The following is a 60,948-nucleotide window of genomic DNA, read 5'->3' as shown; positions in this document are numbered from 1 at the left end:
ACGCCCCGCCCCCGCTCAGGTGTCAGCCAATGGGGACGCGTAACCCAGAGTCTTCCGTCCAATCTCCGCCCTCATCCTCCGGGGCCCCTCCCCTTCCCTCCACTTTCCCTTTGGCTCCACCGAGCTTGACGGAGCGGAAAGTCCCGACAGACCGCTCCGGGTCTGCAGCCATTGGAGGAAGTTCTGTCACTGGGAGACCCAATCAGAGCGTGCGCAAGAACGCACCTCGGGCTGTGATTGGTCAGCGCGGCGGTTGCGCCATCCGCCCCCGCTCTCTCCCGCCCCCTCCAGTGCTTCGGAGGCGGGGCAGGTGGGGGCGGGCCCAGGTAGCAGGTTCGGCTGCGCGGGGGCCGGGCGTCGGAGGTAAATACTGGGGCGGTGGGCGCTGGGCGTCGGGACCGGTCCGGGACGCGGGCGAACCAGGCCGGGGAAGGGGCTCCGCCCCGCTGTCCGAGGTGAGTGAGCAAGGGGGCGGGTGAACCGGCGAGCGGTGGGCAGCCGGGGCCTCTCGGGCGCCCCTCCCCGGCCCCTGGACGCCTCCGGCCGTGGCCGTGACCATCGGGCCCTCGGCGCCGGCCCGTTAGCTGCCCCGGCCCCGAGCCGGTCCGGCCCGCGGGACACCGAGCCCGCTGACGTCAGCCCGGCTTCCCCTCGCCCGGGGCTTCCCCACCCCCCGGGCCTTCCCGAGAGGGCTCCCGAGTGGTGGTGGGCGCCTGGCTGCCCCGCCGGGACCCCCGGGGAAGACAGGACTTGGAGCGGGAGCCGCGCAGGAGCCCCTCGCCCCCTGGGACCCCGTGTTTACAAATGGGGAAACCGAGGCACGGGCCGCCGGCCGGCTCCTGACCGCCCGGGCTGGCCTCGGGAGCCCCCCGGCTGTGCCATCTCCCCTCGGCGGGGTGGCGCGTCTCGCATCCGTCGGTCCATGGGTGTCGGGGTGTCTGTGGCTTCCGTCCAGGAAGAGCAGCCGGGGTTCGGGCCTCGCTGATGGCGTGTTCTGCTTTTCCTTTCAGTTTCCCCGTTCCCAGGGAGAGGATGGTCTCTGCCCGGCCCCGGGTTCTTCGGCTGACAGGTGCACCCCGTTGAATGAAACAAGGTACACTTTCCTTTTCCTTCCTGTTTACTATCGTTTTTTTTTCAACCATCTGCTGAGCTGGGTCAGCTGCCCGGTTATTCACGTCCTTGGCATCTTTTCTGTCCCACCCCGTGGCCCTGGCGTGTTTTTAGAGCGGTTGTCACCTTCCAGCCACCAAGCCTCACAGCCTCCCGGTCCCCATCATCCCTGCCCCCCAGGGGACCTAGCTGAGGCGCATCCCCCCACCTTGCTGTCCAGTTCGGGCTAATGGGGATCTTCATAAGGTTGTCCCTTTTGCAGCCCTCGGTTCCCGGAGAAAACCCCAGGCCTCGAGAGAGGGTGGGTGTTCATTCACGTCTTGGTTTTTCCGTCCACCCCCTCATGTCCCAAGTAGACTGAATGGCCCTAAGAATGCAGCTGCCAAGTTCCCACTGGGTGGTGGGTGGATTGGAACTAGAATATTAGCACTGGGACAAAATGGTTGGCTGGAAATCCTGGCGGAAGTTCAGGTACTGTGAACGCCGACTACACCCAGAACAGTTCTCTGACGTTCGGCGACAGATTCTTACGGAGTTCTGGCGAAGGAGCCTCCTCGGGGCGGTGACTCTTGTGAAGAGCCGTGAAGACCAGGGCCCTGGTCGTATAAACCATCAGACCCGCAGCCGCAGCCGCAGCGGTTGCGTGTGGCTGCGCCCTGCCTAGGCTGTGATTTCGTTTGCTTTGAGGAAGTCTTCCGTGCAAGCCGAGAGAAGGGAGTAATTATCTTACTCATCAAACTGTTAATGTTTTGTTCTGACTGTCACACCACAGTTTTCAGTCTGTTGAGGTCTTTTCAATAGTTACGCGGAATCCATAGGCACCAGTCACGGCGCGAGAATCTAGGAAGCCAGTTTCAAATGAACCCCAAACAAGTGGTTTTCGTAATTGTGAAATAGTCCTTATTTTTTTTTTTTAATAATATAACCAACAACGAGGAGGTGTAAACATTGGCCGTGACTTCATTATGAATTAGAGCTATTTTCCAGAGACTTAGGTAAAAATCATTAAAATACTCCCGGCTCCAGAATCTTTTTCTTTCTTTCTTTTAACCTGGAACAATAGTAAAAGGAGGGAATGGAATTTTGGTTTTCACTGTTATCATTTGAGTTAACCAAGTCATTCATTCATTTTGCACGCCCTCAACGCCTGCCATATTGTCAGGCGCGGGTTGGGGGATCAGAAATATAAACGTGAAGGACCTGGGGAATTCACAGTCTGGAAGTTCACTCTAGTGCAAGCATGTCAAAGTTGAGGCCCGCGGGCCGCGTGCCTCGTTTATTTGGCCCGAGGTAGACTTTGAGTTTGACATGCTTGCTCTAGTGACACCGCAGGAGTCCTTGTTTTTCTGCCATGAATTTCCAGGTGCGGGGGCCAGGTGTGTTTTTTAACCTTATAAATCCCAGTTGTTTTAGGGACTGAACACTTGCCTGCTTGGACCACAAGTTCATCCATGAGGAAGAGTAAAGCTGACCGTCTCTTTTCTCATCATCAAATCTCTCTATTTCAGTTCTTTAGCTGTTAGGGAATATAACAGCTTGTTGTTTTAACGAGAGATATTCTTTCTTAACGTGGTCATTATTCTAGCTATCCAGAAGCCTTTGGAAAACGTCCCATGGTCTTTCTTTCTTTGGTCTTCACCCTGACCTTCTTCCCTTGGCCTTGTACGTTAGGGGCAGTATTTCAGCGTGGCCATTTTTATTCTGGCTTAGAGAGCCTCCTGAGGTTTTAGAGCAAGTCCCGATGGCTCAGGGATGCAAACTGGTCTTGAATGAGATCTGTCTTTGTTTTCTTTAGTGAAGTTCTCTGAACAATTATAACCTGATAACCTGAGAATCAAAGTGGCGCAGTATGTTCTGGAGAGTTAACCACTATCAGTTTTTTGTTGCTAAGGCTGTTCAGTTGTACTAGGATTATCTTTAGAACAAGGTACTTCTGACCTGTAATATTTGCGTATATTTGATCACCTTTTTATTGCACTGATAGGAGACTGGTAAATATTTGCATCTCCCAACCCTCATCTCAATTTAATGACTTTGTTTTAATATAATTAAATTCTCCTTTACTCAGGACTCAGACTGTCAGCAAGCTCAGATAACCAGATATAGTTTCCAATCTTTGTGACCTTGAACTGTTTCTCATCTCGAATGTTGTCAAAAGCAAGGCCTTCTGTTCAATATGGTTTTGAGCTTAACTACATTTTGTATTCCAGTTCTTTGGTGATTTTCATTTAGTACCTACAGTAATTATCAGGCTGCTTGCAGTCCCTCAGTTCTTCAGCCTGAAATCAGTGCGATGGCATTTAGATGAACCAGTTGTGGCCTATTAACCCTCAAAGCGAAGTGTCCTATTAGAGGCAGTTAAGCAATGAGACCTGAAAGGCAGGAAGAGAACGCAAGTGAAGGCGGCCATCCTAGCTTACAAAGTCTGTATTTTTCAGGGTCCAACACTGAAAATACTAAAACACTAAAAATACTAAACAAATGGACAGACCTCCTTCAGCGATAAAGAACTCATTGACAATATGACGTAAATCTTTCCCACATCATCTCCTGTCAGTTTTCCCTGCTGGGGTGTCTTAAGACTTGATTGCTGTTCTACATACACCAGTGAAAGGAGAGTGTTGGCATTATATTCTTTCTGACGAGACGGAAAGTCTCTTTATTGACAGATTTCTGCAGTAATGCCATTATATTGATCCGTTCAAGATCACGAAGCGCATCAGCGTGTATAACTCTAGACCACAGCTAAAGTTCCCCATTCAACTCTCTCTGATGATCAGTTGCAATGAAGAGAATCAATTTTTAATATGATAGTTCCTAACCTATTCTTTCTTAATGTATTCTCTCCGAAAGAAGAAAGACCACATGCTTTGTGGTTTTGGAGGATGCTTCTTAAATATTTTATCACTTTTGCTTTGGCTGCTCTAATCTTCTGCTATGGAGTCTCGGCTGACGCGCACTGGTGCTAACGCAAGTTAGAAAGGCGGCACTGCCCCTTCTAGAGTTCGCTGTGAAACATGGTTCGTGGTGACTCTTGTTAAAGTGTCCTCAGCCTTTTTAAACCAAAGCATTAAGTCCAGTTTTACCAGGGACTGTGTCTTAAATGATTTGTAGAAAATACTTTCAATAAAATTCACTTAAAATATAGTATCCTAATGCAGTCACAGAGTAATTTAGTTCAGTCTTAGTAATAGTTCATTGGCACTGATGGTTTTATTTTAAATTGGGACATGAATTGTTAAGCTAGGGAGCCAGTAGAGTAGGTGCTGTTGGCATATAGTAATTATTAAGACTCAAGAAGTCCTTAATTTTACTATTTGAAGGTATAGTTTTTAGAAATTAAAAATTTTCTTTTCAAAATAGAATTGCCATACTTAAAAAGTTTTGTGTGTTGGGGGTGTGCCAAAATATTTGGATCCCTGTTACAGAGAACAGAAGAAGGGCTCACATTTCAAAGGTTGCTGTTTGACCAGCTCAGCCCCTGGGAGCCACCCGGTGCCCATGCAGGTTAATATCCCACCACCTGGCTTCCGAGAAGTGACTGGAAGCAGCAAGGCCGTGGAAGGAGGCCTGTGCACGCTGCAAGAGGCCGTGGGAGGTGGCTGAGGGCAAGGGACAACGGCCGTCTGTCCGTCTGTAGAAGCAGACACGGCTCAGGCGCACGGCCTGAATAGGGCCTGCTCACGAAGCAGCAGACACCTCTGCCCTTTGAGAGTCTCAGTTCACCCTTTATGCTCATATGGGTAATTCAATGGGCAAGGAAAATAGTGCTGTTTCCTTGTTGAATGAAGGCTTTGGGTGGCTGCTGGGGTCGCCCCTAGGGGTTTTGTTTATTTGGTGCCAAGATCCGGTGTCCACAGGTGTCTTATGTAAGTGGCAGATATAAATGGACGCTCTTCCTGCTGAAGTAGACAGCGCCCTCAAGTGGAATGAAGACAAACACATGATCAGAAAAGAAAAGGAAAAGGGAGAGAAGCAGCCATGCTCCCGGCCGGGCCGGCCCTCACCTTGTTGCGCAGACAGCTCAGTGCCGTTGCTGAGGGTGTGGACTCCCTGCCTCGCCTGGCTTGTAGAGGGACGGGCTTTTGACTACTTATCGTTATAGATGCCTCGTTACCCTGCAGCGCATCCTAAAGGAAATGCTGTCCTGTGCATAGATGTGCCAGATTCCTTAATCATTAAGTGATGAAACCTAAAATCCGGTTCTTTAGTTTTAGGAGGGTTTGCGTTTTAATTCCAAGAACAAAAGGGTGAATATGATAGTGCTATCAGCTGCCACTGTTACCTGGGACAATGGAAATGGAGACCTGTCAGAGGGGAGGGAATAAATACCGTATGTAGACACCACAGAGCCCATTCATGCGACAGGGAGTCGATCGGAACTATTGTTGGCAGTAAGACAATGAATTAAAATGACGGGTTAAAGTCCTAATTTGAATTAATGAAATTGTATAGTTTTTAATCATCAATTAGAGTTGAGTAGGCTATTTGAATTTCAAAAGATTAGTATACTTGAAACATTTAAAATGAAAATTGGAAGCTGAAAATCATCTTTTGTGTATTCCTTTCTAGTATACATAGTTAGGTATAAAAACATGTATATTGCTACTATATGGCTATATTTCCTTGGTATGTAGTCCAAGTTTTGATGTCTGCAGAACTGATTTTTTTCAGATATCTTTAATATAATCAGAGTTGCTGTATCTGATGATTTTGATTGTGAGAAATTAAATGATAGCTATGATTAGTATGATTAACATTTGCCTACCGAATGTACAAGATAAGGAAATGAAACAGTCAGAGATAAAATGTTCTGTTGTCAAAATATGGCACATAGATAAATGAATTGTGGCTCAGGATGTGATTTTATGATACTTGATTGAGAAAAGATGTTGAACATAATAGTTATGATGGATAACTTTTTACATAAACTAGGTATACATATAGGAATAATAGTTTATTTGATTTATGTTATTTTTGTCCAAATACAGCAGCTATCCATTTATGTTAGGCAGTTTCTATTAAAAGTGCTACTTTTTAAAGTTTAGAAATGTAAGGATATGCCTATAGGGTCATCTTTTACTTAGAATTTGATTTTACAAATACCAGTGCCTTGAAAACAAACATTATTATATTGTCCTTGAAGATACTTTACAATCGGATCTCTTTAGTGAAATATGTAAAATTACAGTGCGTACAAATAATATGCCTTTTAACCTTTTTAGGTATTTTGGGGGGAATTTTATTTGTGGTGTTTCCCTGGTTGAGTGAGGTTTTAAAGCTTTGAACCTGAGTTCCGGCGCGTGCAGAGCGAAGCGCTCCTCTCTGCTCTCCTCCAGGCTTTGTGTTTCCCTGTCGTTCTGCAGCATGGACACCACGCTGCCCACACCATGCTTGCGGACGGCCACTGAATTTATGTTTTGCGGTTTCGCCACAAACATCGTCGTTCCCCTTTTCTTGAGTTAATATTTTGGAGTTAATGTCACAATGAGTTCAGGCTTATGGGGCCAAGAAAAAGTTACGTCTCCCTACTGGGAAGAGCGGATTTTCTACCTGCTCATCCAGGAATACAGCGTGACCGACAAGCAAACCCAGAAGGTCCTCAAAGTCCCCAAGGGGGCGATCGGGCAGTACGTCCAAGACCGCGCTGTGGGCCACTCGAGGGTCCCGCCGGCCAAAGGCAAGAAGAATCAGATGGGCTTGAGAATCCTGGAGCAGCCGCACGTGGTGCTCTTCGTGGACGAGAAGGATGTGGTGGAGATCAATGAGAAGCACACGGAGCTACTCCTGGCCATCACCAACTGCGAGGAGAGGCTCGTCCTGCTGGACAGCAAAACCAGGCTGAGCAAGGGCCTCCACGTCGACGTGGGCAGCCGCGTGAAGGTGCAGCTGAGGCCCGGGGAGGAAAAGTTCCCCGGGGTCGTGCGCTTCCGGGGCCCCCTGCTAGCGGAGAGGACCGTATCCGGAATATTCTTCGGAGTAGAGTTACTGGTGAGTGTGAGAGACCATGTTCGTGGGCCGTGTGTGTGTGTATGTGTGTGTGTATCTGTATGCATGCATGCATTTTTCCCCTTTAAATACCAAATGTCTGCCCAGGAATTTTCCAGAATTTTTACTGTTTATAATCCTGAGAATTTACTTCCTGGTGATAAATTGAGATGATGCCACAACTGATGTGTTGGAAGCTTTAAAAACAACTTCCTCCTGCAGTAGGAAATGCAAACAGATCATGCAGTTGTTGAAGACGTGCATATCTCAGAATTAAAAAAAAAGTTAGTATTGATTTCAGAGAGGAAGGGAGAGGGAGAGAGAGAGAAATATCAATGATGAGAGAGAATCATGGATCGGCTGCCTCCTGGGGATTGAGCCTGTGACCCTGGGCATGTGTCCTAAACAGGGAATTGAACCGTGACCTCCTGGTTCATGGGTTGATGTTCAACCACTGAACTATACCAGCGAGGCAGAAATTTTAATATTGTCTGTGTTGAAAGGGAACTCTACTGATTGTACACTAATTAATCACATCAGAAAATGGTTAGTTATCTTGTGACATTATCATCTGTAGCTTTCTCAGCTTTTCTTACTGTGTGTTAGTAAGTGATGGAATTTGGAGAAAAGATTTTTTTCTGAATACATTGTGGCAACGTAAACTTGCTGATCGTTGTTCCTGTTAGTTATGTGAAAGTCATCTTGGAACTTCTTTCTACTGAAAAGAGAACCAAGAACTCGTGATAGGTTTTCAAAACGAATATCAATTCTTGAGAACTTAAATGTCGGTACATTTTTGACAGTCTTACAAATAGAATTTCAGGCCTTGTTTCTCCTTGATTTAATGGTCTAAAGCAGTGCGGGTGAAACAGTGGGAGATCTGAATCCCAGCTATGCCGGTTACTAGCTGGGTTGCCAGGTTACTAACCAAGCTACTTCTCTAAGTCGGCTTCCTCGCCTATCAAATAGCACCCGACTTACGGGGTCTTAGTGATACATCAATTCAGGACGTAGCATGCAGCTGGCACATAGTGTGTGCTCAATAAATGGAGCTCGCGTTACCGTTATTTTAGAGTCAAATTTTCTTTCTAAGACAATATTATTGTTCAAATGACAAGGTAGAATTCATCCTGCTCTCTCATAGTAGAATTACAATTTGAAATGAAGTAGTTTTATTTCAGCATCAGATACAGCTTCTTCCTTATTTTCTTAAAAACACCCTAAATCCAGTAGCAATGCTAATAATTCTATTTCTTATATGTGTCATTTGGAAATTTTTCAGTGATTTCCCGGAACTCTCCAGAGCGGATATTTTTTTCTCACGGGTTGTCTCTGTCTATCTGTTTGTCTGTCGATCGATCGATCTATCTTTTTTCCTTTAAAAACAACCACAAAAAACTAGGAAGAAGGTCGTGGCCAGGGCTTCACGGACGGGGTCTACCAAGGGAAGCAGCTCTTCCAGTGTGAGGAAGACTGCGGCGTGTTTGTGGCGTTGGACAAGCTAGAAATCGTAGACGAGGATGACAACGGATTGGAAAGTGACTACGCAGGTCCGGGGGATGCAGCGCCGATGGATTTCCCTCCTCTGGAAATAAACTCCAGGGTTTCTCTGAAAATCGGAGAAGGCTTAGAGTCTGGCACGGTTATCTTCTGTGGCACTTTGCCGGGAAAAGAAACCTTAGGCTATTTCGTTGGTGTGGACATGGTAAGTAAGAAGCTCTTGGGTTACATGATCTCCCTGGATATGGCTATCAGCTCTGTGACCCATTTAGGTACCGATTGGATGCTTTGAATACCAGGTTTCAAATGGACTAATTTGGAGTGATGTAAAGAGCAGGTTCTACTTGATCGCTGGTAAAGGAGCATTGATATGGGACAGGAGACTAGATAGAGAATTGCATGTCCTCTTCTTATCAGTTTGAATAAACTAAAATGACATTTCCCGTCTTTAAATTTGCTGTATGATAGCTGACCAGTAGACAGAAAAACACACCAAAATATATTACATAATACCTTATTTTTCTTTATTTTGAAAAGGTGGTTTTTTTTTTTTTGGGGGGGGGGGTTCTATTTCTCTTTCTTTAATATTTTGCAAAATTGTATTGGCTGGCCTGATTTTAATGAGTAGTGTAAAAATCACCCATGGAAAATACCTGGCTAGAGGAATAGCCCTTGCTCTAGAGGAAGAGACAATTAGAGTATTTTCTGACGATATAACTCACTTAAAAAAAAAATTAAACAAAAATTTTTTATCGTGACAAAATACACATGACATACCATTTACCATCTTAACCGTTTTCATGTGTCCAGGTCAGTGGCAGTAAGCACATCCACATTGTGCATACATCGCCCCATCCATCTCCAGAACTTTCTCGTCATCCCAAACTGGAACTCCATCCCCCTTAAACAGTAACTCCCCACACTCACTCCCCGCAGCCGGCGTTCCCGTGGTAACCTCTATTCTACTTCCTGTCTCTGGGAATTTGCCGATTCTAGGTACCTCGTAGAAGTGCGTCACACAGTGCTTGGTTTTTGTTTGTCTCTCTCATTTTTCATGTCCCCTACACCGCTATTGGTTAGTAATGGCACATTCCAATTCAGTGAGTTGGATGAGACCCGTGGGATTCAGAGGAGGAGGAGAAAAGGCTGAGAACATTTGTGTCACAGATTGAAAATATGGACAAGAATTTGTTAGATATAAAGGAAGAAATTCATACAGAGTTCTGACACACTAGCCCAGCTGTGGGCAAACTACGGCCCGCGGGCCGGATCCGGCCCGTCTGAAATGAATAAAACTAAAAAAAAAAAAAAAGACCGTACCCTTTTATGTAATGATGTTTACTTTGAATTTATATTAGTTCACACAAACACTCCATCCATGCTTTTGTTCCGGCCCTCCGGTCCAGTTTAAGAACCCATTGTGGCCCTCGAGTCAAAAAGTGTGCCCACCCCTGCACTAGCCTGAGTGAGGAGCGGATGTGAGAAACAGACTCTGTACTCACGATGCTCGCGGCGATTACTCCTCCCTATTCAGGTGTGCTTGTTGGTGGGGTATGAATGTTGGGGCCTAAGTTTCTCTTATCCTGTGCTGGGAAATTCTAGGAAATTCCCCTCCACAGCCCTTAGTTAGACAAACATGACTGTGCTGTTTAGACCAACATTTAGTGGCTATTTAACATGAACAAAGTTAGAGCCAGATCAAACCCGTGGGTCCCTCGGGAGAGCTAACAGTTAAGCACGCCTTCACACCATTCTTCTTTTTAAAAAAATACATTTTTATTGATTTCAGAGAGAGAGGAAGGGAGAGGGATAGAGAGATAGAAACATCAATGATGAGAAAGACTCATTGATCACCTGCCTCCTGCACGCCCCCTACTGGGGATCGAGCCTGCAACCCCTGCATGTGCCCTGACCGGGAATCAACCCGGTGACCTCTTGGTTCCTGGTCCACACTCAACCACTGAGCCACATCAGCCGGGCCAAACCATTATTCTTTACATACTCAGTATTAATTTAGAGGAAAGACGGTGAGCTGGGTGAAGGGAGGTTGGAGAAGGAGGGCAGCTGGTCAGTGGGTTAGTCTCCCTTTGCTTCAGGTCACTGGGGCCTCAAACTTGGCAAAAGCCGGGGAGGCCTTGCCCTCCTTAGCTGGCAGCCTGGGCCTCGCCTGGCTCACTGGGGCAGGCTGCCTAACGGTTAGACCCTCCCGCCCCCCGCCTCTCCCCTGCCTCTCCCCTGCCTGTGTCCGTGTTCGGCTGGCTGTGCGAGCATCCTTCTAACCCCTCTCGGGCATTCCTGGAAAGGCGCGTCCTGGCACCGCACTCTCTTCAGTTCCTCGTGTCCCGGTGACGTTTAGCGTGTCGTACACACGGGTGCTCAGCGTGGTTCTCTGGCTGGCCCAAAGAAACAGTTAACCGTGACAGTGTGAGAGGGTTGGGGGAATCTTTTATGGAACCTGCAGGCTGTGATCTTGAAGCTGGTCTGTCACTTCACTTCCAGGATAACCCCATCGGCAACTGGGACGGCAAGTTCGACGGCGTGCCGCTCTGCAGCTTTGCGAGCGTGGAGAGCACGCTCCTCCTGCACATCAACGACATCATCCCAGGTCTGTGCCTTCCGTTTCCGGAGGAAGTGGGTGGCGTTGGAAGGGTGTGCTTTGTTATGAGGATGCAAATACAAGCTTCGAGGTGCATTGTTGGAGCTTTTATAAAATTGGGAATTGCTATTCAATAGACTGTGCTTTCTTACCCCACATGAAAACAAGACAGACAGCGCTTTCTCTCCGAGGATATGTGAGCGCGGGTGCCATTCACCTTTCCTCACCTGTCCATTCTGCGTGTGTGTGCGTGTGTGTGTGTGTGTGTGGGGGGGGGGGACGGGGGGGTTGTTTCTGATACCAGAGGAGTCAGAAATGTGATAAAGTGCTACCTGCTTAAGGGAGAGCCTGGTTGAAACTAGAAACCTAAGCAGAAGTTGGTCGTTTAATCTAGTCTAATGGGCAGGGGCAAGGCGGGAGGCCCAGGCGGGCCCTGTCGGTTTGAGACTCTGTGATTGATCAGGCTTCCTGCCTCTGCAGTCGGCAACGGCTCACTCAGCTTTACATCTTTAAAAAATCCCAACAGTCCTTTATTTCACCCAAACAAGTCGAACCTGATGGCCGCTGTCAGCTGTTGGGTACACCCCTCCCGGCGGCTGCCCCGCAGCACCGTCCTGCTCCTGGTAGATTTCCAGGCATCGCCAGCCCGTTGGTCAGATGCTCCACTGTACACTGACAGGCGGCTGGGCGGGAGACTTACTGAGCGTATGCCATCGGGATAAAATGCCAGGAGGCCTGCATGCAGCAGCCAAAAGTGCCCGAACCCCGAATTAGATGACTTAGATTCTTTTGCATTCTTGACAGACTTACCAGGTAGGTCTGAATTGTCCCCGTTTTGCTGATAAAAAACGCGGGGGCTTAGATCGGGCCCGAGGGGACCACAATTGACCTGGGTGAAGTCCAGACCGGTCAGATCCGAAAGCTCCGTTCACGTGGCCTCCTCACCCCATCCTGTGTGTACACGTGGGCTGTGGAGACCAGCCTGGAAAAATATACTTCGCGGCCTCGCTCGTGTGCTCGAGATGCTGTTTCCATGGAGATGTATTTTGTCTCTAATTCTATGGAAGCTAAATTTTACTGGAACAAGGATGACAAGTGAACAAGCGGTTTGTTTGCTCCCAGTGCGTTTCCATCTCTGCTAATTCTGACACAGAACACTGCGAGTCCCCCTGGTCATCTCAGGCCTCGGCTGCTTCTTCTGTAAACACGGAGGGGCCGATACTGCATGGTCCTGAGGGTCCTGCCTGCACGGTCCGGCCTCCCTTTCCTGTTGGCTGATGATGTGAAATGCTTGTTTGGCGGCGTTAGGAAGCGCTTTCTACGTTGGACTGTAGCTTTACGGCGAGAGCACATAGTTGGAGGCATTGAAGTGACAGCTGCATCTCCGTTTTACTTTGAAAAGTCTGATATACTCTCACCTTGATTTCTCTGAAATCAGTTCTTACTTTCCTGTAAATGGGCTTTCTAGCGATTTCCCTGCTTCTCTTTGGAGCCTGGGTTGCACTCATAGGCGAGCATACATGTGGTCAGACTGTACCCAGGAATATTTAATTGACCTTTTCAAGCCTGTTTATGGAAAGAACATAATTTATGATCTGATAAATCGCAGTGCTTTTTAATGGCGCGATACATGCTTATGTTCAGTTTTGTACAAGGCCATTCGTTCCTTCAAACACAGTCAGCCCGCACTCAGGCTTCTGGCGGGGGTTGAGGTCTAGTACGAAGCAGGACATGAAGCTGCCCACACGGAGCTTTCATCCCCCGAGTGCGGACGGACGGGACGCAGTAGACACAGGGCCAGTTAGATGTGCGCGGTGGAGCGTGGGAAGCGAGGTGAGGGGAAGGCAGTGCTGGGCCTGGGCGGAGGGGCGGAAGGCGAGTACATTTTCTAGAAGTTGGAGCATTTAGCTGAGTTGTACTTGGGGTGTATTATCGTGTAGTAATTCCGCTTCAGAATACAGCACTGATTCTGACACTTTCGATGGCCTTTAATCATTTGTAAAACTATTGTGCAAATACTGCTTCTTTGTTGGGAAGAGCCTTTTGCTGCTCTGTCATTATTTGCTGGTTGTTTATCTTCTGTGAGGATTTGCTTTTACCATTAAAGATCGTGTTTTCCCGTTTCAGATAGCGTGACCCCGGAGAGGAGGCCTCCCAAGCTGGCGTTTGCATCAAGAGGCGCTGGGGACAAAGGTTCCTCCGGTCACAGCAAACCAAAGGTGACAGGTATGGGTGACCGGAGCGCAGTGCTCAGCGGAACTGGGCGGCCGCCTGCCCGTGGCCTTGAGAAGAGGCTCAGGTGTTAGCCTGCCAGGCGGGGAGACTTGCTCCGTTCAGCTGGTTTTAGTCATTTCCTGACATTTTTTATGGATGGAGTTGACCAAGCCAAGGGTTCCAACCTGCTTTGGTTGGAGAAGCGTTTCCGGCGAGGACCTGTGTCTTGCTGGTCCGTATCCGCTGGCTTCTGGAACTCCCTGCTTGCGACATTTGTACCTTGTTTAGAGGTGCAGCTGTACAAACGAATCATTCAGGGCGGGCAAACGTAGTTTTGTAGTTGTGAGCGCGTGAAACACAGAGTTTATTCTTCTTCTGTTATTGTTGATTAATGATGGCATTATTTGTCACCTGAACGACAGTGAGCTGTGTTTGCCCTCCCTGCATGTGGCTAAGATGCCACATGGGATAAGTACACTAGAGGCTAGCTGTGTGGCTCTCACTAACTAGATGTGCACAAATGAAATTCCAGACTGCTAAGCAAACAGTTTGTTCCTCTTCCAGAAGCTCCCCCAAAATAGATGCGCAGTTCTTAGCTCTTTCTGTCAGCTGCCACATATTTCATAGATGTATGGATGGCAGTTATATAAGCTGAAGAGCTCATTTAAAAAGCTGTAAGAACTTTCGCTAACTCAGAAGTGGGTTAGGGGAAGGATATTTTCTCCTCGGTCACCTAGTGAACAAAACTATTTTGGCTCATTTGAAAGGGAATTGTGCTTGAGAAATATTTTATCTGACGTTGGACCTGGGGATACTTAGAATGAAACAGACTGTATAGGTGATAGTATTCTTTGTGCTAACCTTTAGGTGTAGATAGGGTGTCTCAAACACGCGGCCCTCACTTACATAAATAGCCTAAGTATTCTCGTAAGACGTGTTGCTTATGTTGCAGCCGACCTGGTTGTAGGCATAAGCACGGAGCTGGCTGCTGTGAATGGAGGGAAAGCCAGGTGTTGTCTGGTTGCTGGCATCTGCAGCAGCCCTCTCGGTGCTGGGGCGGGTCCTGTCTTAAATGTCTGAGGCATAGCAACACCGACCCTTTTTTACGGCGAGTGAATCTACGATGTAGGAAATAGCGCAGCTTCACTCTCTCCAGAACCAAAGACACTCAGCCAGGAATCTGATGCCCAACGGTTCCAAATGCTTAAACCTTGAATTTTTAAAACTGAATTTGTTCAACGTTTGAAGGTTCCCTCCTTCTGAGAGCAACTCTTCTAAATATTAGAGGCTAAATCTGTGAGCCCACGGGTTTGTCAAATGAAATTGGGGAATGGTGATGCTGACATTCGGATATAAGCCAGTACATGAGATGATTAAAAAACATTTTCTAAAAGCAGTTTGTTTAAAAATGTATATGGTTTTCTTTAAACTTACTTGTTTCCCCTCCTATGTTGAGTCTTGGTTGGAAGAATCTTTCAGGTTCTTCCAAAATGGTTACCAGAGTTTGAAAAGCCGCCGGCGCTGATGAAGCAGGTCCGTGGGCATCGATGGGCTGTGTGCAGTTAACACCACGCGCGTGTTTATTTCAGCGATGGAAACGCTTCCACACCAGATTGCCTTTGTGTTTAAAAGGAGCTTTTCTTGTTCCATAGGCTCTACCTCAGACCCTGGAAGTAGAAACCGATCGGAATTATTTTATACCTTAAATGGGTCTTCTGTGGACTCACAGCTGCCACCCAAGTCAAAAAACACGTGGTACATCGATGAAGGTAATCCCAGCCTTAACTCAGCAGAGAGGAATGGCGTTGCCACCCAGAGCTGCAGTTTGGGGAAATTGAATGAGTAATATTGCTGAACTGAAATATTGTGCACAGCTTGAACTGCACGGCCGAGATTGGTAAAACTTTTAGAAAATGTATTAGCAGCTGTTCTCTTGGCCCAGCGGACCTGCGGGTAGCAGGTCTCTAGAATCAGTGAGTCATTTAAAGACCTCTCCATCAGGTCTTCGTCTCTTTAACACACGCCCTTTGAAAACCCTTCCTTCCCGTGGTTCTGGCCATCGTGTTCTCCTGGTTCCTCCTTTTCTTCTTCGTCTGTTCAACACGTGTGTTTGGGTGCTTACTGTGTGCCAGGCATTCTTCTTGGCGCCGGGGTTACATGTGAGAAATAGGCTTGGTCCTCGCCCTGGCGGTGTTTACGATCAGGTTGTTAAAGTAGATCAGTGTGGTCAGCGATCAGACGCAGGTAGAGTTGCAGCGGTGGGGGCGGGGGAGGTGCGTGGCCGTGCGTGGCTGTGCGTGAGGCCTGACTTTACTTGGGGCTCAGGCTGTTTCCCCAGGAAGTGACAGGCGCTAGATTCACCGGAGCAGTGCGGTGGGTGAAGGGAAGGGTCAGGAAGGCCTTGCAGGCGGAGGGAACAGCGTATGGGAAGCTTCGTGGGCAATGGAGCCTGGGGTTCAAGGGCGAAAGAGCCAGAGCAGCTAGAACAGAGGGGCCTAACTCTCCTGGGAAGGCACCAGGCCCAGGGCACGTGAGGCCTGGCCCTAGTGGAAGGCACTGGAAGCCCCAGAAGGGCTTGCAGCGAGGCGTGACCCGACCAAGCTTCCGTTTTGAAAGGCTCACCCTTGCTGCAGCGTGGGCAGGGGTCGGAGCAGGCCTGTGTGAACGCCTGGGCCCGGGATGGCTGCTGGGGCTCGGTCCTGGATGGTGGGAGCGGGGACGGGGCTGCTGGGGAAGAGCTGGGAGCGGGTGGCTCTGAGCCATGTGGGAGGGAGTTGACAGGACTCCCGGAGAGTCTAGGCGTGAGAGCTGAGGAGGAGAGATGTCATGCCGACTCCGTGGTTTCTGGTTTGCACACTTGGGTGATTGTGGAGGAAGGCGAGGGGTTGCTTTTGACTGTGAGGGTTGGAGGGCCTTTTAGACTCCAGGGGTGACTTGTCACACAGCCAGTTGGAGATACAGATCTGGGGCTTCGAAGAGAGGGAAGAGCTGGAGAAAGGGAGCTGTCGGCTGCCTTCATGCATGTGGCGATCAAAGTCCCAGGATAGTGTCGTAAGGAGAGAGTGGATGGAGGGTGCGGGCGAAGGCTGAGCCTCGAGGAACTTAGTGGCTGGAAGGAATCATTCTCTCCACTCTCTCCTCTGAGCCTCCAGCATCTTTAATTTAATCTTTCCCTTCTGTTTGTTTTTTAAATTAGAGTTCTGTAAGTTTGCATATGTAGACTCCTAGTTCTGCATATTTTGAGCTTTATATACAAGGATTTGGACTGTAGGTATCTGTGTAGTTTCCCTTCTCAACATTAGGTCCCTAAGATTCCTCCCAGTTCTAGTGCATGAGTATAATTTTTCATCGCCACATCGTATTCCGTCCCCATTAGGTTTCTTCTTCTTTTTGCCTTTTTTTTTTTTTTTTTTTTTTACTGATTTATAGACCTTTTCTAAATTCCAATCCTTTGTCAGATACAAGGATGGGAGAAATTTCTCCTTGTTTGGGCTCATATTTTCAGTCTTACTGTGATGCCTCTTACTGAACAAGCAGCTCTTCATGTTCACGTGACCATGTTTGCCCGTTTCTTCCGTTGCTGTGTATAGACCAGTGATAGCGAACCTTTTGAGCTCGGCGTGTCAGCATTTTGGAAAACCCTAACTTAACTCTGGTGCCGTGTCACATACAGAAATTTTTTGATATTTGCAACCATAGCAAAACAAAGACTTACATTTTTGATATTTATTTTATATATTTAAATGCCATTTAACAAGGAAAAATCAACCAAAAAAATGAGTTTGCGTGTCGCCTCTGACACGCGTGTCATAGTTTCGCCATCACTGGTGTGTACTCACATTTAAGACCTTTCTCTCCAACCTACCGTCGTAAAGAACACTCCCCTCTGCTGTCTCCCCAGAAGTCACAGGTTTGCCATTCACGCTGTTTCTGAGCCACTGGGCGTGACTTCGGGTGGAGCGTGGGTGACTGGTGGTCCGCACCTAGCTCCTGCTTCCCCACCGGCCGCAGTGCCGCCAGCAGCTTTCGGCTTCGGGTCTCTCTACTGTGTTTTCTCCCTCATTCATTTCTGGTTTTATTCAAAATTTCCTTTTCACTACTTTTTGGTTCTTCTAGCTTCTTCAGTTGTATGCTGAGGTCATTGATATCATCTTTCTTTTTTCTAAAATAAACGATTAAGTCCGTACATTTCCTTGAAGGTCTGACTTTAGACATGCCCCACGGATGTTGGTTTTCTCTGCCTTTTTCTTTTCTTTAAACACTTACACCAGTTTTCTTTGGTCCGTTTGTTACGGAGAAGCATCTTTCTTAAATGTCGTGGCGTCTTTTGTGGTGGTTTCTACCCTCACTGTGCCATGGACAGGGAGGAGAACCCGTCCAACCCTAATCGATACTAGATGTTTATGGATTGGACAGCGGGGTGGCGTCTACTGAGGTGGAAACGGGGAGGTGGGCGGAGGCTGAAGACGTGGTGAGGACACATCGGGGCTGTGTGCGGTGGCGTCCCGCCAGGGGGCGGGCGGGCAGTGGGGCCCCGTGTGCGGGCGCCTGCGGGGCGGTGGGGCCTGCCTACGCCCTGCGATGCGTCCCTCTCACCGAGAACGCCTCTCTGTAGCTGCCGAGGACTCTGCCACGTCGCTTACCGAGCTGCCTCCAGAGCTGGGACAGGCGTCGCCCCCTCCGCAGCCCCCGGCCATGAACTCGCTGTCCAGCGAGAGCCGATTCCACTCCTTACCCTTCAGCCTGACCAAGATGCCCAATGCCAACGGCACCATCGGCCACAGCCCGCTCTCCCTGTCCGTCCAGTCGGTGATGGGCGAGCTGAACACCACGCCCGTCCCGGACAGCCCGCCCGCGGCCGCGTCCCCCGGGAGCTGCCACGGGCTGGAGGTGGGCTCGCTGGCGGAAGTCAAGGAGAACCCTCCTTTCTACGGGGTGATCCGCTGGATCGGGCAGCCGCCGGGCCTCAGCGACGTCCTCGCCGGGCTGGAGCTGGTAACGTCCCCCGTCTGGAAGCGCCCCTCTGCTAGCGGGACGGGCGGGTCTCCCCTGCTCCGCGCTTTGCTGAAATGTTGTATGTTCAGTCACGTGAGAGCAGTTTTACTCCCGTGTCGCCTGACTTCCCCTGCCACCCAGTGACCTCTGGTCACCTGTTCCGAAGTGACAGCCGATCAGCGGCCGGGAGTTCATGTTTAGGCGCATTGTGTGAAACAGGACGCCAGGGAAGCAGCCCCTGATCAGCCCGTTTTCCTTCCCGGCCTCCCTCCCAGTCAGCGCTAATGTCCGCATCACTGGCTGTAGATTCATCCCCATTTTAAGAAATCTTTTGGGGTCTTCACCAGAAGGAGAGGTTTTCCCTTTGGAGATTAGGAAAGTGTATTGCTTGACATTTCATAATCGAAAGAGGAGAATTGAGTGCGTTTAGCTTTATTTAGATGGGGGTCTGTGGTATCTGCATGCTCGTTAATGCTGCTTTGGGGGGGGAGTTGGTAAAATGAACAGCCTCTCCCCCCTTTCCCCCTTCCCCGCCACACGCGGAGTTTTAATATTTTAGGAAAAGGTGCAGGAAGGTCAGTTAGCCGGGGAAGGTTCCACATGGATTCTGAGGGGACCACTGAGGGCTTCGTGCCAGATTAAGGAGCGAATTTCTGAAATCGTTAGCTGTGGGCCGCAATGCTGATGAGCCAGCCTTTTCCGGAGGGGTCCTCAGTACAGGTGGGGTGCGGGGTTCCGGGAAAGGGTGCAGGCACACAAGCCTTAGTTCTTGGCACGCTACCCCTGCACGAGGCAGTGAGGCCTGGGCCCATCTCTCCCCCAGGAGGACGAGTGCACGGGCTGCACGGACGGCACCTTCCGGGGCACCCGCTACTTCACCTGCGCCCTGAAGAAGGCCCTCTTCGTCAAGCTGAAGAGCTGCCGGCCCGACTCGAGGTTCGCGTCCCTGCAGCCGGTGTCCAACCAGATCGAGCGCTGCAACTCTCTAGGTACCTGCCCTCCCTGCGTCTGCAGGGCTCGGTCTGACCTCAGCCGCGGCAGGAGACAGCGGGGCCGTGGCAGGCGGCGGGGCTGTGGCAGACAGCGGGGCCGTGGCAGGCGGCGGGGCTGTGGCAGACAGCGGGGCCGTGGCAGGCGGCGGGGGCCGTGGTAGACAGCGGGGCCGTGGCAGGCGGCGGGGCCGTGGCAGACAGCGGGGCCGTGGCAGGCGGCGGGGGCCGTGGTAGACAGCGGGGCCGTGGTAGGCGGCGGGGCCGTGGCAGACAGCGGGGCCGTGGCAGGCGGCGGGGCTGTGGCAGGCGGCGGGGCCGTGGCAGGCGGCGGGGCCGTGGCAGGCGGCGGGGGCCGTGGTAGACAGCGGGGGCCGTGGCAGGCGGCGGGGCCGTGGCAGGCAGCGGGGCCGTGGCAGATGTGTGTCTTGCAGCCTTCATCAGGCCTCTGAAGCGGTCAGAGTTGTTGCCTGGTGTGTAAGGAAGCTACAGTTATCCTAAGCGGGGACGTTTAAGGAAAGGAAAAGCCAGGCAAACGCGTTGGAGACTTAGGAAGTGAAAATCGTGGGATTTATTTTTGTCTTCCCGTGGACGACAGGCATGTGGTTTTCAACAGCCCGGGAGGTAGACGTGTGCGTTTGGGGCACGACTCCCTGCTCAGCCTCGTTCCGGGGCGTCGGTGAGCGTGTGCTGTCAGCAGTGCCGCCCCTACGTGCCAAGTGCACGAGTCCGCGCCTGGCACGCAGGCAGCGCTCACAGCGGCAGCGCAGCGGGCTCCACGCAGGGCGGAGCGCGTCCCCGTGGCGGCGGCTCCCGTGCCGCCCCTCCCGGGTGACCGTGGGGAGCATTCCGGGGCCAGGCAGCCGCGCAGGAAAACCCTCCTGGGAAGACATTTCTCCTGCGGCTGAGGTAGTACCTCGGAATTTCTGTTTTCTTTTCCAACTTGAAAGGACACATCTTCAGACAGTGAAGTATTTGGGGAACAAAATACCTTGCGTGGCAGGTGCTTTTTCACATTAACTCCTTCGTATTCTGCAGCGATTTCTAACTTGTGGAGGCAGTGAGGCTGGAAATGCACAGTAACAGTAACCCCAACCTACCCTTACCTTAGCTTTGAGCTGAGAAACAAATTTTGCCTCAAAATACAAAAGAATATTTTAAGTGAAGACATATACAGGGATGCCTGTGGTCATAGTTTAAAAGAATGACTGTTTCCACCTCTGTTTTCTTCTTTTCAGCCTTTGGAGGCTACTTGAGTGAAGTCGTGGAAGAAAATACTCCACCGAGAATGGAAAAGGAAGGTTTGGAGATCATGATGGGGAAGAAGAAAGGCATCCAGGGCCATTACAATTCTTGTTACCTGGACTCGACCTTATTCTGGTACGTTTACAATGAACCCCGGAGGAATAGAGCGCCCTGGGCAGTGAGTGTGTGTGTGTGTGTGAGAGAGAGAGAGAGGGAGAGAGGGAGAGAGGGAGAGAGGGAGAGAGGGAGAGAGGGAGAGAGGGAGAGAGGGAGAGAGGGGGAGAGAGGGGGAGAGAGAAGGAGAGGGAGGGAGAGAAGGAGAGGGAGGGAGAGGGAGAGAGAGGGAGAGAGAGAGGGAGAGGGAGAGACTGCTCACTGCCTTTGCGTAGAGCGACTGGGTGTCTGCACCTGAGACGGAAGGGAGGCTTGCATTTCATTATGTGCGGCCTATACTCCTTGGGAGCCGGGCTCTTGGGACCCCGTATCATGGAAAGCACGGATTTCTCTTGTTTGTTCCCCAGACGTGGCGGCTTGTTCTTCACATTCTCTTCAGTGTGTGTTTCTCGAAATGGTAATGGGTTGACAGCGCGAGGACAAATCCTGTCTGTTTTGCAGCTTGTTTGCCTTCAGTTCCGTTCTGGACACCGTGCTGCTTAGGCCCAAAGACAAGGACGACGTGGAGTATTACAGCGAGACGCAGGAGCTGCTGCGGACGGAGATCGTCAACCCGCTGCGGATGTGAGTAGGGCCGTTGTTGCTGCCTGAGCGCGGCGTCCTAGCTGCTGTTTCTTGGTAAAGTTATTAGTTTCCGCCTGGTTTTTATTTAATACGAAATGGGTGGGATTTATTCTCTTGATGGAGTTTTAGTGATGTGTTTAGCCTTTGGTCCTGGTACTGCCTCTACTCATGTAATTTTGAATCTGGCCGAGGTGTGGCATGCAGCGTGTGTCCCGGAGCGTGGGCCCAGTGGGGGACGGCGCCACGGGGCAGCAAGGCAGGAGGCTCCCCTCTCCTCACAGAACCGAGGCCAGCCGCGGCAGTCACTGTGCCTCTCAGTCCCAATGATCCTCTGGCTGCTTAAGCCTGATTTCTTTTGGGAGGAAAGGAGCCACGGAGAGTTTTATTGGTTGGGTAGTGAGTGTTCGTGCATTCTTTATCTCTGCAGCCAACATATAGTGAGCACCTTGCACTTAACATAAAAAATTTAAAACAGATCAGCCAGGTCTGAGTGGCCCTTGGGCAGCCTACAGCGGCCTCTCGCGTCTCTTCTGCAGCCACTGGAGTAAGAGTTTGTCGCGGGTGGACGGTGTGGAATGCACCCTGTGCTCAGACAGACACGAGCGAAAGTGTCACATGACGATGGCGGGTTTGAGAGCACATTTTAGATTTTCAGTGTCTTAGCACCACCCTTTGCCCTGCCTCCTGGTGGCTGTCTCATGCTTTAATACTAAAAGGACTCTCTCGCTCTCTCTCAAAGTTACATATTCAGTTCTATAAAGTTAGTTCTGATTTCTTAAGCAAATAGCATTAACCAGTCATCATAAAATCAAAGTATTTTTTCTTGTATTAGTATATGGTAGTTATTTTTAGGGTATAATAGTGTCTGAGATAATTCTTATTCCAGATTCTTAACTTTTCAAACTCACCCCCGTAAAGCAATAAAAAGGAAAAAAAGAAGCCTGTAAGTGTATTTTTCAAAATAATTGTCTAGCCTATTGATTTATGACATGCTGAAGTTATATAAGGAATTTGTGATTATCAAAATATGTTCTATGAATTGAATGTGTGTGCCAGTATTAATTCATATTTTTACTAACATAGATATGGATATGTGTGTGCCACAAAGATTATGAAACTGAGGAAAATACTTGAAAAAGTTGGGGCTGCGTCAGGATTTACCTCTGAAGAGAAAGGTGACTGTCTTCCCTCCCAGGACCTGCCCTAAGATGACCTGCCGCCCTGCCACGTGACGGCCCTGCAGCGCGGGGAGGAGGTTTTAAACAGACACGTCCATGCGGTGTACAATTGTCTCCCCTTTTATTTTTAATTTTTATTATTTTTTAATATATACTTTTATTGGTTTCAGAGAGGAAGGGAGAGGAGAGGGAGATAAAAACACCAACGATGAGAGAGAATCGTTGATCGCTGCCTTCTGCACGCCCCACACTGGGGATCAAGCCCGCAGCCCAGCATGTGCCCTGACCAGGAATTGAACCTTGACCTCCTGGTTTGTAGGTCGACACTCAACCACTGAGCCACGCTGGCCGGACTGCTCCCCCTTTTAAAATGCTGTCTCTCTTCTAAAGGGAGTGGCAATATGGAAGAGAGGGCTCCGTGAGCAGCGGGCGGGCTGTAGGCAGGCGGTGGGTATCCGGGAGTGTTCCTTCCCAGCGTTCCCATCCAGCGGCCCATTGGACCCCTCTCCCTGGGAGGGTGGTCGGCTCAGCCACACCGTCCCACGGAGCCTCCTGCCGCCAAGGGTGATGTTACGGTCAGAGTCAGCGTTTTGTCTGTTCGTGGCTGCTGGCTTTCCTCCGAGATGCAGCTCCTGACTCTGAACGTGCTCACAGCGTGTTGGAACTAGCAGTAATGCTTAGAGACTTGGTAATTATTTAAGTGTCAGGAAAATACAAGGTCGTACGTACTTCAGGCTTCATTCCACTGACCTGAAACCCCTCCAAAGAAATTAAAATGATGTCATCATGTGTGAATGATTATACCTTTTCAAATGCAATAATATCATGACAAAGTTAGAGCTTAATATTTTATCATATCCTTTGTATTTTTAGTTAGGAAAACATGAGAACTGTGCTTTTAATTGAAATAAGATTGACTGTGAAACTGGATTCACTATAGGTAGATGGCTGTTATAAAAAATAGAATGATTTAAAAGTTTGGCAGGGACTTATTTGATTTTTTATTTTCTCCTAGATCCTGAAGAATTCTTGAATATCTTGTTTCATCATATTTTAAGGGTGGAGCCATTGTTAAAAATAAGGTAATGTTCACGTTTTTATATACGCCCTGGAAAAGAAACATCTTGTCCCCTCCGCCATTGGCTGCCGGCGAGGCCCTCAGGGGTTACGTCACATCCGTGCGTTAGGGTCTCCACGGGCTCCGTCCCACAGGCACATTAATTCCCACCGTCGTCTTCTCCGCAGCACTAACTTATTCTCTCAGGGACGCATTGAATAAAAACAGAATCCCGAGACCTGGACGAATGGATGGCTGGGGAGAGAGACGTTTAGTTATTTTATCTAAGTTATTGCCTTTGCCCCGTTGGTCTGATGTCGGAAGTTGCACATCAAATGCGCAGTTTTCTGTTCTCCGACACTGTTGGAGCCATTCACGTTGTGATGTAAGCATTTCACAAGGAAACTCTGTGGGGTTTTCTTTCAGGTCAGCAGGTCAAAAAGTACAAGATTGTTACTTCTATCAGATTTTTATGGAAAAAAATGAGAAAGTTGGAGTTCCTACGATCCAACAGCTGCTGGAGTGGTCTTTCATCAACAGCAGCCTGAAGTTCGCAGAGGTCAGTGGCCGTGGCTGGTGTTTTATAGGGAAGTTCTGACCGGGAGTCAGACCCTGACCTCCTGGTTCACAGGTCGACGCTCAGCCATTGAGCCACGCAGGCCGGGCTCGCAGGGAACGTTCCCCAGCGCTTTGATTCTAAAACACTCCCCTTTCCAGGCCCCGTCATGCCTGATCATCCAGATGCCTCGCTTCGGGAAGGACTTTAAGCTGTTTAAGAAGATCTTCCCTTCCCTGGAGCTGAACATCACAGACCTGCTGGAGGACAGTGAGTGGGAGCGCTGTGTGCTCTGCTGGCTCCTCAGAGAGTCCGCAGGGCGCCCTCCACTGCGGGGGGAGCGGGTGCAGGCCTTCCGCAGGCTTCCGTGTCTGCGCCGCCGGGAGTGCGCGGCGAGAGTGCATTCTGAGAGCATTGTCAGAGATGCCATGTGTATTTTCACGCGCACAGGTTCACTGGTGCCTGAGTAAGAGTTAGAAGCAATTTGTATGTGACCAAGGGGCGAGCTGTTAAATGAATTACGGTGTATACGTCCTGTGTTAGAAGACCCGTAGTGTGAAAGTGATGACGTGACGTTAAGTAAAAGGTCATGTCGATATTTTGTAAAGAGGAGCTATAAACACACACACGCACACACACACACACAGCATTGTACACGTGCAGATGTAAAGGCTGGGGAAAGGAGCTGTGGACACACACACACACACACAGCACTGTACACATGCAGATATAAAGGCTGGGGAAAGGAGCTGTGAACACACACACACACACACACACACACACACAGCACTGTACACGTGCAGATATAAAGGCTGGGGAAAGGAGCTGTGAACACACACACACACACACACACAGCACTGTACACGTGCAGATATAAAGGCTGGGGAAAGGAGCTGTGAACACACACACACACACACACACACACACACACACAGCACTGTACACGTGCAGATGTAAAGGCTGGGGAAAGGAGCTGTAGACACACACACACACACACACACACACAGCACTGTACACGTGCAGATGTAAAGGCTGGGGAAAGGAGCTGTGAACACACACACACACACACACACACAGCACTGTACACGTGCAGATGTAAAGGCTGGGGAAAGGAGCTGTGAACACACACACACACACACACACACACAGCACTGTACACGTGCAGATGTAAAGGCTGGGGAAAGGAGCTGTGAACACACACACACACACACACACACACACAGCACTGTACACGTGCAGATGTAAAGGCTGGGGAAAGGAGCTGTGAACACACACACACACACACACACACACACACACACACCACTGTACACGTGCAGATGTAAAGGCTGGGGAAAGGAGCTGTGGACACACACACACACACACACAGCACTGTACACGTGCAGATGTAAAGGCTGGGGAAAGGAGCTGTAGACACACACACACACACACACACACAGCACTGTACACGTGCAGATATAAAGGCTGGGGAAAGGAGCTGTGAACACACACACACACACACACACACACACACACACACACAGCACTGTACACGTGCAGATGTAAAGGCTGGGGAAAGGAGCTGTGGACACAGGAGCTGTGTGGACGTGCGAGGCGGGAGGATGGAGGCCGTGCCCTTGCTTTGCCAGTGGCCTCTCTCGCTAACTGAAACGGGATGCTGTCAGCTTTCCCTGCGCCGCCTGCATCGTTGAAAGTCCTTCAATAGACTCTTCATAGTTCGGGGGAAGCGCCCTAGAACATATTAATTTAAAAAATTGTCATTTGGTCAGAGAAATTTTTAAAGTTATCCTGAATCCACGGAAATCCAATTTAAAGCTTAAGGGGGTGGGGAGGGAGAGCCTGTTTTGAGCCCATGAACATTGTCCTTTTTAGAGCTTAAGGTTTTAATGTTTTTCATGAAAGAGTGCATTTTAAAGGCCCCTCCCCCTCCGCCCCAGCCCCCCGACAGTGCCGCATCTGCGGAGGGCTGGCCGTGTACGAGTGCCGCGAGTGCTACGAGGACCCCGACATCGCGGCCGGGACCATCAAGCAGTTCTGCAAGGACTGCAACACCCAGGTGAGCCCCCCGCGGCCGCGCGCGCACTCCGCAGGCGGTGGGCTCGGAGGAGTTCTCGACTCATCACGAACGCCCGCAGGTTCACGGTCAGGGAGCCGGGTTCCTGCCCGTGTGCACCTGGCAGACTCCCGTGAGGACTGGGTTGCGGGCCCGGGAGGAGTCAGGCGAGGGAGTGGAGCCAGCACCAGCCTCCCTGAGCCCGGCTCCTGCTGCTCTGTGTAGGTGCACCTCCACCCCAAGAGGCTGAACCACAAGTTTAACCCGGTGTCCCTGCCCAAAGACCTGCCCGACCGGGAGTGGAGGCACAGCTGCGTCCCCTGCCAGAAGATGGAGTTGTTCGCCGTGCTCTGCATCGAGACCAGCCACTACGTGGCCTTCGTCAAGTACGGCCGGGACGACTCCGCCTGGCTCTTCTTCGACAGCATGGCCGACCGGGACGGTAACCACTCACTCTCAGCTCCCGTGGGGCCGCGTCCCGTCCGCGGGGACAGTGTGGGGAGGCCCCCAGGGACAGCGGGTGACAGCATGGCCGACCGGGACGGTAACCACTCACTCTCAGCTCCCACTCACTCTCAGCTCCCGTGGGGCCGCGTCCCGTCCGCGGGGACAGTGTGGGGAGGCCCCCAGGAACAGCGGGTGACAGCATGGCCGACCGGGACGGTAACCACTCACTCTCAGCTCCCATGGGGCCGCGTCCCGTCCGCGGGGACAGTGTGGGGAGGCCCCCAGGGACAGCGGGTGACAGCATGGCCGACCGGGATGGTAACCACTACTCTCAGCTCCCGTGGGGCCGCGTCTGTGGGGACAGTGTGGGGAGGCTCCAGGGACAGCCTGTGAGGGTCTGAGGCCTGGGCTGCACTCGCAGCCCTGCTGCTAAAGGGCGATGCTGTGCTGCCCCCCAGGCAGGGGGCGCCCCTGACGGAAGACCCTGAGCTTCTGTCAGCTGAGGGGCTTCCTTCGCAGCTTCGTCCTCTCGGGGCCCAGGCTCCTCATTTCTGCACAAGCCTGGTCGCCGGGTGTTGAGGGCCCCGGGCCAGGCTCTGTGGGAAGGATATGGGGGTGCGGGAGCAGTTACATGGAAGGAGAGAGAGTGCTCATTCCACTAGATCGCCCCCCGCCCGCTGCAGGGTCATGGCGAGGGGCATGCGTGTCGGGCAGCTGAGCGCTGTGCGTCCGTCTGTATCATTATCGCCCACTGAGCACAGAGGGCGCGGGGAGGCGGGTGTGGGCTTTGCTCAGGCTGTGTCCTCTCGCCAGTTTTCTTCACTCTTGGCCCCAGAATCCCTTCAGAAATAAAACAAAATGATAACACCGTTGAGAGCAAAAGAGGCTTTAACTTCTAGGAATCAGAAGTGAAGTCAGTCCAGATGCTGGCAGTTCCCCTTCCCTGGGCTGCAGGTGTGAGATGGCGCGGGCGGCGGGCAGCAGCGGGTGGAGAACTTGACCCTGAGCCGCGCTCTTCCTGTCCACAGGTGGTCAGAACGGCTTCAACATCCCTCAGGTGACCCCGTGCCCCGAGGTCCGGGAGTACCTGAAGATGTCGCCGGAGGACCTGCACTCCCTGGACACGCGGCGCATCCAGGGCTGTGCGCGCAGGCTGCTGTGCGACGCGTACATGTGCATGTACCAGAGCCCCACCATGAGCCTGTACAAGTAGCGGCAGGTGCAGAGCCGCCCCGACGGCCTGCCCTGCGCCCGGGGCTCCGCCCGCGTCCCTGGCGGCAGGGGGGTCGCCGTGGGAGGACCCGTCAGAGAAGAGCTGCTCTGTGTTCCTGGAGTCTCTAAGGAGAAGCGTGTGCACTCTGGCGTTTAAGATCGAAATGAAGTTATTAAAGCAGAAGCTTTAAGTCCAGGGCGGTGATCACGTGATCTCCTTGGAAGCACATCGTCCTACTTGTGCCCGGTTCAGACCTCTTCTCGTCCACCGAGAATGTAAATAAACGTGTCTTCTTTACGGACCAAGGATATGAAATCGCTCTCCTTTGTAGCTAAGGGTTGCGTGAGGAAGAAATGTTTGGTGTTGTTAAGAGACGGCTTTCCATCGGCTATTAAAGTTGTGTTGAGTTGATGCGTGCGTTTTCTTTCGGGCTGATCGATCAGCCCGTCGCCCTGGCGTCCCCGTCGGCGTCCCGTCGGCGTCCCGTGCTGCTGAAGGGGTCGGAACAGTGCCACCTCCCCAGGTGGGCCGGTCCCGTTTGTTCTGGGGTTGACATAAACGAGTGGTTCTGTCACAAAGCGTCCATTTTTGAGTGACGTTCATGGGGGACTAGCGTGTACAGCCGTCGGCGCTCCTCAGCGTGGCGACTGGCTGCCGGCAGCGCTGTCCTGAGGCTGTTCTATGGCGTGGGGCACGGGTTATTCAAGGCCTGGAGTGACAGGTGTCACCCTGCACAGATCCGTGGCCATAGGAGATGAACTTGGCCTAAGATGAACTTGGCTCAGTGACACACCCTGGAGAGATGCATGAGGTACCCAACCTCTGCCACGCGAGTTGGACTGCCCAGCGCTCAGGTCTGATCACCGGGCAGCCTGCCCCTCACCATGTTCAGCTGATCTCAGTTGAAGTAACGACAGTTTTATTTACACGGTAGCAGCAGCTTTATCCTCCCGATTAAAGGAGCAGAAAATGGTGTTTTCGTAGCCAATGCGCATGGTGTGTGTCTAGACAACAGTGGGTGCTGTGGACTAGCCCGTGGCTCGTGGGTGTCTGTGCTGTGGCGTGTGCCATGGCGTGTGTCGTGGTGTGTGCTGTAGCGTGTGCCGTGGCATGTGTGTGCTCCGAGCATGGTTTCCTGGAATGCCTTCCCAGCCATGCAGAAGGACAGAAGAGCTGTCATGTGCATGTAACATGTGATTACATAAAACAATGTCCAGAAGTGACCGGGAATCTTCTCAGACCTGCAGGTGTTTTTTAAAGGCAGGTCTACCCTGTGGTCTCATCATTCCACTCGCCAGTACTCATTAGCTTCATCAGCCATAAGGGTGTACCAAAGTTCCCCCACCTTGTAATTTTCTCATTTTTGAATGAACGCACGTAACTTTTGCATGCGGGTTTGCGGAAAGCTTGGGTAGGTGCTGAGATGGATACTAGATTGGGGGTGCGGAGCCCTGGGTGGCAGAGTGACGTCGCTGGAGGCAGGGCCGGGAGGAGAGCCAGTAGGAGCCGCACGGGAGCACATAGCATTCCTGCCGCACAGGTGCCAGCGACAGCAGTCCCTGAGCCCGGCCCAGGCGCTGTCAGCAGTGGCGCGGGCCAGCCCCAGCCCACGCCGCTTGTCAATAACATTTCCCCGGGACACGCGTGCTTTAACAGTGCAGTGTCACAGCCGGGCAGTTGTGACGGACACTGACGTCCCGCACAGCCTGAAATGCTTGCTCTCCGGTCCTTACGGAATTGGCTGGCCCCTGGCCTAGGTCACTGTCAAATGTAAAACGATTAGGAAGCGATGAGTTTTAAATATGACTTGCTTATTCAGAGCTTTGCCATAGAACTTATTTACTTGGGAGCGAATATCATTTAACTTTAATAATTGGAAGTGAATATCATTCGCGAGCTGGCTCATACCATTCCTGACAGCTTATCAGCTGGCGCTGGCGAGCCAGGGGGATGGTCTGAAACGCGCCCGAGGCACCGGGGCCGGCTCTTCAGCGGAGGGTGCGCTGGGGTCTCTCGCCCCGGACGCAGGGACTCCGTTTTCTTAGGGATCAGTGCCTGGCGCACAGCAGGTGCTCAAATATTTGCTGAGTCAGAGAAGGAACTTTCAGCCTTGAAGGAAAGTATTTTTATTGATTTCATAGCAGAGGGTGGGAGAGAGAGAGAGAGAGAGAGAGAGAGAGAGAGAGAGAGAGAGAGATATCAACGGTGAGAGAGAAGCGCCTGGGCATGTGCCCTGACCTGGAATTGAACTGTGACCTCCTGGTCCATAGGTCGGCGCTCCACCACTGAGCCACACCAGCCGGGCAACTTTCAGCCTCTTCTGCATAGAGCCCTGCCCGCTCACTGCTGTGGGTGTGGCCAGAATGACTTCCCGGCCCCACATCTTGTCCGAGGTCCCAGCCTCTGGGCCCCCACGGTTCCTCTCAGGAGTGGAGACATTGCAGCTCTTGCTCATCAGGATTTAGAACTGGAAACCGTGTTTGCGTGTGCACGGTTTGCGTGTGCACGGTTTGCGTGTGCACGGTTTGCGTGTGCACGGTTTGCGAGGTGCAAGTGTAACCGTGTCTCCTCCCAGGACCTGACCTTCTGGTCACACTCAAGTCTTTAGATCGCCTTCTTTCCGATTTTTTTTAAAAAGGCCTCCCCTCCTTCTGGCGCAGCATCGCCATCGTGTGGCCGTAACAGGTTACGGCCACGTCATAGATCTTGGCTCCCGGCTGCAACCAGCCACCACCGGCTCCCAGGTTCCGGAAGCAGCAGGTGATGTTTGAAAGCAAATGCGGCGACGAGTGGGGGCCGCGCGGCAGATTCTAAAGTGCATCCAGGAGGCTCGGCGCTTCCTCTGAGTCACTTCAGGGCAGCGGGGTGCGGGCGGGGAGGGGGGTGTCGGCCCGCCTGCCTGTGTGTCGTTTCCTCCATCTCCCTCCACCCTGAGCTTGCGGGCTCCCTCCACAAACGGGGTTTCAGGCGAGGTAGCGCCATCTGCTGGGCGCACGCCGTCGGGTCGGTGTGCGGTGGGCTCAGGCTGCGCAGAGGAACGAAGGACAAACCCACAGCCCGTGGGAGGACAGCGGGCGCACAGCAGGACCCGGGGGCGTGGGAACCCACCTCTGGTGTGAGCCCCCTACGGTGCTGGCCCCTGCGGGGAGCCGGCAGGGCCTGAGGATGCACACCAGCCCCCCTGTCCTCAGTGTCCCCTGAAGAGTGGTCTTTGGGCCCCTCCTCCGAGTCATGGGGGTGAGCTCAGAGCCTCCCCGAGTACAGGACCCCCCCTCACAGGGCCCTGGCGCTGCATTCTCACCTCCCCAGTGGCTCTTGTGCACACCCCGTCCGGGAGCCCCGCCCACGGTGGGAAAGACTCTTCTCTTCCAGCAAAGCCCAGAGGGCGCGGGCCTCCGGGTGAGGCTGACACACGGCGCCGTGGGTGCGAGCCGGAGCGGGACCACGTGCCCAAGTCCTGGCTCCCACCTTCGCTCGCCGCGCCCTGTGGATGAAGTGATGACAGACCCAAAGCCCACCCCACAGGTGCTCACACGGAGGGCTGCTGCGGTCACCCCGTCTCCCCAGCGCTCCCGCTCCCTGCACCCCGGCTCCTAGGTGGGGGGCGGGGGGCGGGAGGCCAGTCCCCTCCCATCCCGAGGCTCAGCCACAACCTGCACTGAGAAGGTTCCAGAACCGGAGGCCACTGCCTTCCTGCCTGAGCGTCCTCTCTCTGAGCCTCAGCTCCTCCATCCCTGATACACACGGGGTGTCCCAGCCAGCTCGGACCTGCAGGGGCCCTCTGCTGGCCTGGCCAGCGCTGCTCAGGTTAGAGCGGCGGCCCATGCCCCCAAGGGTCTGGATTGGATTCCCGGTCAAGGCCATGTACCTGGGTTGCAGGTTCGATTCCCAGCCCGTGCAGGAAGCAACCAATTGATGTGTCTCTCACACCAATGTTTCTCTCTCTCTCTTTCCCTCCCTCCCTCCCACTCTCTCTAAAAATCAATGGGAAAGGTATCCTCAGGGGAGGATTAACAAAACAAACCACAGGCCCTCACTGCTGTATGACACCCGCTGTGGCCCGTGTGAGGGTGTGAGGTCTGGTGGGTGCAGACCCTCCTCGGACCACCGACTTCCCTTGTGGGTTCCTCCCCCGCCCCCCGGCCCTAGACCAGTGGTCGGCAAACCGCGGCTCGCGAGCCACATGCGGCTCCTTGGCCCCTTGAGTGTGGCTCTTCCACAAAATACCACGTGCGGGCGGCACGTACAGTGTGAAGTTGACGTAAAACTTTAATAAAGTTTATTAAGTTAATTTTAGGGAACGTTGTGGAGTGAGAGAAGATGGAGTGTTGAGGATTGAGAAAGGTATGTTGAGACTCACCTGCTGACCCAGCGACCCAGCGCGGACATGCAGCCCAGCGGTCGGGGCCCGCCTCACCCAGCCGCTCAGGAGCCCGGGAGCCTGGAGCGCGGGGCCATCCACGGTCTCCTCTCTCAGGCCCCCGCCGTCCAGGAGGGGGAGTGTCCACTCATGGGCAGGCCACCTCCCCTCGGCCCCCGAGCCCGCCTACATCCTCCGTGACACCAGCCCCACCTGGGCCAGTGGAGCCTGGCCGTCGGGGCTCCTGGCGAGACTGTCTCTCTCGGGGCCTTGTTTCTCCGTGTGTCCCAGCTGGTCCTCAAGGTCACGTGCCTGGAGGGCCAGGCGGGCAACGGAAGAGAAAGAAAGGGTCGGTGCGGGGCAGGGAGTGGGCGAGGCAGCCCCCTGGGCCCTGATTCCTCAGCCAGAAACTTTCAGGAGATGCGAGCTCTCCGAATGTGCACGATTCTGGCAAAAATTGAGTTCCATTTGTCTGTCCCCGGCTTATCTCCGACGGCCGGGCCGCCTGTGTTCCTCCTGCCCGGGGCCTGGGCCGCTGGAGGGAAACTCAGAACCGCTCCCTCCCCAGCCACCAGCCGCCCCCCGGGCACCTTTGTCTTCCGAGCCTGGCCTGGGGCGCCCGGGCTCCCCTAGGAAGTTCTGGTCAGACGCCTTTTGAGCGAGTCCACTGTCAGGAACGGACAGGGCGAAGGGCCCGGCGTCGTGTCTTTAGCTGTAACTGTCCCGATTAATGACGGGTTGAACGAGTGCACGTCGGGGCGGCCCCGGAAGGGCGTCCGCGTGGCTGCGGAGGCCCCGGCAGCTGCTGCGGGAAGCGGGGCCCGGGCAGGGGGAGAGCTAGTTATTCATAAATTACTCCCATCGTCGGAGACCCCTCTTTAGACAAATTAGCAGGGGATACATAATCAACTCTAACTGTATAATTTATAATAATTGATCTCGTTTTGACTGACCACTCGTCGCTTCCCGAATACCCTCGGAAGAAAAATTGCCCTATTAGGGTAAGTTTAATCCGCAACATAGCTAATGAATCCTATTACTTTAAGGTCATATTTGAAGCTTTTGTTAATTGTCAGAACCATTTTAAATTGATTAGAGTTAAATTAAATCAATGTAATGTTTAGAAAAACAATATTTCTAATGGATGAGGCCGGGCTGACCTCAAATAAACATATTTATCAACCGATTCCTGGTGACGAGAAGGGGAACAGCTGGGCCCATACTTCACGTTTGTCTATAATATGGGAAATGTCACCAGGCAATTAGTTATGTCAGGTAATGAATGGGGAGCATGGGGACTCCCTTATGGCCGCTGGGGTGGGTGGGGGTAGAAGGTTCCAGACCCGGCCTCTCACCTTCCGATGGCTGTCCCTTCCCCCAACCCCCGCACAGGGCTCCCCGCATCTCATTCCCATATCCCCCAGAGCTCACCTGGCCCACGGCGGCTCCAGCCCCGCCCCGCCCTCTCCCTGCTCCAGGAGTTGCGATGCTACCCCTTGGCCTGGTCCACGCCTACTCCTCCCACCACCCCCTGGGCTTTGCTAGGGCGTCACCGCCTCCAGGAGGCCTTCCCTGATGCCCCCAAGCTCCATCAAGTCCCCGGAGCATGGGTTCTCTGGACAGCCCAGGTACCTGCCCCAGCTGTCACATGACATGAGTGTGACTAGCGGGTGGCCGTCCGGCTCCTGCACCAGGTTGCCGGCTCTGTGGGAGCATCCCTGTTGCTTTACTTAGGTCTGGGGCGCGGGGGCTGGGGGGCAGGAGCCCTTGGCACCTGCCTACGAACGGCTCCCGTGGGCCAGCCACACACCCTGGCATTTCTCTAGGAAACCCTCTGGGAAGAGCTGGGAGGGCGCATCCCCCCAAGGTTACGACTCAGGAGGGTGTGGTTGGTTTCCCAAAGGGACGGGAGGACTTCCTCTTTAGTATTTAGTTTGGGGCGGTGAGAGCGTCAAGATGCCGTCACGCAGCCCGAACACACCCCCGATTCTGGATTCTCTCCCAATTTCGTCTTGCCCTGCCCACGCCCACTTCCACAATAAGGTTCATTCCAGGCACATTCGCAGGTGGCGTGTTACATTAGATACGTCCAAGTGCCTTGCAAACCGCTTTCCCCCGGGCACGTGGCACGGGCTGAAGAATATTTCATTCGGCTTACGGCAGGTGCCTTGGTGGCAGGCTCGATCCTCGGCCCCCGAGTGCTTGTGGAGGCACCCAATCCGTATGTCTCTCTCACATCGATGTTTCTCTCTCCTTCTCTCCCTCCCCCTAAAAAAAATCAATGGAAAAATACCCTCAGATGAGGATTAACAACAACAAAAAAGTGTACAGTTCAGCGAGTTTTGACAATACAGTCACGTGACAGGCACGATATGGGGGTGGGATATAGAACATTTCCCCCCAAACCAATTCCCTCATATGTTTCCGCACTCAGTGCACGCCCAGTCCCTCGTCTCGGGCAGCAGCTGGTTATGTGTCTGTTCGTACAGTGTTGCCCTTTCTCGAATAGCAGAGAAAGGGCACACGGGTGGGCCCGGCGCCTTCCCTCCCCGGAACGCCTCGCGTGCCGTCGTCGCCCCGTGGCCGCACACAGCGAGGGGTCGTCCTTTCCGCCGCTCAGCAGCGCTCCGTCCGGCCGCGCACTGGTTAACAGCTTGGGGTTGTCCTAGTCGAGGCCAATGTCAACAGCGCTGCCACGGGCCTGTGAACAGAGGGCCCTCTGTGGCCATGTTTCCGTTTCTCTTGGGGAAATGCCTCGCCGTGGGGTGGCTGAGTCATAGGTAAGTGTCTGTAGAGCTTTATCACAGGCCGCGCCGTGCCCACCGCCGCGGGGCCGCCGGTGTCCGGCTCTGCAGCCGCTCCCCACCTCCTCCCCCAGGTGCAGCGCCTTCGCACTGCAGTTCCCATCAGCAGTTCTTCTTCTTTTATAAAATATATTGTTATTGATTTCAGAGAGGAAGGGAGAGGGAGTGAGAGACACATCAGTGATGAGAGAGCATCACCGCCTCGCACTGGGGATCGAGCCCGCATCCCGGGCATGTGCCCTTGACCGGAATAGAGCCCAGGACCCTTCAGTCCACAGGCCGGCGTGCTACCCACTGAGCCACACCAGCTAGGGCCTGTCGGCAGTTCTTTAAGGACCCATCACGGCGAGCATTTTCTCATGGACTTATTTGCCAACGTTTATCTTTCTTGGTGTAGTATCTGTTCAGATTTCCCCCCCCATTTTAAAATTGTATTCCTTGTCTTATTATTGAGTTCTGAGAGCGTTCTTTATAGATTCTAGATACAAGACTTTTATCCAGTGTGTGTGAGTATACACACACACACACACACACACACACACATATTTAAATATATTTTTATTGATTTTAGAGAGGAAAGGAGAGGGAGAGAGAGAGAAGCATCAGTGATGAGGGAGAATCATTGATGGGCGCCTCCTGCACGCCCCACGCTGGGGATGGAGCCCACAACCTGGGCATGTGCCCTGACTGGGAATCGAACCTTGACCTCCGGGTTCAGGGCGATGCTAAATCACTGAGCCGTGCCAGCCGGGCTCCATATATTTTCTTATATTACCCCCACTGATCCCCACCATCAAGGAACCTTTTAGACTTTATTTCCTAACGCCCCCGCCCCCCCTGCCCCGGCATTTAAAATGCAGATAGATATGCTGTGTCTGTGTCTGCCCCATGGCTCTCTGAGGGCGCCCCCCAAATGTAACATTAAGATGCTTTCAGTCCCCCGAGAACCGACTTTTGCCCCCTCGACGGTGACATCGCCTCCGTTGAAAATATTTAGCAAATATTTTCCCCCGATCGGTGGCGTGTCCTTCCATGTTCTTAGCCGTGTCTTCTGAAGAGCGGTTTTCCATTTTGACGACATCCCATTAGTTCTGTGACGGTGCACGCCTCCTGGTTTCTCCCTAGCAGTCACACGTCTACACCCAGGCTGCACACACGCCTTCTGTTTTCTTCTAGTCATTTTCTCTTTTTATCTCTCAGCCTTATGATCCGTTTCAAGTTAATTTTTGCATACCGTCCAAAGTAAGGGTGGGGGTCCCTTCTCTTTGTAAAGGAAATGCCCTTTCTAGTGCCTCGTTGCAAATGGTATTATTTCCCCGCTCAATGACCTGGGCACCTCGGCAAAAAAAATTAAAAAAAAATTGACCATTACGTGCGGGTCTATTTCTGAACTCTTCGATCCATTGATCTGACTATCATTCTGCAAATACCGCCCCGCCATGGTTACAGGAGGCAGCTTCATAGCACGGGTGAAATTAGTGTGATTCCTGCACGATTTGCTCTTGGTTTTCAAAACTGTTTCGGCTCCTCTAGGTCCTTCATTTTCCCTCCTGTGGGGGCCCTGACCGGGGTACGCCAGAGGTTCCAGGCCCACTCGCCAGACCCACGCGTGCAGGCGAGGACACGGCGGCAGGACTATGTTAAAGGCCCCTTCGCCCTGCGCGTGTGGGAGGGCAGTGACTCAGCAGTAGCCATAGAGGAGCTGTGCAGGCGCACCCCTGTGCGGCCTGCTGACGGCCCCTGTGCGGCCTGCAGAACGGGCACCCCTCACTGGCGCGAGGCCTCGTTGGAGCGTGTCTATGAGGCGCCCCCGACCGGCCGGGGTCCGGCTGCTCTGTCGTTATGCCTGCTGTCACCCACGTGTCTTCCAGTCCCCTGCACCCCCAGGGGCCGCGGCCCTGGCCGGGGAACTTGCCCCCGGCACAGACACGTAGAGCCGATTGAGGAGCTGCCTGACCATGTCCACACGGAGCCTGTGGGAGCCGTGGTCGGAATGGCGTGGACTGTGTGCAGACGTCTGGGAGAAGTGGCCTGGGGCAACGCTGAGGCTTTGGGTCCATGGACATGCTCTGTCTCTGCCTTATTTTGGCCTTGAACGTTTTTTTCTTTCAGCCACGCTTCATGGTTTTCAGCCCGCGAACTCTGCACGGAGAGCGCTGGGTTCACCCGTCACTCTCTCATCATGTTGGGAGCTATGGTTATGGAACCTTAAAATTTCAAATTCCCATTGTTCAGTGGTTCTCAACCTTCTGGCCCTTTAAATCCAGTTCCTCATGTTGTGACCCAACCATAAAATTATTTTCGTGGCTACTTCCTCACTGTCATGTTGCTACTGTTAGTAACCGTCATGTAAATATCTGATATGCAGGATGGTCTTAGGCGACCCCTGTGAAAGGGTCATTCGACCGCCAAAGGGGTTGCGACCCACAGGTTGAGAACCCTGCCATTGTTTATTTCCAGCACATAGAAATAGAACTGATTATTATTATTATTATTATTATTATTATTATTTTGTATTGGTCTTGCATTCGGTGACTGTGCTAAACTCACATATCAGTTCTAATTGCTTTTGGTAGATTCTGTGGTAGGAAAAAAAAATCTGTGTCTTGGGTAGATTTTTTTCTTTCGTAGATGATCATGTAACTGTGGACAAAACAGTTTTATCTCTCCCTTTCCAAGGTACAGTTCTTACTTCTTACTTTTCCTTGTTTCTATTGCATTCCTTGTTCCACTGCGGGAACTCCAGGACTGACTGTATGATTCAAAATGGGTTTTGGTCTTTTAACAACATCATCCGGGCATTTGTCATCACGGACTTGATGACTAACCTCGTGACTGATTTTACGATTCAAAATACACTTTCATCTTTTACCCACATCACCCCGGTATGTTTGTTACAAGGGTGATAGTGGTGCTACAGGGTGAGTTTAAAACACAGACAGACACACACACACACCCCTAAACACCAGTCCCCTGGCTGGAGGATGGAGGGATCCTTTTACTCTGAAGAAGAACAAACCACCACCCTAAGGCCTGCCCCTGAGAAGCGCCTGCTCTGAGAAGCGCCGCAGGGGGCGGGAAGGAGCTTCCTGTCGTGGTCAGGTTGTGCTTCCCAAGGAGGCAGCGTGTCCACTCCTGGGACAGTTCGCGTGAGTTATGCGAGCTCTGCAGGAGATGGGTCTTCAGGATGCGGGTGTCTCCTCCCAGAGCCCTTTTCTGGGCCCAGCAGCCAGGGGTAGGCTGGTAACCACCCGCAGCTGCCGCTCCTCCGGAGAACGGCCCTCAGCTGATGGGAGGTGCGTGGCCCCAGCGCAGCAAGGGCGGCTGCAACCAGGGCCTGGCTGGTCAGGGTGCAGAGGACCTTGGCGTCCAGGGGGCCGGCTGTGGTGTGAGTCATACCCCGAGCTCCCCTCCATCGCGTGGCACAGGCAGCCTGCTCTTGGCTGCGGTCCCCTCCTCACCCGGCCCCCCGCTCCTCTCCTGTCTGGCTGAATCCCCCCCTCCAGGCGTTTCCCGATGAGAATCCTGGCGGGCAATCGTGTGCACCTGAATCCTTGCCTTGGACCCGGCTTCCAGGGAACCTGGGCTGGGAGACTCGGTCCCAGGAGCGGTCCCAGGGAGTCGAGGGGTGGGATACTGACACAACTCTTTATGTATTTATTATTATTTTTTAAAGTATGCTTTTACTGATTTCAGAGAGGAAGGGAGAGGGAGAGAGAGAGAGAAACACCAACGATGAGAGAGAATCATGGACCGGCTGCCTCCTGCACGCCCCACACTGAGGATGGAGCTCCCAACCCGGGCCTGTGCCCCGAGCGGGAATCGAACCGTGGCCTCCTGGCTCATAGGTCGATGCTCAACCACTGGGCCCCGCCGGCAGGGCTGTTACTTCTCTTTTAAACATGGCTTCTCTTTTCGGGGAGTTGGGCAGGAAGGCGGGGAGAGGGGAGTGTCGAGGTTTCCTTCCGACCCTGGGGTTCTGTGTGTGCGTTTTTCTTAGCTGTGTCCCCAGGGTGACCGGCAGAGCCGGGGGAGGGGGGGTGGGAGAGTCGAAGGTGCAGGGAAGAGGGGGTAACTGAGGGAGGGCGGTCCCTGGGGGAGCCTGAGGGGCTGGCCCGAAGGTGGGAGTGGGGCTGGGTTAGGCAGGCAGCCGGCCGAGGGCAGGCACAGGTGCAGGCGTGTACACAGGGCCGGCGGGGGGCATGAGCTGTGTTCTCCTGTGTTCCTCGTGTTCTGTGGGGTGCAGGGTGTGACGTGATCGTGGGGACAGGGGGAGGGCGGAGGAGAGGAGCCGGGTCTGGAGAGGGGACGTGTGAAACCATCGCTGTGGAGCGTGTGGAGGGAGCCGACGGGGAGCCAGCTGCCTGCCCAGCCCCCAGGGGCCGCCCTGGCCGGGCCTAGGCCATTCTGGGCGGGTGCTGGTCTGGACGCTGGAGAACGGGGCAGGCCCCGCTAACCCTGCCTATTGGGGTTCTCTTTGCAGACCCAGAGGCCCAGGACTCACAGGTCTGGGTTCGAGACCTCCCGCGACCTCGAGGAAGCTATGGGTTCGAGACCTCACGTGACCTCGCGGAAACCGTGGGACCCGGAAGCTTTTCGCTCTGAGCCCCGAGCTCTCCTGTCTGAAGGTAACGGCGACATCGGCCTCAGGGGGTGGCGGGACACATTCGAGAATCGGGGGGCCCTGCAATGAGCTGGGTTGTGATGATTCGTGCAGCTGCAGCGTTCCTGCTCCAGGCGGCATTGCTCAGGCCGGGGAAAGTGGGGGGCGGGGGGGTGAGAGGGCTGATGGTGTCACCCTCACCCATTGGCCCTTGTGTCCACCCGCTGTGAGGCCCTCTCCCCAATTCGGGGTGTCCCCTTAACTCTGTGCAATTTCTTGAACAATATGTCCAATTTCTTTTTTAAAAAAATATATATTTTTATTGATTTTAGAGAGAGGGAGGGAGAGAGAGAGAGAGAAACATCAATGGTGAGAATCATGGATCGGGTGCCTCCTGCCTGCCCCACCCTGGGACGGAGCCCGTAAGCAGGCATGCGCCCTGACCGGGAACGGAACCCTGACCTCCTGGTTCATGGTTCGGAAAATGTCCAACTTCTTTTCTTTCCTCTGCTCACGGATGAGGGCTGACATCAGCCACCTACGGGTCGGGGACAGGGCCTTAGACAGTCGGTGTGGGAGGGACACGGGGGGCTCCCTGCCGGCGCTCTCACCGCTCCCTGGCCCCGGCGTCGGCTTCCGCGTGGTGGCATCTGGGCCGGTCCCTTTGGAAGGTGGTCCAAGCAGGTTGACCCCAGGTCGAAGACCAGGCCTTGGAAATGGCATTTCTGTTCAGACATAGGCTCCTCCCCGAGGCGAACCAGGCAGCCTCAGACCCCCGTCCCCCCAGCCGGGCAGGTGCCTGTGGAGGGCACCCGGGGCTGCCCCGTGTGCCCCCCGGGGAGGATCTTGCTGAGCCGTGGTGACAGGGCCTTGTCTGCTTTGGGCACAAGTCACCGTATCCATAGCAACTCACTCCCATCGTCCTTTATGCTGGGAGAGGGCTCCAGGGTGAGCTGCCCGGGTGGGCCCCGGGCGGGCATTGCTGGCGGCGTCTGCAAACTTCTCGCATCAGGGAAGTAGCTGGTCCTACAGGCGTCGGTGCCGGGGCAGGGAGACGGGCTGCGGACGGCACAGTGCTCGAGCCGGGCCCGAGCCCAAGCCGGACCCCGTGGGACGCCCCGAGAGTCCGAACAGAAAGCCGGTCCTCACCAGAGGAGGGCCCACTGGTGCCCGGGGCGGGCCAGGTGGAGCACTTCCATGTCTGATTCCTACTCTCCCCCACTTCCTCTTTCCCCCCTTTTCAAAATCTCCCCCCCAAAACGTGTGATTTCATATGCATGCATTAAACAGATTGCACAGCTGAATAGCTTTTCTTAAAACCTGGACATTCCCCAAGAAGAAGTTTGCCAGCACCACAATGCCGCTTTCTTCCCGAACAATGGCCGGCTGACGGGCACATTGGAAATGCGGGCGTGTGTGTGTGTGGGGTGGTTTTTTTATTTTTTTATTCCACTGTTCATCCTTCAAGCTGATAAACAGCCACAATGGCAAACAGCTGGGACAGGAAAACATTCGCGTTTGTGTTTTCAGAGCGAGAAAGAACCCCGGTCGGTGCGGGCCAGATCCCCGTCTGCCGCCCGAGGGCGAGCGGCTCCGGGGGAGGGAAGATGCTATCCATATTTCTCATCAAACATTACATATTTATTAACGTGCAGCTGGCGCATTGTATTCCGAGGGTGGATGTTGGGGGGGGGTCCCCCACCCCCGCACCATCCGCCTCTCCTCCGAAGTGTCTTGTCTAGCGGCGGGTATTGTTCTCGCTCTGACATTACTTTATAAGAATCCGGAGCCCCGCACGTTTGACAGGCCGCGTGGAGGCCATTGTTCCCGGAGCTCTCGGAGTGTCCTGTCGTCTTTGCAAACCCTCTGAGCCTCGGTGTGCAGGTCGGGGTGGCGGGGGGAGGGGGTGGGGGGGACGACGGAGGTGTTTTTCGGCAGGTGCAGTGGGGGCGCTGTCTATGGGGGCGCCCGTCCCTTTGCTGCCACCCCATCTCCCTCCCACACACGGGGGTCCCTCCTGTGAAGGCCACGCCCCCTGCCCACGTGTCCCCGTCCTTCCCGACGGGGGAGCACATTTCCTTTGATGCTTATTGCGATGGAGCTGGCCGCGCTTTTCACGGGAGCAAGGGTGGCTTCTGTTCATTAGCGGGGGAGGCCCACCTTGTCCATTTCCATCGCGCGCCGGCGCGAGCGGTCACTTTATCATCATTTGTCAGCCGCCCGACAGGCCTTACTCAGCGCTGATTCCTCCCGGGCCCGCCGTCCCCGCCGCCGTCACTTCATCGGCTTTGCGGCCGCAGCCCCGCTCCCGTGTGACTGTCTAATAGATCCCCTCGCCTTCATGCTGGTCACACGTTAAGTGTGAGAGAACATGAGACACCAGGCAGGCCACACGCTCCTGCCACCGCCCAGCCCCACCTGGAACCGCGTCCCATCCGCCTTTGCAAACCCAGTTGGACTGAGCCAGGGAGGGAATCGGCCTCTTCGAGCTTGGAGCCCAGACTTCCAATGGTCTTGTGGTCTCACAATAAGTTAGCAGGGGAGGTGGAGGAGCTCTGGGCGGGGCGTTGGGGGTCCATGGCTGCTGGGGCCCGGCCGTGGCTTCAGGCTTCCCGTCCGTTTCCTGAGGGGAGTGAGTAGGATGTCAAGATTCTCACACTCAGATTCACGCTGGGGCCAGGCAGCGGTAGGGGTGAGCTAGTGGGCCGGGTGGGGACTGTGGCGAGCTGGAGGGCACCTGCCCGCTCCCCGCAGCCCAGAGCTGCCGTGAGTGGATGCGGGGCCCACGGACGCGGAGGTGCGGGTTTTTTAAGGGGAACTGGGATTCTGGGTTTTTATGTCAACTGTTTTAAGTTCCAGTGTTGGCACGGAACTGAAAGCATTTTTTAAAAAACCATCTGTTGATAACATCAAATGTTGGCCGGCTTTGTCGATGAGGCGGCGATTACCGACAGCTAACTTCACGGAGTGTTTGTCACACACGCGGGACGGTTTCGGACAGGGGTCACCCTCACGGCAGTGCTTCCCAGGTGAGGGCGTGGGCGCGCCGTGAGTCACCTGCCCGCGGTCACTGTCCTTGCCGCTCACGGGCCCGGGCGGTACCCCCGGGAACTAGGAGGCCTGCTGGCAGGCACGCAGGCCGGTGTGGGAAATGCAGCAACTTATTTCCCTGTTCCATTCAAGTCAACCTCTGCTGCCCCTTAAAACACACACACACCTGTTTCCTGGGATTTCCCACCTGGGGCGGCGATCTCGGGGTTCCCGGAAATGACCGTGTTAGTTTCTGAGTCGCAGGTAGGTGGCTTGGCGTGGGGTTTCCCGACCTAACGGAACCCCGCTTTTACTGGCAGCCCACAGCGCTAAGGTGGGCTGAGGGGCGGGAGGTGCCCGCCGCCTGCTCCAGGCTGTCGCTCAGCCCTGGGCCTGCTGACGGGACGCTGACGTGAAAATTCTGAGATCCCGAATAAACATTCGTGGGAGAAAAGCTGGGGGAAATAAAGATTTGAGTGTCGGGTGTTTGACCCTTTTTACGCCATCAGCATCAATAGATGCTTTAAGATAATTTTTCGTGAGAATTTTCAGCTGAAAATATTCAAGAACACCCGAATAATGGGTAATATACTTATTTTTATAATATTCATTGCAAATTGACTTTTTAAATTAAATTCAAACTATCGTGGCGTGTGGGGGTGGTTTCTGTTTCGGACGCGTGGCAGTTAACTGGTTGAACAAGGATTCTTTTTCTCTTTTCTTTTTTTTTTTTTGGTCACTGCCTCTTTAATTCTTTTCTGTCATTGCCTCTGGCTGTCATTTTTTGCACATACGCTCACAGACCAATACACACCTGTGGTTCAACACACACCTGAGCACGCACAGTGCTTACATGTGGACTAACACACATGTGCACACTTACACGGACCCAGTAGATACATGTGTGGGTGTGTGAATGCACACACGTGTGGTTCAGTGTGTAGGTGTGCATACACACGTGGTTCAGTACACAGATACGTACACACTTGCCTGTAGTTCGTCCTAACATGTGTATGTGCTTGGCGGGGTTCAGACATACCCGGGGAGGGGGGGTCTCACTGTCCCCCCGAGTGACCCCCCCCATCCTGCCTGGGCCTCGAAGTGAGGAGAGAAGTTCTCTTGCGCTGGCGTGGGGAGGGGGAGGGGGCGCCTCCTGTTGGGAGTGGCTCCCGTCCCTCACCTGAGCCAGGATCCCAGGCCACCCCCGATGGTTGACATCGGCCGATCCCCAGCGTCCCTGGAAGGCGGGGGTCAGGGTCAGGGGTCAGTGCGACATTCCCAGGAGCGCCGTTGGCTGTGCAGGTCCGCCCCGTGAGTCCGTCAGGGAAGACCTGGCCCACCCTTGCGGTGGGCGGATGAAGGGGCGTGTGGGTTTTTCTGGGGTGCCATGTGGAGTCTGACCCCATCGTGCCTGTCCTTTGTGCACGAGTGTGCATGTGCATGCCTACCATGCAGTGGGCGCCCGCACAGGTGTGCAGGCCGCCGTGGACGCCTGGGGGAGGAACGCTCGCTCCCCCCTTGCACCTGTGCGGGTGCACTGCGCCCTCTGCTGGCCGGGCCAGGGCACAGCGGCAGCGTCTGGCTGACCAGGTCCCCCACCTGAGCCCCAGGTCAGCAGGCTGGCGGGGGAAGCCAGGGCGGTCAGAGCCTTGTGGACTCAGCGCCTTTCACCTCCCACTCAGACTCGCATTTCACTCCAGGGGCTTCGCGGGGTCCCTGTCCTTTGGTAAAGAGGTGGCGGCTACTCGGGCAGGTGGCAGGAGATGCTGTGAGACGGCCCTGGACGTTGGCGTGTGGTGTTTGGGGAGCAGAGGGGGATCTGTCTGTCCACACTCACTTCACATACAAGGTGGGGAACCAAGGAGGTGGCGAGGGGAGAATGGCCAGTCGGGTAATCACAGAGGATAACACTGGTCCACGGTGCGGTCAGAGCTCTCAACGCCCCCCGGCCCCCCATTTCTGTGCTTCTCACAGATACTCTCCAATCTCTGGGAGTCAGTATCTTCCATATCTAGACCCACTTCCCAGATGATGTCACGGAGCTTAGCAATGCCACACCAACCCCTGCAAGCGTCCACCGGAGGACCCGCGGTGTCTGCTTTTAAATGCCAGGCTCGGTGCTGCACAGCCCCCAGGAACCAGACCCCCTCGTGCTCCGTGGCCCCCAGCCGGCCTCCCGGGCCTCCCTGCCTCTCGTCCTGTGGCCTCCTCCTCCAGGCTGGTGGCAAAGAAAACTTAGTCACCAGCGGGTCCTGCTCGGGACCCCAGCAGCCAGGGCTGTCCCCCCTTCTGTTTGGGTGTTTGGGGAGAGCAAGCCCACCCTTTTCCAACACTTTGTCACTTCCTGGAGCAGAGAAGTTGGGCGCCGCCTCCGCCGGCCGGGCTGTCCGGCGTTCAAGGTTATCCAGATAGCGCGCGGCTCATTTGCATGGCACACGGAGCGCGCGTGGGCCGGGCGCGCAGATAAGGTCTGCGGGCCCAAGTTGCGGTTGTCCAGGCATTATCACGGGCTTCCTTAAGCCGGGATGAATATGTAAATCGCTCGCCCAGGCCTCCCGGTCCCCCGGTCCTGGGGGCCGCCTCCGCCGCGGCAATTCCGAGGGTAAAATTGATTAATATTTGTTTTCAAAATGACACGCGGTGATGTATGGGCCCTTTTACAACTTAAATTAATACTTTAAAGAGATGAATGGTCTCTACAGAGGGTGTTAAAGTTCAAGCCTAGGGAATTTGCATATTTATATTGCAGACAACTGATAGTAATTGTGGGAACGGGCTGGAAGGCTGTTCGTTTGTCAATTTCAGCGGGGTGCGCTCCAGCCCGGACCTCATTAACTCCGCAGCCTCGGCGCCCCCACCCCACTGGACAGGGCCTGTGGCTGGGCACTCGGGGCCTGTGTCCAGGCCACCGTCCCACCTCCTGGTCCCCGGGAGGCGGAACCCCCCCTGGTCCGAGTACCTGTTTGGGGGGACAAACATATATGGGGTGGAGGCGAGGGCAGGTGCCATGATGCTCATGGAATCTCATCCAGGTGGAATCACACGGTCTTGGTCTTTTTGTACTTGGCTGATGTCACTCAGCATGGTGTCCTACCCGTGTGGTCCCAGGTGGACTGTTGGACCTCTCGGAGCCTCGACTTTCCTCCTCTACAAAATGGGGAGAAGTCAGAGGTGGAATAAGGATCGAGTTGCATCACGCAGTCACAGTGTCTAGCAGTGGCGAGAGCTCCATAAACAGCCCACAGGGACCCTCTCCCACCCCCGGCCAAGGCAGGGAGAGCTGCTGCCCATGGGCCAGGCCAGCGGAGGATGGGGTGCTGATGGGAATCGCTCTGCCAGAGAGTCCGGGGCGGCCTGGTCCTTCTTCCCAGCCTCAATCCCAGGTTGAGAACCTTGGAACCAGCAAAGGCCCTCAGGTACCCTCACTGCTCATCCTCTCTTCTCTCTCACCAACTGCTTTCTCCCCCGCTCTTGTGGGGACTGCCAGTCCAGGGGCCCACCTCTCCGCCCCAGGCCAGATCACATGCTTCCAGGCCTCTGTTCAGGAGACCTCGCCTGCCTGGGAGCAGCGATGGGTCCAGAACGGGGCCTGGGATTCCTCAGCGTCAGTCCTCATCTACGGGCCTTCTGCCGGGAGAGGCGCGGGCTGCGCTCACCCTCACGCGCCCCCTGCACTCAGCACAGCCAGGGGTGCCTGTGAGGACACTGCCTCCCCCTCTGGCTGGTGGTCCCCAGGGCCGGCCCCCTCCTGCGGCTCCCAAACCCCTTCTTGGTCCCATGCGGCCTCCCAGGCCCCCTCTCCTGACACCCAGGCACACGCCTGTGGGGGCGGCTGGTTGTGAGCGTCCCGGGACCCCTGCCTCTGGCTCTTTTCCCACCGCTCTGTCCTTCCTCGTGCGTCCTGCCCCAACCCCAGCTCGGCCACGTCCCCTCCAGAGGCAGGGGGCGGGGGTCAGCCTGGCCAGGAGTCCTGTGGCCCGAGGAGGACATACAGCATCTCAAAGTGAAGGGCCCAGGGGCCGGGCTGCAGTGATGGAGTCCCCGGCTTCATCGTGTCATTGGAAAGGGAAGGAGGAGCACCCAGCACTGAGGGCACTGGGTCAGCGCGGGCGGCAGTCAGCCGGACGGGCGGGCGAGCTCTCTGAGTGTGCAACAGCCCCCCCCCCCTTACCTTTAAAACCTGAACAATGGGGCCGTGGAGGGGGTGTCGCTGCCCGGCCTCTGAGTCACCGCATACTTCCATGTGCTCAGCCACACGCCGTGTGAGTCATCCCCGCGCGGGGTATTTTGGGACTTGGTGCTGTTTTCCTGACAATTGCAGAAAAGATCAAATATTACAGAGGTGATAAAAGGTACCGCAAATTCATATGACCCAGCTCAGTGCGCGTCCAGGACCGGGGCCCGGAAGGGAGCAGGGGTGTGAAGTCATCGCCCAAGGTTCTTTGGGGGGAGCGGGGGTGGGGTGGGGAGGATGGTGGGGACAGTTAAATGCTAAACACACCCCTTTCCGCTGTAGTCGGAATTCGGGGTGAGTCTGACATCTTTAAGGAGTCTTCTCAGGCCAAAGGCGGACCGTGTGGCATTGTGGTCCGGTTCCCGAGGGCCCCTCCCTCAGCGGAGCTGTGCCTTCCAGACTCTCTGGTCTGTAGACGGGGTGTGTGGGGGGGGCAGGGTGTGGGTGGAAGTGGGGGTGGAGGGAACGGGCCCCCGGCTCCAGCCGGCAGTGAGCCCACAGCCGGGAAAAGGGCCGCGGCTGGTGCTTGTACTTTGATGAAGATTTAAAGGGAGTGGCCCTGGCTGGTGCGGCTCAGTGGATAGAGCGTGGGCCTGTGGACCCGAGGGTCGGGGGTTTGATTCTGGTCAAGGGCACGGACCTCGGTTTCAGGGCCTCGTGCAGGAGGCAAACAATCGATGTGTTTCTCTCACATGGATGTTTCTGTCTGTCTTTCCCTCTCTCTTCCACTTTCTGGGAATCAATGGAAAAATATCCTCGGGTGAGGATTAAAAAAAAAGAAGAAAATACTGATGGGGAGTGGCCCTGCTGGTGTGGATCAGTGGGTTGGGCGTGGTCCCCTGGACCGAGGTCGCTGGCTGGATTCCTGGTCGGGGCACATGCCTGGGTTGCAGGCTCCATCCCTGGTAGGGGACGTGCAGGAGGCAGCGGATCAATGTTTCCCTCTCACGTCGATGTTTCTCTCTCTCTCCCGCTTCCTTCCTCGCTCTCTAAATTCAATAAAAAATAATACATAAAAAGATTTATGGGGAATGCAGCGATGCCGAGTGGCTTATGGACCTCCGCGATAATAGAGAAACTGAGTCACAGCGTGACAGGCTCCCCGGAAGTTGTGAGGGGGCCAGCCCCTAAACTAGGGGTGAGCATCACCTGCCCCCACCTGGATGTCCCCCCTGCTGCCACTCTTCCTCTCTCCCACCATTGCCGGCCAGCCAGTCATTTCCTCTTTGTGGGCCTCAGTCTCCCCACCTGTAACCTCAAACTAGATGAGGAGTCAAGTCCGATCCAGCCTGAATGCTCTCTGCCAGGCGTCTGTTTATCCGGCTCCGGGGTCGCGGAGGTCGGGACCCCTGACCCCTGGGAGGCCAGGTCCGCAGGGCACGGGGCAGTCCCAGGAGCAGGGCTCGGCCCAGGTACCCGGGTGCCAGCCTTCATTGCATTCGGCGCGCGTGTCCGCCTCTCAGGCTGCGGGGCTGTCTCTTCCTATTAGTTTAACAAGCCCCGGGACTAATGAGATCGCTCTGTAATTGAACCTTTTCGCGGGCCCCTCGGTAATGAAATTATGCTAATTTGCATTCAGCGCCAGCAGGCGTCCGTCACGCGGGAGCAGCCGGTGGGGCGGCGGGAATGCGCGGCTAATTCTCCCCGAAATGAACAAACCTGGCGGGAGTATGACTTCATCTCCTGCCCCTTCCCCTGCCCCCTCCCCGCCGCTCCCGCTCTGTCCTTTGGTCCCTGGTGGGGTGGGGTGGGGTGGGGCGGGCTGGGAGGGCGCGGAGCACGGCCTCTCCACGGTGTGGCAGCACGGGCCCGGGCCGCCTGCGCGCCGGGGAGGAGGCTGCGTCCCAGCACGTGTGCAGCCTGAGCGGGTGTCTGGGTGTGCAAACAGCTGCATGTGTGCGGGAGGCTGGGTGTGAGCGGGAGGCTGGGTGGGAGCCCGCCTGCAGGCGTGGGAGGGCGTGTGCCCGTGCCAGTCGCATGGCCCAGGGTGACAGCAGGCATCTGTGATGCGTGAGGGAGCCGGTGTGTGCACGCCTTTGTTGGCGAAGTTCCGCACCTGTTCGAGTGGGAACGGCTGCACACATCTGCGCCTGTCATTGTGTGCGTCTGTGTGTGCCGCAGACATAAGGACATTTGCGCCCGGGTCCAGGGGTGTGGGCAGGCGACTGTGGGTGTGTGTCTGTGCGCAGGGCTGCGGGAGCCTGTGTCAGTGTGGACGGGCTGCCGGTCTGTGTGTATGTATGACAGGTGCCCGTGTGAATCTATGCCTTCGGCCACGTGTCTGGGCGCACCCGCTCTCTGGGGGTGCCCTGTGGCCTGGGAAGGGTGGCACACAGTGAAGCTACGGAGAAACCATGGGGAGGGAAGATGAGACCCCCTCCCGTTCGCTGGGCCACAAGGAACCCTCCTGGGCTCCTGGGTGAACCCGGAATAGCTGAGACTGATTTTCTGGCCCGGCTGCTGGACGGGGGCTGGGAGGAGTTTGATTTGATGTAGAAAGAGCTTGATGTTCCTCGCTCACCTGAGACTGTGCAGTAAAAGCCGCTCTGGCTTCCTTGGGAAATATGGGGTCCCTGCGTGCCAGGGGGCCTGGATTGCGGGGGGGCAGTGGGCTGGGGGGAAGGAGGCCACTGAATGACCCCTGCCTGTCAGTCGCTCACCGTCCCCTTCGGGCCAGACTCTGCCTTCCCCGAGTCCCCGTTTTCCTGGCTGATGTGATTTCTGAGACCTTCCCAGCCGCGCCACGGTGCTAAGAACTGCGGTTTCGGTGCAGTGGCTCTTATCATCTGACAGAGAAACGCCTGGGCGCAAATGAGATCATTGCTGTGCTAGTAAGTGTGCGTGTGTGTGTGTGTGTGTGTGTGTGTGTGTGTGTGTAACTGACGTACATGAAGGAACACAGCACGCAATGTCCAAATAATAACAAAGATGTGGTACTTTTTATTGTAAATTCCATAGAGTCCATCGATTCCCAGAATGCTTTCACCAAACTCTCCTGTTCATTAAAAACCTATGGTTGCAACTGACGAACGAGTGTCATTCAGAAAAGTGACACAACTAAAACATATGTCAAAACCTCATCCATCGCCCGGCCGGCGTAGCTCAGGGGTTGAGCGTTGACCTGTGAAGTAGGAGGTCACGGTTTGAGTCCTGGTCCGGGTACATGCCCGGGTTGTGGGCTTGATTCCCCATAGGGGGCATGCAGGAGGCAGCAGATCAATGATTCTCTCTCCATACCCCTGCCATGCCAAGTTCAAGCTACCAGGTGATGTCACTGAACTTGGAGCTGTGAAGAGATGCACACAGCACCCAGGTATATGGTATTTTTACCATAAAGATATAATAGATGTAAATACCACAAGAGCACAGGTAATCCTATACAATAAAAGCCTAATATGCAAATTGACCAAAAGGCGGAACGACCCTTGGAACGTCCAGTCACTATGACACGCACTGACCACCAGGGGGCAGATTCTCAATGCAGGAGCTGCCCCCAGCCCACAGGCCCCAGGCCAGCCAAGGCGGGTGCCAGCAGGGGGCCTCCCGATCCCAGTCGTCCCACAGATGGGCCCTGATCGCCAGCCAGGCCTAGGGACCCTACCTGTGCATGAATTTCGTGCACCGGGCCTCTAGGAGTAAAATAATTAGTAAAAGTAAGTGATGAGTGTTTGAGGATTGTCTTTGTTTTCAATACAATGTATTCAGTTGTAAATGATGTAATGTCATTGTTCCTCATATAATTTATTTCATTGTAAATCATATCGTTGCTCTGGCTGGAGCTATACCCGTGTTGAATAGAAGTGGTGAAAGCACTTGGTTTTTTCCGTAGGGGGGTGCTTTCCGTGTCTCGTTCATCATGCATTATGACGTCAGCTGCGAGTCTTTCATAAATGCCCGTTAGCGTGTCTAGCAAGTGCCCTTGTCTTCCTGTTTGGGTTATGTCAAATGCTTTGTTTCCTGCATCAGTGAGATGGTTATGTGTTCCTTTTCTTTCATTCTAGTAATGTGGCATATGATATCCACTGATTTCAAAAATATTTTTTTATTTGATGGTTTTAGAGAGAGAGGAAGGGAAAGAGAGAAACATCCATTTATTGTTCCACTTATGTATGCATTCATTGATTGATTCTTGTATGTGCCCAAACCCACAACTTTGGCGTATAGGGGCGATGGTCCAACCAATGGAGCTCCCTGGCTGGGGCCTATACCCACTGGTGTTTGAATGGTGAGCCACACGTGCATTAGTAGGATACGTCCCACGTGGCCGTGGTGTATAGTTCTTTAAATATACAGCTGGATTGGGTTTGCTCATATTTAGTTGAGGATTTTTGCATCTGTATTCATAAGACACATCAGTCTACAGTTTCTTCTTTTTGTTGTTAATCCTCGCCAAGGATATTTTTCTATTGGTTTTTAGAGAGAGTGGAAGGGAGGGTGGGGGGAGAGACACCGAGAGAGACATTGATGTGAGAGAGACACAGCCATTGGTTGCCTCCCATTTGTGCCCCCACCAGGGCTGAGAATCCTGCAGCCAAGGTACTTGCCCTTGACCGGGAATCAGACCCTTGAGCCTTAGGTCCACAGGCTGACGCTGTGACCACTGAGCCAAACTGGCCGGGGCTATAGTTTTTTTCTTATATTTTTTTGTGTCTGACTTTGGTATCAGGGTAAGCGGACCCCAGCACAGCAAGGCCTTGTTCCCACCAGGGTTTGAACCCCATCTGCGGATGCCAGCCCAGGCTCTTCAACCACCCCAGGCCCCCAGGTTCTTTTAAAATGAGTCGACACCCCACAACTCACCCTCCAAGCATCCCCAGGGTTCCTCTGAAGCCCACAGGCCACCATGCTCTCCTGCAGAGCGAATTCTTCCTTTCGGCTTCTATAGGTTCATCAAGAACGGAGCATTGTGGGTACAGAGATTCTGTAGAGAGAGGGCTGTGTGTGTGTGTGTGTGTGTGTGTGTGTGTAAACTGACATTGAATTAGCCTTCATTTTAAGTCTCCATGCAGCAATTATGACTTCTGAATAGCAGTGCTTGCTACTGAGGCTGGTCGCCTAAGCAGGGCGCGTGATTGTTATAATTACTGTGTACCTAATGACGCCTAATGAACAGCAATCGCACACAGAGCGCCGCGGCTGCGCAGCCTGGTGGTCCGGGCTCCGGAGGGGGTGCGGGGGTTCCGAGGCCTGCGTGGGGCTCTTAGGGAGACGCCAGGCTGCCTGTCTGCTGGAGACCGGGGCCTGCAGGGCGTGCGGGAAGAGAGAACTCCCAGAAAGCATGTGCTGGCACCCGCTCAGAGGCCGTGAGTGTGGCGGTGGCTGACCTGGGGCCATCCTTCTTCAGCCACTGACTTCGAGGTTGTCCATTCATGCTAATTCCAGGCCCCGTGGGGAGTGTGCTGGGGGAAGGCAGAAGTGGATAGCGCCGCATGGCCTGTGTGTGTGTGTGTGTGTGTGCGCGCGTGTGCGCGCATGTGTGTGCATGTGTGTGTGCGCGTGTGTGTGTGTATTTATAAAAGCGATGCCTCATTTTTTTTTACAGCGGACTATGTGCCAAGCAGTTTCCATTCACTGTCTCACTTAATTCTCGCTACAGCCCCATTTTACAGATGGGGAAGTTGAGGCCCCAGGCTTTATTTGGATGGGAGGCAGCAAGCTACCGCCCGCGGGCCCAGTTCTGCCCTCCGTGCATTTGGGTAGTTAAAGCTTTACCGGAACCTGCCACACTCCTGGTGTCCTCATTGTCCCGGCTGCTCTGGGGTTGAGGGGTTGGGATGCAGGGTGCGTGGCCCTCAACGCTGAAAACATTTCCTCTCTGGCCCTTTCTGGGAAAAGCCTGCCAACGTCAGGTTAGCTGCCAAGAGCAAAGAGCACACCCTCACTGTGAGATGCAGGAGCCCTTCTGGAAGCAAGACACAGGGAGGAAGGCGCTCGCATGGCCTGCTCTGCCTGCAGGGGTGGGCGGCAGGTCGGCTCCCCCCTGCGTGGAAGTTCCCGCCTCTCCACAGACCCAGAGCCTCCGACACGCGGGAAAGGGTGCAGCGTTGGTCCTTCCCTCACTTCCGCTGCCCTTGGCCTTGAATACCCCGGCCAGACAAGAGCGCTGCTCCCGGGGAACCTTCCTCTTCCCTGGCCCACAGCTGTCTGGCTGGCCCTGGTTCTGTCTTCATGTCCAAGGTCTTGGAGCGGCGTTCTGATTGGCTCATTCTTGGTCCAATCCCCGGTGGCGGGGGCGGAGCCTCGAGGTAGGTCAGCGGTTCTCAACCTGTGGGTCGCGAGCCCTTTGGGGGTCAAACGACCCTTTCACAGGGGCCGCCTAAGACCATCGGAAAACACATATATAATTACATGTTTTTGTGATGAGTCACTATGCTTTCATTATGTTCCATTTGTAACAATGAAATCGGGGGTCACCCCAACAGGAGGCACTGCACTAAAGGGTCGCCTTAGGAAGGTTGAGAACCACTGGCCTCAGAGGCTGGGAGGAGGGGCGTGGCCAGGGTTTCATCAGGTTCCTTGGGGTCCTGGGGCCCCTTGAGGTGACCAGCTCCCCATCTGCACTTCTCCCTGCGCTTAGCACAGCGCGGGTGCTGAGCACACTCCACAGTGCAGGCATCTGCGTGCCCGCCTCTCCATCTACCTGCTGGTTGGCTTGAGAACAACCGCAGACCACCGGGAGGCCGGCAGGGGGCAGCTGGTGAGGGGTGCGCGGAAAGCACGAGCCCTCCCGGCCTGGGCATCCGGGAGGAAATACTGATAATCGTGTGGCCCCGATGATGACAGTTAGTACCAGGGACCCCGCACCCCCACCCAGGGCTGCCCTGGCCCTGCCCCGGCCCCTCCGCTCCCTCTCCAGCCCTCGCTCCCTGCGGCAGCGGGACCTGGCCTCCTGGTTAATGGGGTATTGTCCCTGCTCCGCGGGAACAAGGCGAGCTCAGCTGGCCTTAGTCACAGGTCACTTGCTTCAGACAAATCCGCAGGGACGGGCGGATGCTTCAAGGGACCGGGGCGGGAGGCGCGGGCAGGGCTGCAGGTGCTGGGGGCTGTGACGGGCCGCAGCCCAGCGGGGTGGGTGAGTCCTGCTCACCGCATGACCCGGAACCCAAATGCTCAGGCTGTCTGGGGAACAGGTGTCCCCGTAAAGCAGGCTGCTCTCCCTCAGCCTCTGGCCACTGGGAGCCGGACACGTCTGCGTGGCGGGCGGTGTGTCCGTGCACCGGGGGTGTTTAGCATCCCCCTGGCTGCCACCCAGTAGAGGACAGCAGCGACCTCCCTCCCAGGCACCCTCACGTGAGAACCACGGTCTTAGAGGAGGACTTGTGGTGTTTTCTGGAACCAATCTCATCGGCAGCCAGGCAGCACAGCTGGGCGGAGGGGACGGCTTAGGCCTGGCCGGAGAGCCTCCCGCCACTGGGCAGAGGACATGAGCCCCCGAGGAGAGACGAGGGGCAGCCCCTGTGAACCCCAAGGCATGGCTGCATGGGAGGTGGTGCGGGCTGCAGCTGTGCCCAGGGCTTCCTGGGGGAGGTGAGAAGTGGGCTGGCCCCGGGAGTGGGCTGGATTGGGGAGGGGAGGGGGGCACCTCTCCCAGGTGGTGGAGAAAGCCTGAGCAAAGGCCCTGGGGCATGCACCGTGTGTGGGACAGTGTGAGGATGAGCCTGGGCGCAGGCTGGGGACCTGCCAGGGAAGGGAGTGGAAATAATAATAATAATACTAATAAAGTAATAATAGCGGCAAACAGCTACCTTGACTTTGAGTACTGACCATGGGCCAGGTGTTTCAGAGCATCTTGCTTGCATCATCTCATCTCATTTCATCCTCAAAAAACTCTAAGGGAGATTAGATCACCATTCTCATCTCCCAGGCAAGGAAGCTGAGGCTCCAGGTGTCTGGTGTTGTCATGCAAAGGCCCAAGATTTTAAATCCAAAGTGATGGCTTCTTTTGAAATGTCAGGAGATTTGGCAAAACTGGCCCTCCATTCCTCCATTCCCCCATTCCTGCATAGCAACCATTGGCCAAGGTGCGTCTCCTGTGAGAGGGACATTTGCTCTTCAATTTACCACAAGCCCCACCAGTCCCTATCGCCTCCTGCACCCACATGGGTTTGCCCATGCACATTGCCCGTCTGCCCCATAGGCATTTGAGTTCGTAACCCTGGGGGGAAAGGGGCCACGAGGGAGAGTGGGGGTGGATGTGGGGGTGCAGGGAGAATGTAGTTCCTCCTTTCCCAGCTCTGGGGATAAGGACCCCAGCCTCCAGGCAGCCTGTGGAGGAAGTCTCCCCCCACCCCCGCCACCCATCTGTGATCTGTGCTCCACGCCCAGGCCTCCTGCTGAGAGAGCAGCTCAGCAGGGGAGGCCGAGGCAGGGGCACCCGTGGGGCCGCCTGGAGGAGACAGGGAAAATATTTCCCCAGGGGAAGCCAAACACGACTGTTTGTTTTCATTGCTTAAATTATACGTGTTATTTATTTTTAAAGTGGCCTGTCATTATCGGTGAATGGGGAAGGCACCCGGCCTCCCAATGCAATCAAAATTTTAGATATTGCTGTGCAGTTATTAAGTAATGAGCTCTTCGTCTCCGGGAAATGCGCTGTGTGAAGCCCTCAGGGGCCGGGTTTTTCCTTATGGGGTAACTGCAGCCCAGGCAGAGGGGGTGCCTGGGTCCGGGAAAGGGGGCGCGGCTTCCAGACCCTCTGCATCCATTGTAGCTCACACATCCGCTTGTATAGTCATTCAAAGTATGTAGTGGCTGCCTGTCCAGGCTCTGGGAGCAGAGCAGTGAGCAATACTATTGTAAATGACAAAAGCCATCACTTCCACGGTGCTTACTGTGGGGCCACGTCCGCATATGTTAACTCCTTTGATTATCCCAATTTTACCTGAGAAGTAAAATGATGCCCACTTTACAGATAGGAAAACTGAGGCACAGAAAGGCACAAGAGACGCAGGTGTCTTTGGCGAGGGAGACAGACAACGAACAGGGAATTTCAGGGCCGCGGAATCCCGGAGCAGCGTCCCCGATGGAGAGGCTGGGCGGGGTCCGCGTCAGATGAGACAGGCGGAGGCGGCCTCGGTGGGCAGGTGGTGGGGAGCGGGAGCCAAGGCCAGAGAGATTGGGCAGGAGAGGAGCTGGTGCCCAGGCCCTGAGGGGGAGTGAGCGTGGGGTCAGTGAAGAGATGGAAAGAAGGGGTGAGGGCAGAGGGGGTGTGGCTTTGCTGAGAAAGCCCAGTGCCCGCTGACTTCTCAATGGCTCCGTGATGGCCCTGGGCTGGCGGGGGGCGGGGGGGGGTGTCACCGGTGCCAAGGCAGGGGGTGAGGATGGCTGGAGGTGGGTCTCCCAGGGTGTAGATGGAACTCAGAGGTTTTTTGTTTTTTTTAAATATATTAATTGATTTCAGAGAGAGGGAGAGGGAAAGAGAGAGAAAAACATCTATGATGAGAGAGAATCATGGATCAGCTGCTTCCTGCACGCCCCACACTGGGGATCGAGCCCGCAACCCAGGCCTGTGCCCTGACTGGGAATCAAACCGTGACCTCGGGGTTCACAAGTCAATGCTCAACCCCTGAGCCCTGCCGGCCGAGCTCAAGCTCCATGTTCAAGGCCACTAAGCAAACAGGAGGCAGAGCCAGGATTAGACTTTAGTTCTGGGTCTCCCTGTCCCTAACCACTGAGCAACACGGCCAGGGACCTTGTTCCACTCAGCAGGTGAGACTGGCTCCTTGAGAAACAAGGACCAGTGTGGGCACATGCGTGGTGCCAAGGGAGCGAACCCCGGAGGGGGGCCCTGGGGGCCGAGGGACGTCATGGGAACGACTCCCCCGTGCAGCTGCCTCGAAGGAGAGGCCCCCCCCCACCCCCCACCCCCGAGGCTTGGCTGGGTGGCCATCCTGGTATCTCACGCTCCCTCCGTACGGCAAGGCCGGGCGGGGAGAAACACTCCATCTCGACGGAAATCATTTGTTTTGTTCCCCCTTCCCACTGGGCTCTCCCCGGAGACCCAGGTGTTAATGAAATCAAACAAAATGAAAATGGGTAAATTATTGCCAAGCTATGAACACCTCCACGGGGCCACGCCTCACTAGTTTCCAATACCACCCCATCCGGCGGCCGCCGAGACGCCCGCAGTGCTGTCCCACGGGCGAGGCGGTGGGAGGGAGGGACAAAAGAGACAAGATATTCAATCAGGAGGTCGCCGACCCCGGCTTTCCTATAATTATAGCGCTGCGTCCTGGCCCGCTGGACTGATGGCTGAGCCTGTTGGCAAATTAGTGGTGGTGGCGGCAGGGGGTGTGTGTGGCTCCTGTGGGGTCAGGGGCCCAGGGTGGGGGAGGCGGGATGGATGGAGAGGAGAGGCCGAGGCTGGGAGTGGCCGATCATGGGGACTCACAAGGCCGATACGTTTTCATTCAGGACCTGGGAGCCTGGCCCCCGCGGAGAGCAGGCTCCGGCCCACACTGGCCCCTTGGCCCGGAATCGGGGCACCCGGATTCTGACTTACTTCCCTGGCTTTGCCTCAGCCTTTTCTTTACTTGTCAGATGGGGAGTGAGACCATCCACCGCGGAAGGTTATTAACAGCTGCGTCTCTCCTAGCAGGGCAGGCGCTCTGTGCAGTAAAATGACACCTGGCATGTGCTCTCTGAGCCTTTATTCTTTTTTTAAAAATATATATATTTATTGATTTCAGAGAGGAAGGGAGTGGGAGAGAGAGATAGAAACATCCATGATGAGGGAGAATCATCGATCAGCTGCCTCCTGCACGCCCCACACTGGGGATCGAGCCTGCAACCCGGGCATGTGCCCTTGACTGGAATCGAACCTGGGACCCTTCAGTCCACAGGCTGGTGCTCTGTCCACTGAGCTATAAGAGCTAGAACTCTGAGCCTTTATTCTAACACACGCTGTGAATTTTTAGCCCGTGTTGTTTGACACGGAGTATTGCTCCCCCCGATCACGTACGCGTTACGATGTTTTGCTGGATCTGCTCAGGGGCCAGGGGTCCGGGTGTTGTGGTTGAGCAGCCTGAGCCTACGACAGGTAGGAGGTGGTGGATGAGCACCCGGCCTCCTGCCCTCGGTGGGGCAAGCTGTGAGGACGAGGCCGTCCTCCATGGCGCTGAGCCCGGCGCCCACAGCACTAACCCGCTCACCAGCGGACCCGTGCTGGCTCCCTCCCAGGCCTCTCTCACTTCCCACCCTCCCGTGCTTCCTGAGCTCATTCCTTTTTCTTTTTTAAAAATATATTTTTGCCGAAACCGGTTTGGCTCAGTGGATAGTTCGTCGGCCTGCGGACTGAAAGGTCCCAGGTTCAATTCCGGTCAAGGGCATGTACCTGGGTTGCAGGCACATCCCCAGTAGGAGATGTGCAGGAGGCAGCTGATCGATGTTTCTCTCTCATCGATGTTTCTAACTCTCTATCCCTCTCCCTTCCTCTCTGTAAAAAATCAATAAAATATATTTAAAAAAAATAAATAAAAATATATTTTTATTGATTTCAGAGAGAGGAAGGGAGAGGGAGGGAGAGAGAGAGAGAAACATCACTGATGAGAGAAAATCAGGGATCGGCTGCCTCCTGCACGTCCCCCACACTGAGGATCGAGCCCACAACCCGGGCCTGTGCCCTGACCAGGAATTGGACCGTGACCTCCTGGTTCATAGGTCGACACTCAACCACGAGCCACACCGGCCGGGCCTAGTTTTTGATCCGGGTGCGGGGTGGCTGGGTGTGTTCATTCGTGAAAATTAAGCCATCTGTCCGAGTGGGATTCGTGCACCTCTATTGTGCCTGATAAGCTTCGATTGATTTCTGTGTAAATATATTAACGCCATCCCCGCATAAACCTGCTGGGGACATGCTGGGCCCACAAGCGAGGAGCGAGATGGCATCCGGGGAGCTGCATGAGCGAGCAAGCGTCTGCTGGCGGGAGTCGGAAGGGGACCCTGGGAGAGGCCTTCTCTGGCGTTTCATCAGGGCGCCAGGACATAAGCTGGAATAAGCAAGAATCCATTGAATCAGGGCACAGGATTTAATGCCCAGGGACACTCCCCAGGATAGGGGGGTAAACGCACAGCCAGGGGGGCTTTTAGGCGCCGGGAGGAAGCCATGGCCGGTCGGAGAGGGAGCAGACGCCTGAGCGGCCCTGGGAGCTGGTAGAGGCGGGAAAAGGCTGAGGAAAGGGACTTGCACTATTGTACGAGGCCAGAAGGCCCATGTTTCACTGGGGGGTCCAGAGGGCCCCCCAGTCATCAACAACCTTGGGACACACTGGTGAGAGGGAGGGGCACCAGCTCACTAAGAAACTCAGTGGACACTCCCCTGCAGACCAAAGATGCAGGTAGGAGAGCATGCCAGGTTGGCTCAGTGGATAGTGTGTCGGCCTGCACACTGAAGAGTCCCGAATTCGATTCCCAGTCAGGGCACGTGTCCTGGTTGTGGGCTCCACCCCCAGTGGGGGGCATGCAGGAGGCAGCCGATCCATGACTCTTTCTCATCATTGACGTTTCTATCTCCTTCTCCCTCTCCCTCTCCCTCTGAAAATATATTTATTTATTTTATTATTAAATAAAAATATATTTAAAAAAACAGGAAAGGAAAAAAAAAAGGTTGCTGGTAGGAGAGGTGGCCGCAGACCGGGGCTTGCTAACAGCCATGGGGTGGTGGGTGCCTGCGGTATCGGAGGCTGGGGGCTGCAATGATCATAATGACTCGCAAGGTCAGGAGGGCAGCCGTGGCGGCTTGACCTGCGGGAACGGAGAAGACGAATAACGGAACTGGTGTCCCCAGAGGTGAGATGGTCAGGCAGCCGATAGGGCCGAGGCTCAACGTCCACAGACAGCAGGGCAACCGCGGAGGGACAGGCCTAGGGCCTTCCGCTTCCAGCTGAGATGGAGCAGCAGGTGTGAGGTTTGCTCTTGAGCCTGGACCAACCCCAAACGGACAAAACGTATGAAATGATGGTGTGTCAGGCACTGGACCTCGGGCCCTGAAGCAGAGCAGCCCCTGAGAAATGGGAGTGGGATGGGGTGCGCCCTGTGATTGCCCCAGCTCAGTACCCCGAGAGAGAGTGCAGGCCCCGGCCCAGGGCGGAGAGCTCAGGTGGACTCTGAGCTGAGAGGACGGAGTTGAGGGCAGACAGACGATACGTTAGCTATTATAGCTGTAGTCCGTGTATGTAGAATGTGAAGTGGTGATGGGAAAATTAGGTTAAAAGACCTGGACGCATTGTGACTGTGCGTGGACACGTGCAGCAGCCCTGGCATGAGGAAGGTGTGGTCACCAACAGCCCCAGCCCTTCAGCAGTGAAGAGGGGAGGGGAGTCGGGCCGGCAAGGATGGAGGGGTTTTGAAAGGAGAGTGGAGGAGGGAGAGGACGGGGACCTCTGTGGTCAGGGCGCGTACGGGAGGCAACGACCATGTGTCACTCTCACATCGATGTCTCTCTCTCTCTCTCCTTCCCTCCTCCCCTCCCTCCCTTCAACTCTCTCTAAAAATCGATGGAAAAAGTATCCCGAGGTCAGGAGTAACCAAAACAAAGAGGCTTTGGAACATGCCAATATTCCACTTGTCAGAAGCGCCCACGTACATCCCGGTGTCATTACAGGGGGGCCTGGGACGCTGTGGCTGCCTGGCGCCCGCGGGCCACGCCAGCCTCGGCACAGTCGCAGAAGCACCCTCCACAACCCACCAGAGCCAGATGCAGTTGCCCCGGGGTGGGGGGGGGAGCCGCCACGCTGCCGCGTGGGCGTGGGGGTGACATCGCCCTGAGAAGCGTCTCCATGTCCCCCCCACCCCAGCGGGGTGTCTGTTTTCAGGACGCAGGCTGCAGGCAGCAGCGCTGTGATGAACCCAGCAGGGGTGGGCGGCCGCCGCCTGCAGACGGTTTCTTGGAAGACGGAAGTCGTTAGATGCCAATGGAAACCTAGGATGCAGCATCCAACGCTGGAATAGTTACCTGCACCCTCGTGCGGGGCGAGCGATTGATAGCAGGATTGGTAATAACTTGATTGCAGTCATTGCGAAGGGGAATTGGAAGGTGGTT

The 60,948-nt window shown here is 54.5% G+C and overlaps 1 protein-coding gene across 4 annotated transcripts; it reads left to right on the top strand.

The window, feature by feature from the left end:
- Positions 1–298: 298 nt before the first annotated feature.
- Positions 299–28,290, top strand: CYLD (CYLD lysine 63 deubiquitinase). 4 transcript variants are annotated; one of them, XM_036345324.1, is made up of 18 exons: positions 299–455; positions 1,011–1,093; positions 6,477–7,101; positions 8,501–8,803; positions 11,098–11,203; positions 13,322–13,420; positions 15,061–15,177; positions 18,024–18,403; positions 19,227–19,392; positions 20,631–20,772; positions 21,253–21,375; positions 22,459–22,550; positions 23,569–23,635; positions 24,037–24,169; positions 24,328–24,436; positions 26,104–26,222; positions 26,445–26,661; positions 27,695–28,290. In XM_036345324.1, exons 3-18 carry the CDS (start codon positions 6,598–6,600, stop codon positions 27,877–27,879), a joined length of 2,862 nt encoding a protein of 953 aa, XP_036201217.1. In that variant the 5' UTR covers positions 299–455; positions 1,011–1,093; positions 6,477–6,597; the 3' UTR covers positions 27,880–28,290. The 4 variants fall into 4 exon arrangements, with proteins under 4 accessions (XP_036201217.1, XP_036201220.1, XP_036201218.1 ...); XM_036345327.1 differs by lacking the exon at positions 8,501–8,803; XM_036345325.1 differs by lacking the exon at positions 27,695–28,290 and having other exon boundaries at positions 26,104–26,352; positions 26,445–26,628.
- The last annotated feature ends 32,658 nt before the right edge of the window (positions 28,291–60,948 follow it).

The sequence above is a fragment of the Myotis myotis genome, unplaced genomic scaffold (assembly GCF_014108235.1).
Source record: "Myotis myotis isolate mMyoMyo1 unplaced genomic scaffold, mMyoMyo1.p scaffold_m19_p_19, whole genome shotgun sequence".
In the NCBI taxonomy this organism is placed as follows: Eukaryota; Metazoa; Chordata; class Mammalia; order Chiroptera; family Vespertilionidae; genus Myotis; species Myotis myotis.
The sequence above is the reverse complement of the archived record's forward strand: the minus strand, read 5'-3'. Positions and strand labels throughout refer to the sequence as shown.

Coding starts and splice junctions, on each gene's coding strand:
- CYLD (XM_036345324.1), top strand. CDS start 6,598: ATGAGTTCAGGCTTATGGGGCCAAGAAAAAGTTACGTCTCCCTACTGG. Junction 8,804..11,097: donor ATTTCGTTGGTGTGGACATG/GTAAGTAAGAAG, acceptor CTTCACTTCCAG/GATAACCCCATCGGCAACTG. Junction 24,170..24,327: donor GCAGCCTGAAGTTCGCAGAG/GTCAGTGGCCGT, acceptor TCCCCTTTCCAG/GCCCCGTCATGCCTGATCAT.